The 72089-nt window shown below is 39.5% G+C and overlaps 2 protein-coding genes, 2 long non-coding RNA genes and 1 pseudogene across 4 annotated transcripts; 3 read left to right on the plus strand and 2 right to left on the minus strand.

Moving 5' to 3' along the window:
- The first annotated feature begins 11684 nt into the window (after window positions 1-11684).
- LOC107811403 (uncharacterized) lies at window positions 11685-12830 on the plus strand. Its single transcript, XR_001653903.1, has 2 exons — window positions 11685-11956; window positions 12250-12830. It is a non-coding gene; the product is annotated as an uncharacterized LOC107811403 (long non-coding RNA).
- Window positions 12831-20817: 7987 nt separating this feature from the next.
- On the minus strand, window positions 20818-31243 carry LOC107811404 (1-phosphatidylinositol-3-phosphate 5-kinase FAB1B-like). The gene is made up of 11 exons (XM_016636324.2): window positions 30035-31243; window positions 28199-28927; window positions 27395-27548; window positions 26967-27311; window positions 26039-26800; window positions 25616-25947; window positions 25107-25233; window positions 24849-25016; window positions 22705-24309; window positions 21784-22050; window positions 20818-21508 (listed from the first exon to the last, which is right to left on the minus strand). Exons 1-11 carry the CDS (start codon window positions 30625-30627, stop codon window positions 21188-21190), a joined length of 5403 nt encoding a protein of 1800 aa, XP_016491810.2. The 5' UTR covers window positions 30628-31243; the 3' UTR covers window positions 20818-21187.
- A 5027-nt stretch (window positions 31244-36270) lies between these two features.
- On the minus strand, window positions 36271-36690 carry LOC142174552 (uncharacterized). The gene has a single exon (XM_075240369.1). It carries the CDS (start codon window positions 36688-36690, stop codon window positions 36271-36273), a length of 420 nt encoding a protein of 139 aa, XP_075096470.1.
- Window positions 36691-39047: 2357 nt separating this feature from the next.
- LOC107811402 (uncharacterized) lies at window positions 39048-41894 on the plus strand (annotated as a pseudogene).
- Window positions 41895-41905: 11 nt separating this feature from the next.
- On the plus strand, window positions 41906-50766 carry LOC142161766 (uncharacterized). Its single transcript, XR_012704009.1, has 4 exons — window positions 41906-42004; window positions 48929-48989; window positions 49520-49587; window positions 50525-50766. It is a non-coding gene; the product is annotated as an uncharacterized LOC142161766 (long non-coding RNA).
- Window positions 50767-72089: the final 21323 nt, after the last annotated feature.

The raw sequence follows: 72089 nt of genomic DNA on the forward strand, positions 1-72089 counted from the left end.
CTTCAAACAAAATAGCAACAGTACAGACTCCAGGGTTTTAAACTTGGTTTGAGGAAAAGAAAACAACATTGGGGAAACAACAAACAAAACAACCAGGACTCGATCAACAACTAATTTTCCAACTTAGGGACCCACGAGGCATCTTTCGGCCCTTTCGCGGCCCTAGGTGTAAGGTCTCTTTGCAAGCCCTTCAACTCGTTCATAATCCGATGGACGCAGCCCATGATGGAAGCAATGAGGTTTTCCCGAGGTGTCTGCTTGCATGCCAAACATTTTAGGTAGATGTAATGCCCGACTTCGTCAATTCTTGCCCGAATGTTGTCCCTTTCTGCGAACAATTGCCTTATCTGTCGGCTCTTTAACCCTAGCGTTTGTGCATTGGCGGCGAGCTGATCCTGGAATATATCCATTTGCCTTTCCATCCTTGTCATTGCATTGTAATAGCGTCTCCGGTCGGCCTGGGCATCTTGTGTTTGCTTGAAGATCCGCTCTTGCAAAGCGGAATTTGTTTCCTTTGCTGCTTTGACGCTCAGTTCACAATTCCTCATGACTTGCTGTAGGCGCTTTCTCCGGGCCATTGTACCTTCTGCCCATTTGACCCTCATCCTTGCTATGCAAGCCTCTGATAGGTCTAATTCTACCTGGCTCTGGATGACCTGATTTCTCAAACTGGCTATCAATCTTTCGTCGGAGCAACGCCTCTGTCGGTCGATGTTATTCTTACTGGCTTGGCGAAGCCGGGCCCTCAGGGTTTGGTTTTCTTGGGCTAACTTGTTTTTTTCAGCCTGCTCTTGGGCGACTTGTACGTTGTTTTCGAATACCATCCTTTCAATTTGTCGCTTCAGCTTCCTAATTTCAACCAGGTAACCTTCCTCTTTTGCGGGCCAGTCCCATTGTTCTTGCGATGACTCAACAAAATTTCGGAGGTGAGGCCGTTTGGTTGGCCGTTTTACGATGTTCTTCTTGTTCTGCCAAGTGATATAGGCCGGCGAGACTTCACCCCTAGACACATCATTTACTCGGGTATTTGCCGTTAAGTACTGGCATTCACTCCATATGCAACGAACTGTCTTTTCAGGAAATTGGCCGTCACTGCTGACCTCGACTGCATAAGTGCTGAGATCTTCGTCCGGGTGTAGTACTTGACATCTTCCCAACTGCCTCATTACCCTGTAAGGGGCGTAAGGTTGAATACCCCTGAGTCCCATCAAGAGGAAGTGAGGACCAGTGGCGGGCATGTATATGATTTCTTCCACAGAAAGCCAACCCAAAGTCCAGTTTATTTGGTCTGCGGTGATGATCCGGAGATAGGATATCCATTCTTCAAACCCTCCCGGCGATCGGAAACCTGAAACCCTTAGGCTATAACCCTCGATGCAGCCCCCATTTGTAGACATGTAGCGCATATACTGAGGGTGGTGACACAAGTGTTCGATCATCCACATCTGTAACAACAAGTTGCACCCTTCGAAGAAGTCTGCTCCAGCCTTACAAGCCGTGAGGGCTCGGTATATTTCTGACATTATCACGGGAGCAAGGATGCTTTTATCGTTGGTAATCAGGATTTTGACGATTCCAGCCACCTTTAGGTCGATATTTCTATCTTTTCGGGGAAACACCACAAGGCCCAAAAATGCCACCATAAAAGCGAACCGCCTATGCTCATTCCATTTTACCAGATTTCCCCTGCTGCAAACACCACCTTCTGGATCATTGAATCCTCCTATGCTCCCGTACCTCTGGTATATGAATTGTAGGGTAGAAAAACCTCTATCCAGTTCAGCGTATGGGACTCCTTTGCTTATCTTCAACAGATCCATGAATTTGTGTGAATTCACAGCCCTTGGAGCGATCAGGTATTTGTGTCTCAAACCTTCAGTGACGTCCATGTAACCCGCCATTTCCTCTAAGGTTGGGGTGAGTTCAAAATCTGAGAAACGGAACACGTTGTGGGCCGGATCCCAGAATGTAACCAAAGCCTTTATGATGTCGCACCGAGGCCTGACTTTCAGCAAATCAACCAAACCCCCCAGGTGCAGTTTGACCTTGTCTTGCTCTGGCCTTTCCAAATCCTCCCACCATAATCGCACTTCCAGGGGGATTTTGCTTCTAACTGTCATCGGCAAACTTGGACTCATGCTCATTCTGCATGTTTATTGGGGTGATTAAGCGAAGATCCAGACTCATTAGACTCAAATACACAAATCGACACACTATTTTCTAGAAAAACGAAATTTTGGTTGTTTCTGAAAAGTACGATGTTACCTTAAAACTTTCGTTATTTGGTTTGTACCTCTATTTTGAAAGAACAAGTTGAGCCCGATGGGGGTTGCCTACGTATCCCGCACCATGCGAGAATCAAACTGACGTAGTTCGGGCATAAATCGAATTTTGGGGACACCCTATTTTTCTCTTAAAAATGAATCAAAGACTCCTTTTTTTCTTTTTTAAAACAAATTAATAAGACACACATTTTTTCTTTTTTCAAAATTCTGGCAGAGCTTTGACCATTTTTGTGACTTTTCAAGAATAAATAAGTACCCCTTAACCGTTATTCCTCTTCCCTTTCCAAACATTCCCGATATTCAGAAACCGGTCAGCATGCAAGCCTTGAAACAAGTAAATGCATAAAGCAAACAGGATGTAGCAGGATGGCCTTTATTCTCAGGTTGCCTGTCCTAGACGGACCCAGCCCCTGTGCTGAGTCCCCTAAGTCAAATGCACATGATGCAAATAAGCGTTCCTACTAGGGATCCGGCATGAAGCTATGTTATGCTAAGCTGTAAAGCCTAGGTGTTTGTTCTAGACCTGGCTTACCCGAGCGGACAACTCGAGTCGAGGATGGGAGCTGTGTACCGGTAACCAAAAGGCCATCCGATTTTGCAACTCCTCCGAATCCTCGTTCTATTTTGGCATATGACACTAACAGAAAGAAGCCACGACCAGCGTGCGCTCCTCAAGAGAGAAGAGAAGGGTTTCGGCACAGTTTATATATACAGTCCAAATAATATCAAAGCAGTAAAAGCAGCATTTAGCACATTAGGCTCAAACACGTAAAAAAACCAGATAATAAATAAAGCCAAATAATAACAATTATTTCAAGCTCGAATTCTTAACCCTGAACCAGTGGTTCTGGGTTACAATCCCCAGCAGAGTCGCCAGAGCTGTCACACCTCCTTTTTCCGCACCAGAGAGGGTGGGGGAGTTTTTCCAATTAAAGGACAATCGAAACGGGATTGGTTTATTTATTTCAGAGTCGCCACTTGGGAGATTTAGGGTGTCCCAAGTCACCAATTTTAATCCCGAATCGAGGAAAATAATGACCCTATATTACAGTCTGCGTACCAGAAATCCGGATAAGGAATTCTGTTAACCCGGGAGAAGGTGTTAGGCATTCCCGAGTTCCGTGGTTCTAGCACGGTCGCTCAACTGTTATATTCGGCTTATTTATCTGATTTTTAATACCATTATGAACCATGTGCAAATTTTATCTTTTAACCGCTTTATTTAATTATTATTATTAAGAAATGTGAACATCGCTTAAAACATATCTTTGGACTGTGTCACATGAAATGCACCCACAATCCGAAACATATTTTATTTGATGTTTTAGAATTTGGATTTGGGTCGCATGAAATGCACACCCGAGTTTAAGAAAATTAAATTATTAAAGACGCGCCTAAAGCAACTAGCGCATTATTATTTTGCGGAGGCCGTGAAATTCGCTAAACAACCCTCCTGAATTCTAAGTAATTTAAACAAGTATTTACTGAGGGCCCCACAATTTGTGTTTTTATTTGGCGAGGCTCATCTCATTCTTATTTTTTTTTTAAAAGAATTTGCAACGTCATGAAAATGCATCTCGAACCACGTCACAATCAATGTACCCGTGATTAGAAACACCTTTCGACTCCGTTGAGAATTGGATTTGGGTCGCATAAATGCGCACCCGAGTTTAAGAAGGTAAGATTTATTAAGGCGCGTCCTAAAGAGTCTAACGCATTATTATTTTAGGAGGGTTGTGAGATTTGCTAAACAACCTGTCCTGGAACCTAAATGCTTCGATAATATACATTTAAACAAGGGCCCCGCATCTGCGCGTTTTGTTTATTTTAATCGAGGCTCATCTCGTTCTTATTTTTAAAAGGATATCCTATAACAACTACGTTTCTTGTCGTGTTTGTCTTTATCAATTAAAAATAGTAGATAGTCCTAATTAATTAGGTGCTTGCAAGTTGTTTGTAATGACATTCAGAAAAGCAAAAAAAAAAATCAGAAATGAGGCCGCACATACAGCCAGCCGAACAGATAATCCCGGGCCCAAATCCAGCCCATGCGTGATAGGCCAGACCTGGGCCTCTGCTTGTTCGATATGGGCCTACTTGGTTTGCTTCGGTTTGGGCTCGACCTTCATGAGATTTATGTTACAAATTTTATGTTTTTGTCTTAACAGATGGTTTGTTAGTTATATGGGACCATTGATCAGAAAAGACGAACTTAACCCCTTGTGTACAGTTTCATGTTTGGCATACGTTACAGCATCTATGGCAAAGTAAACTAAATCTGAGATGCAAACTAATTCATTGAGACCACTTTTATCTAACAGCATACATATGCGATTATCATTCGATACCCTACATTGACATCAACTAGGTTTGCAAACTACTTCCAGCATCCAAACAAGAATAACATTATTCTACATTACATGATATTTAGTGCAACAATCTATGTATAAAAAGACATTCTTCAAGTTTTCTCATTTTGTATTCATCCTCAATTTTCCGATTACATCTGACAGTGTATTAGGTGTGTACCTGGTATGGAGAACAACAGAAGAAAGGAATAGTCAGTCGGGCAGTATGCCACAAACACAGCAGCAGCAGATACACAGCAACAGCACAGCAACAAACCAAACCAAATGTTTTCCACAAACCTCAGACGACCAACAATATTTCCCAGAACAAAGAGGACCAACAAATAGTCGAGTACCAAACCAATGAACCCAGAAAAGAAGGATGAAACAACAGCAACAACAGAGTATTCAATGCAGCGACACTACCAATTCAATAACCAGAAACAGCTTAATCAATGCAAACAAAGAACTTGGCCAAGACAGCTTGACCAATATGCACTCTTACACAACTTTCAGGCAGTGTTTGGTTGCAGTGTTTACTGGAAAACTACCTTATGTTTTCAGTTTTTCTTTTTCTGAAGATTCAAAAATCCAGCCTCGTTTAAGTTATCAAATGGCCTATTTATAAGCCACATGACCAAGGGCAGCTAAGCTGCCTGCCCTGCCAATTGGCAGAATGCCCATACCCTTTTAGGCCCATGCCTAAGCATCTTTGGTGTCATCCCCCTTTATTCCCCACGCCTGGTTTTGTTTAATCAGGAGTTATGGGCATCATTTTATTATTCAATTTAAGCCCCATACCCTTGTGTCTTGTTCCCCCATTGGCATTAGTTTAATCCTAATTTAGTACCCCATTTGTCAGCTCACTTAAACTAATTACTTCTGTTCTTTTTAACACCCCAGAATACCCCTGTCAACCTTGATTATTACTGCCCCTGCCTATTGCAGCATCAGGGCATTTTTTGAACTGATGAAAGTTCGAACTCAAGACTGCCTGGGCTGAACCTTTTCAGTCAGTTTTATAGTGCAAACAAACCATTTCAAACAATGTTGGGACATACAGTCAGTGACAAAGCTCGATTAGTCATGCGACATTATTAGCTCATTCGATTTATTAGTTATAGAAAGCTAATCGACGATATTTATCGAGTCGACTATACTAATTATAACAGGTAATAATCAATCGCTCACATAAACAATATGTTTAGGGTCCTAAAGGGCATCAGACAATTTTTGTTCAATTACTGGGGCCTATATGAGTTAACTTATCTGACGATTAAACTAATCGACGATCATGTTTATCACAGAGTACATTCAGAATACACACATAGAAAATCAACCGACCAAAGAAAAAGGTCTTTAAAGAGATGAAAGAAATCCGAATGAAAAATAACAAAAATAACAAACAAACCCAACGAAACATGCTGACCACTTAACTAAAACTAACACAAAAGAAAGGAAAACGTACCGAAAATGTTTAAATCAAACAGACCCAAATCTGATTCATCTTCGAACTTTTGAGGCCGAACAAACTTTAATCAGGGTGTTCTCACATGAGAACACCTTGATTAAGGTCTATTAGACCTCAAACCCTTGTCAAAACTGGCCGGGTTCCCCAGGTGCATGTGTTTCAAGTTCTGGATTTCCAGATCTGGATTTTTAGGAGTTGTGGGTAGATTCGGACCAAACCAAGCTTGGTTTGGTCACGAGGAAGGTCAGGGGAATGTCTGGTATGAAGATGGGGTGGTTTGGCATAGGTCCGGGTTCGACTCAAATCTTCAAACGAAGATTCGAGACGAGGGAAGGTGATTCGAGGCAAGAGGGTAACAGATCCATGTTCAGGAGAGTGAGGGGGTCTTAGGGTGTTCAGGAGGTGGTCACCGGCGTTCGTGCCGCCGGCTTTAATGGCGAGGGAGACGAGGGCGGCTAGGGTTTCTAATGGGAGGTCCGGGCTCGACTTGGGGACGAAGGGGTGGGGTGTTGGTATAGGGGGCGTGGGTGTAAGAGAAGGTTTATATATGGTCTATGGGATTGGATCTGAGCCGTTAGATCAGATGATCTCAACGGCTTGGATCTGATGCTGAGAAATGAGACGGGGTCGTTTGGTAGTTAAACGGGGTCGTTTGGTTTAAGTGAGGGATTGGGTCAGGCTGGTTATTTGGGTCGGGTTTGAACGTGGGTCGCTGAAAGAAGTCCTGAACCGTTAGATCGGCTGGGACGGACGGCTCAGATTGATTTGCCTGAAACGACGTCGTTTCAGGAGGTGCCTGGGCAGGCCTGTTTTGGACCGGGTCAGATCGTTGGTTTGGGCCTATTTTTGGTTTATTTCCTTGGCCCAAACCGCTTCCTTCATTCTTTTCTCCCTTTCTTTTTTCCTTTTTCCTTTCTTCTTTTTTTTTCTAATCTTAAAACTAAAAAATAAAAATGAAATTCAAACAAACATAATTATCAAAATATTTAAATAGGTTAAATCGCACCCTAGAATATTTTTGTGAATTTTTCTTTTACTGAATGAATTATGGTCTAATTACCAGGACATACACATTTTGTATTTTGTTTAATAATGTAAAAATGGACAGAACCACACATGACTAGCAGCACATGTTACGGAAACTTGAAAATTGTACAGCGAGGTCCTTTGTTACTATTTCTTTTGGAGTGACTGTCCGTGAAGCAAAAATCACGTGCTTACACATACAATAAGAAGGTACGCCCCAGGAAGTTTGAAGTAGGGCAGCAGGTGTTAAAGAAGATCCTCCCGCATCATCTTTTTTACCTTGACCACATTGGCGATCCATTGGGGATATTTTGATTCTCGGATGGAACCATTAGCGAGTAACTTATCAACTTCTTCGCTGACTGCCTCATTGATGGTGGCATTGAACTTTCTCCTCATTTGCCGTACTAGCGGGTAAAAAGAGTCGACATTTAGCCTGTGTGTGGCGATGTCCTTTGGGGTTCCTGGCATATCTTAATAGGAAAAGGCAAACAAATCGGCATTATTAGTTAAGAACTTATCGTACTTACCTGGTTCTGAGAGGTTGTGTCCGATATAAGCCTTTTTCGTGCTATCGGTGTTGTCCAGTTGGACGGGGTCGAGGTCTTCTATGGTTGCCTTGCAAGCTTCTATGACATTCGGGTCTTTGATGGCCTCTATTTGTATGTCGGGTTTGGTTCCCGATATGGCTGATTGCTATGCTTCCGCACTTGCCCCCTTTAGTTGTTTGGTGTGTGTCTTTTCTTGGGCGATTCAGTAGCACTCTTAGGCGGTGTGTTGCTCGCCTCGGATGCTGAATAGCCCCCATGGGGTAGGAAATTTGATTAGTTGATAGAAACTTGACAGGACGGCTCGCATGGCATGTATCTATGGACGCCCTATGATGGCGTTGTAGGCTATTTCCTGGTTCATGAAGTGGAACGTCGTTTCCAGGGTGACTCCTCCTGCTAGAACGGGTAGCACTATCTCTCCATAGGTTCGTTCCACTGGATTATTAAAATCCGTTAGTGTTATGCAATACAGTACTATTTTATCCTCGAGCCTCATCTGTATGAAGACTCGTGGGTGAATAATACACGCACCGCTTCCGTCATCCACCATTATTCTCTTTACATCAGTAATCCGCGATGCGTAAAGTTATAACCAAAGCATCATAGTGAGGGAAAGACAAACCGTTGGTATCCGACTTATCGAAGATAATACTATCTTCGAGGTCGTCATACCGTTCGTGGGCGACTGTCCATTTGAGTTTGTGTGTGGTGGTGAATTTCACATGGTTGATTAATGTATCATCACCTCCGCCAATGATCATTTGTATGGTACGAGCTCGTGATAGTGGTTTTGGAGGTCCCTGAGGTTGATCGTGTCCACGAGCGAAGTTAACCCATCCTCGATCGCTCAGCAGTTCTTTCAGATGTCCCTGGTTTAGCATTCTTACCACTTCCTGTCATAGACCTATGCAGTTATCGGTTTTGTGTCCCCTTTCCTAGTGGAATTCACATAGAATGTTTGATCTTCGGGTGCTTGGATCTGAATTCATCTTTTGTGGTCACTACACCTTTGTGTCGAGCTTTTCCAGTGCGTAAACTATTTCTGAATAAGAAACACAAAAGTTATGAGCAGATAACAATAGAGGCATACCTCTTTCATTTCGGGGTGGTGCGGTGTGTCGAGGCGCAGCGTCTGCATGTCGTGGAGGAGGTGGGTTGGATGTTTGGATATAGGGCTGGTGCCTTTCTCGATTGAAACGGGGTAGTTGGTCTCTTCGGCCGTCGTTGCGGCGATCTCTCCTTGTTTCGGTTTAGACCGATGTTAGCCGTTGGATCGGGCCATTTAGGTCATCCTCGTCTGCCCTTACTTCGGCACAATAGCCATTATGGATCTCTTTCCACGTGGTGGGAGGGTACTTCATGAGTCTACTTAGCAGCTTATTGGTTGCTTTTGACCCGTTTCTGTTTAACCCATTTTGGAAGGCTGCTACCGCCATCCCTTATGACACATTTGATAGGTTCATTCTTACCCTATTGAATCGGGCTAGGAAATCCCGAAGTCCCTCGCCTGTCGTCTGCCTACGGGGAAGATGTCATTTACCCTGGACTCTGCCTTTTTCGCTCCCGCGTGAGCGGTGACGAACTTATCTGCCATTTCTTCAAATGTTGATATCGATCGTGCTGGTAGTTAGGAATACCATGTCAACGCTCCCCCTGTCAGAGTTTTGCCAAACTTTTTCAGCAGCACTGTTGGCACCTGTTCTTTCGATAGATCGTTACCTTTTACTGCAATAACGTAATGGATTAAGTGATCCTCCGGGTCTGTGGTGCCATCATATATTTTCAAATATGGTGGCACTTTGAAGGTTTTAGGAATTGAGTGGGGAGTTGCCCCTTTACTGTATGGTTGTTCGACGAATCGGACCACGTCACGTTTTGGTAGCAACTTCGGAGTGCCCGGTATTTTATCAACCCTTTCCTGATGCTCTTTCATCTGGTCGCGGAGTGTTTTGTTCTCATTTTCCATCTTTTCCATTTTCTTTAAGATGGCCGCAAGTGCATCATTGCCTGCATCAATGACAGTATTAGTGCTACCTGTTCGTGGAGTTTCCGGCTCATCAACGACAGTTGTGGTTTTTGCGGGTATTATGCCTTCGATATCCCTTTGAATGGGTTTGTCGAGTATATTGCTCAAGGTGTTTATCAACCATTCTTCTAATAGCCTTTTCACAGCCAGTGGTGCTTCTCTTGCTGCAGATGTTGAGGTTTCCCTCTCACGCGAGACAGTCACGCCCTCGTGCGGGGGAGGGGGGTGAGATCTCTCCCTCAGGTGTAGCACTTGGCGTTGCGTTTTCGTTGTCTTCCCTACCAGCTTCATTGAGGGAATTCAGGAGGTTGTTCGTGACACCTACTATTACCTTTAATCTTGCTTCTCCCTTTCCTGCCATTGTTAGCCTTTGCGAGGCTAAGGAGAGGTGATTATTTCTTTCAAGGATCTAGACGAAACTAAGATCTCAGCTATAGAAATCCCCACAGACGGTGCCAAATTGTTTGACTCAAAAGATATCGAAACCTTTTTGAATAAATCAATCAAAGAAAATGAAGGGGTAAATCTTAGTTAAGTATAATAATCTCTAGAACAAAAGATAGACAAAGAGAGTACAGAGGATAAGAATTCTTTATCTCATGAAGACAAAAACTTGAACAATAATCCTACCAATCGTTTTTGTAAGCTAGTGTTATAGCACATGTTATAAGTTAGGAAAAATGCCCAGGGCCTTTACAAGGTTGTTTTTCACTCTATATATAAGAGACAAAACCCTTCTAAGCCCTAAAAGCAAGTCATATGGAATATTCGAAAGGATATTCCTAATGTCCCCTAATGGGCCTGCACTGCTGTAAGAGTCGTACAGTATCTTATCCGCCTGTAGATCTTCCCGTGCAGGATGTCGAGCTACGAGGATCTCGTCGTTTGTCGTACTCATCAACGATCATGGTTGTTCAAATTTGGACCCATACAATAAGAATATCAATTCCAGTATAAAGTTTTAAATTACATTTATTTCATGGTTGGTTGTGTCGCGATAAATTTTATATCAAATCTTGATATTAGCTAATCATATACTTGCTTTGAAACAAAAGACCATACGCATAGAAACATTACGACATACTCCTTTCGTTCACGTTTACTTGTCCACTATTGATTTTGCATGTCTCTTAAGAAATAATAAATAAAGTTTATAATTTACCATGATATTCATATTAATTGATGTATAGCTTTAATAGATTTAAAAATGATTTGGAATGAGTAATTAATGCTAAGGGCAAAACAGAAAAAATAAATTATTTTTTTCTTGATATGCGAAAGCAGACAAGTAAAAGTGAAAATCTATTTTTAGAGCAGTGGACAAATAAAAGTGAACGGAAGGAGTATTTAACTAAAACCGAACTGAATACTACTTATTACTAGTGTTAGTGAAAGTGAGTACTAGTGTGCAGTAATCAACAAGGTATCCTGCAAATCCATTTAGGGGATGAGCTTTATCTTCTACTTCTAGGTATCCAAGTTGAGTATTTGAACTGTCCATGAATATTACTGTAAAAAGAAATGACTTCCTCACAAGATATATAACTTTAGCAGTTTGATTGATACCGTTTTAAATAATACTCTTGAATAAAGCCTCTAGATTAACAAATGGAGTAATAAAAATGGGAACGGGAAAGGCTGCAACCCAAAGGAGTGTGATGTAGGAAGCATATCAGGATGTAAGTATTAGTGGCTAATTCCACGATTCCAACCGTGACTTATAGCTAACACTCACGCGGAGATATAATTTGATTATCCCACTTTTTTCCTCACTTGTACAGTGTTGTACTCTCTTCTCTGGCTAAATAACAATGACATCCGGTAGGAGCGAAATTATGTATGGTTAAGGTATTTTTAAAAAAAAAAAACACGTCCTGACATGACATTTCTTATTGGTGTGATAGTTTCCCTATTATTTATCATTCATTTTAGCTTTACAAAGACCAACAAAAAAAAGAAAAACTCTAGCACCAAGAAGTTAGATAATATAAAGTCCCACAACAATACTGCAGAAGAAAGACCTCTCTTTTATTCCACCATCTTCTCCATTAGGATCAATGGCTGTGATATACACTCTTTCAGCACCTATTCTACTCTCCAAATCATCTTTTACTAAAAGGACAATGGTGTAAGCAAGTAGTCACAATATCTCAATCAATACCTCCACAATTACAACAACTACTACTGCTATTACTATTACTACTACTAGTCCTCTTCAGATCATATCAACTTCCAATAACAAGCTTGGGGTATTTCTTATGATCTTTTATCTGCTTAAACCTATGTCAGGCGGACTCTCCAAAATGTTGCCGCGACAGCGTCGGATCCTCCAAAAATACACTATTTTTGGAGGAACTGACACGCACCTGGAGATATTTTTGGAGAGTCCGAGCAACATATAGGCTTAAACTCGTATCAATTTGTCGAGATTAATATTTTCTTTATCTTTGTTTATTATATTTCTTCTCAGAACATATTGATTCGATCACATAGATTGGACCAAGTACATACGTTGACCCTCTATTTGCTTTGATAATGGTAGGTATTTGAGGATAAGTCGACGGGTGTAGTTTGTTATAGGGATGAGAACGGAGAGATCACATGCGAAGGATATGATCATGAGGGCCCTCGTTTCTGCCACCAACAGCCAAACTCTTGTTGTAAATCAAGGTATGTAACAATATTAGTCTAATGACTAGTATTGATGAATATAAGAATTCATTTAGCGACTCACCATAACATGCGTTGAAGGGAGCCTTGGAGCAACGATAAAGTTGTCTCTGTATGACCTATTTATATTGGTCAAAATCTGACTGCTGTGGTCGACCCAATCGGGACCACGTCCAAACAGCGGGATAAGAAAAGACGCCATGACTTACTCCAAACACGTATTCACAGAACGACGAAAACGGACGCGGTATGAAGGGGCTATGGCCCGAAAACAAAGCGAGTACTCCATGACTATATATACAGGGAGGGGATCTTCCTAGAAAGGGGAGCTTCTCTCTCTTCCCTCTCCTCTGTAATCTCCTTAGTAAAAAGAAAGCAAAACAATCTTCCATTGATTATGTACAACAGTCATCTCCACCGATTGGTGAAAGAAGAAATGAAAGACTTCAACAATTTATCGCTCTTATTTCATTTTATGTATCATTTTTTGATTTGTTTGCAGATATGGAGTTTACTACATTTGACTAAGATTTACCTCTTCATCTTCATTAATTGATTTAATCAAAAAGGTTTCAATATCTTTTGGTTAAACAATTTGGCGCCGTCTGTGGGGATTTCTTAGTGAAAGCTTCCTAGTATCCTCCAGATCAAAAACAGGAAACATGATCGCCCACCAAAGAGAACAGTAGGTAAACCTCACACGCCAACCTAGATTATGATGTCACATACAAGCAGAAATTACAACCAACATCCTCCCTTGCACGCCGGGCAGCCCATGAACCAGCCAAAACGAGCCTAACCCGCACAGGACAAAGGCGCAAAAAAAGAGAGGGAAGAGAGAACAGAGAGCTGAATACGGTTACCGGATTCAGAAAACATCACCCCCATCAACTATTAAGACGCCAAGCAAAGCAAGCAACGCCACAGATCCACCTTCATTCGCCAACTCATTGAATCGGGATAAGGAGAATATCATCCTGGCCCACCTTTTGTTGATTGCTCAAACAAGAACGCAGGCGCCACGCGGGCGAGCGAGCGAGCTAGGGAACAATCCAACTTGAGAAGGGGAAATTACTACAAAACGACCGAAACATCGTCCACTAGACAAACCCAACTCCTAGGAAATGATACCCCTTAAGGGATACCCCTTCCCCCTCGCTAAAAAGGCGTCCCAAGAGAGCCTTCCCGGGAACTTAAAGATCGGGACGATGAAGGAGAAATCCCCAAGGTCGAAGCGTAATTATCCGTCCCACCCATCAATGACATCTCCAGACCGGAAAGCAAAAAGGCTAGACAGGGAAACTCTAATATGTGCGTAAAACAAGTGTGAGCAAAGCAGCAGCGTTTTCTACTCACCAACATCGCACTCCCCGTTACAAATAATATCAGGCGAACTGGGACTCCCCCAAAAGAAACCTAACTCTCCGAAAATTCGTGACTCGCAACGGGTTAATATTTCGACGAAAGTTCTAAATAATACCCTTAAGGCCAAGGGCCTTCGCCAAAGAGATGAGTTCGACTTCAATCGAACAACGACGGGTTAATATTTCGATGAAAGTTCGAAATAACACCCTTAAGGACAAGGGCCTTCGCCAAAAGAAGAGATCGACCTCGATCGAACAACGACGGGTTAATATTTCAACGAAAGTTCGAAAAAACACCCTTAAAACCAAGGGCCTTTGCCAAAGAGATGAGTTCGACTTCAATTGAACAACGATAGGTTAATATTTCGACGAAAGTTCGAAATAACACCCTTAAGGCCAAGGGCCTTTGCCAAAGAAAAGAGTTCGACCTCGATCGAACAATGACGGAGTAATATTTCGATGAAAGTTCGAAACAACACCCTTAAGGCCAAGGGCCTTCGCCAAAAAGAAGAATGCAACCTCGATCGAAAAACGATGGGTTAATATTTCGACGAAAGTTCGAAAAAACACACTTAAGTCCAAGGGCCTTCGCCAAAAAGAAGAGTTCGACCTCGATCGAACAACGACGGATTAATATTTCGATGAAATTTCAAAATAACACCCTTAAGGCGAAGGGCCTTCGCCAAAAAGAAGAGTTCGACCTCGATCGAACAACAACGGGTTAATATTTCGACGAAAGTTCAAAAAAACACCCTTAAGGCCAAGGGCCTTTGCCAAAAAGAAGAGTTCGACCTCCATCGAACAATGACGGGTTAATATTTCGACAAAAGTTCGAAAAAACACCCTTAAGGCCAAGGGACTTTGCCAAAAAGAAAAGTTCGACCTCGATTGAACAACGATGGATTAATATTTCGACGAAAGTTTGAAAAACACCCTTAAGGCCGAGGGTCTTCGCCAAAAAGAAGAGTTCGACCTCGATCGAACAACGACGGATTAATAGTTCGACGAAATTTCGAAATAACACCCTTAAGCCCAAGGGCCTTCGCCAAAGAGATGAGTTCGACTTCAATCGAACACAACGGGTTAATACTTTGACGAAAGTCCGAAAAAACACCCTTAAGGCCGAGGGCCTTCGCCAAAAAGAAGAGTTCAACCTCGATCGAACAACGATGGGTTAATATTTCGAAGAAAGTTTGAAATAACACCCTTAAGGCCAAGGGCCTTCGCCAAAAAGAAGGGTTCGACCTCGATCGAACAATGACGGGTTAATATTTCAACGAAAGTTCGAAAAAACACCCTTAAGGCCAAGGGCCTTCGCCAAAAAGAAGAGTTCGACCTCGATCGAACAACAACGGGTTAATATTTCGACGAAAGTTCGAAATAACACCCTCAAGGCCAAAGGCCTTCGCCAAAGAGATGAGTTCGACTTCAATCGAACAACGACGGGTTAATATTTCGACGAAAGTTCGAAATAACACCCTCAAGGCCAAAGGCCTTCGCCAAAGAGATGAGTTCGACTTCAATCGAACAACGACGGGTTAATATTTCGACGAAAGTTCGAAATAACACCCTTAAGGCCAAGGGCCTTTGCCAAAGAAAAGAGTTCGACCTCGATCGAACAACGACGGAGTAATATTTCGATGAAAGTTCGAAACAACACCCTTAAGGCCAAAGGCCTTCGCCGAAAGGAAGAATTCGATCTCGATCGAACAACGACGAGGTAATACTTTGATGAAAGTTCAAAATTACGCCTTTGAGGCCAAGAACTATCACCGAAGAGAGAGTTTGAAATATCCCTAAGGCCAAGGGTCATCAGAAAAAAGAAAGGAAAAGAAAGACTGGGACTTATGACGGGATAATACTTCGATATAAGCCCGAAAGTAACATCCCTACGGCTAAAGTCGTTATTAGAAAAAGAGTTTGATACCATTCGGACTATGATTGGACAGAACCTTGACACAAGTTCGAAAACACCATCTCGCCAGCCAAAGCCATCATCAAGGTCCCATTCAACCCGCATGACGCTAAATTCCCAAAGAGTAGGGAACTCGTCATGCGGGAATCTACTTCTTCGCACCAAAGTTATGAAAAGCAAAACAGGGAAAAAGTACATAAGGCATATAATAATGAAAAATTCCTCTTTATACAAAGTCACTGCGCAAACAGCCGTAGATTACATACATCTAGAACTAACAGAGTCTAAAAAAACAACAACAAACAACGAATAAAAAAAGTGATAGAAAACAGACAAAGACAACAATTCTTTCACTCAGCGTCATCATCGCCACCCTCTTCACCACTATCTCTAGGAAGTCCTCCCTCGTCATCCGCGCCCTCATCAGCTTCCGGCGTCACGGAGCCATATCCACAATTAACATGAGCCTCTCGTGCCTTCGCCTGTGCTCCTTTATATGCGGCCTCGGTAACATTGCCCGCCTCCCACAAACTCTTATATATGTCCCGCTGGGCTTCAACATGAATCCAAAGTTCGTGCAAATGACGGGGAATAGTGGCGGAGGAAGATTTGACTTGAGCCAACAGTTGCTCCTTTTCGGCCTCAAGGGCAGCGACCCGGTCTCCTAAGGACGACATATCCCGGTCGATCTCACCAATATGCTCCTCGAGCCTTGCTTCCCTTAGTGTGGTCGTCGCCCTCTCCGACTCCTGCTCGAAGCGGAGGACCCGGATAGTGTTCTCTATAGCCGCCGCTCTCGCCAACACCGCCGACCAGGCGGTCTCGATGTTTTCCAACCCGGCAACCTTTCTCTCCAACTCGGCCAATTTTCCCATCCACTACGCACTCATCTCCTCGACCTTGATAAGATTCTGATCCATCTCAGACTGCATCGACCGCAGCTTCCCCTGAAGATATTCACACTCTGCGGTGACCCCTTTGCCAAACTCAAGCTCTTCGTCCTTTGCACGATGTTGCTCCTCGAGTACGCTCTTACTGCGAATAGCCTACATCAATTCCTGATCCCTCTTCTCCAATGCCTCGCCAAGAGATCTATCACCAAGGTTTGCCTTCAGTCGTCGTGAATCTCACGACACTTGTTGCGATAGCACCGATACTTCTCCAACATCTTCAAGAAAATCTTGGCCCGAATATCAGCCCTACGAGCGCTTTTAATTTCCACCATGTACGTCTGAAAAATGAGAAAATGGGTTAAGACCATATCACCGAGAAAAACGAAAGGAACATGAAAAGAAAGTGCAATGTACTCTCAGGACCATATCAAATCAATATCAGGAACGTCCCGAAAGGCTGCGTTCTCGGCGGCAGAACACAAGATGTCGAACTGCGGCACCAGGTCCTCCGTGTCCCCTAGGAGATTGATATCCGATGAGATCTCAAGAATACGGGACGGGCCTCCCGCATGAACCACCGAATGGGTAAGACCCTCTTCAAACATCCGAACATCATTGGGATCAAGGTCAAACTAAGATTCGTAGTCGTCGACCACGACACCCTTTCCCCTCTCTGCGGCCGATGAGGAAGCACGACCCGACACTAAAGATGAAGGCCCGTCCAAAGCAGCAACAACGGTCTCAAGAGTTTGACCCCCCATCACAGCAGGCTGTCGGTCAATCATAGCGGTCGGGACCTCCGACGATGGGGCAGACACAACGGCTGGCTCTAACTCCACGGGTGGAGTGGCATCAACTCCCGCCTTAGACCCCGTTAGGGGAAGGCCTTCCTCTAAATATATCACGGCCGCAATAGCCGCTTCAGACTCCACACGCTGCCTCTTTGACGGCCTTTCCCCTTCTGCGACACGGGAAAATTCCTTCGCTGGGTAAGTGACTGGGGTCAGAGTCCTAGTTCAAGGGGTAGCCTCCGTGCGTACGGCCACAGCCGTAGATTCAACTGAGATGGCCCTCGACGAAGGTCGGACAGTAGATGTTGAGGCAGGGCGAGCATGTGATGTAGGATGACGAAAGGCTAGTGGAGGAGCCCTCGCTCTCCGCACTCTCCCTGACACCGACGAACATCACATAAGAAACAAAGTAAAAAGGGAAGGAAGAAGAACAGCGAACGAAAATGATATTACTCACCAATAATGGGCTTGCGTCCATATTTCTCATAGAAGGACGACCATGTGCGGACCCCCCTCCCCTCCCCGTATAAGGAATGATGGCGTTCACCCACTCGCGAATACCATCAACAGGTGCAGGAGGCAGTTTCGTGACTGTAAAAACACAAACAATTTTAGTACTACTCAAAGGAAAGCAGTCGGGTATCATAAAGGCCCAAAGTATAGGGACTTACGTGCAAAGTTCCATTTCTCAGGGAACCCCATAGGATCCGCCACAAGATGCTCGATCCGCACATAAAAGTAGTTCTTGTAGAAGTGGCGGTTGGCTCTGTCGTCCATCTTTACCACCAAGCTCTTCTACCCTCGGTGACGCATGTGAATCATCGTGCCACGAATGAGTTGAGGGGAGAAGATATTGAGCATGTGCCTCAAAGCGATCTCATGACCGGCAAGCTCCGCAAATTTGAGCAGCATGAGGAACAATTTATACAGGTACGTCGTAACTTGAGCCGGGCATACCTCGTAAAAGAAAAATCTACCACCAAGAGAGGGAGAGGAAGCGTGTAGCCAACAATAAAGGGGTGGGCGTAGAACGCACAATACCCTGGGCGGTAAAAATGGGCTTTGTCGTTCCCCACCGCCGACAGTATTTCGACGTAGTGAGGAATTCCCCACCTAGCCCTCAAGTCTGCAATCCCCTCCTCATTTATGACGGAGGAAGCAGGTTCTGGTTCCTCCCCGGTGGGACTGTGGAAATCATTTCATGCTTTCCCAGGGCGAGGCAAGATCTCAGCCACCGATGGTGCCTCCTCATCTTCTGCCACTTCTACTCCTCCAGTGGATAGAACATCACCTTCCGACGCTGGAATTGCGTCGGGGAGGTCAACGTGAGAAGAATCACCAACCATTTGTATCAGTTTGATAAAAGAAAGGAGTAAAGAAAAGAAAAGATGAAAGTTCTTGGCTAACCGGAGAAAATCAAGAGTCCGAAGTATCAAGAGAAAAGAAGATTCGCAAAGTTCTTTCAAGTGAAGGCAATGAAGTGTGTCACTTGAATGGTTTATTCCTCCTATTTATAAAGGACATAAATTCCCCAAGCACGAAACCCAAGAGTCGCCAATCGAAGCTGATGGGGCACGAAACGGTTCAATCCCCTGGGAACATGTGCCATAATGGCGACAACTACGAACAACATTTCAAGTTAAACGATGTTTCGGTTTCGAAACGGCCGCAACGGTTTAGAGATATCGAAAGGGTGTTGTTACACTACTTGATTCTAAAAATCATACCCAAGGGTAGACAGTCAGATTTCTCTTAGATAAGCGAAAATCATCATCTGTCTACCGGGCCCAACAAGGGACGACCCCGACAGACAGAGGGACTAATTGTATTGGTCAAAATCTAACCGCTGTGGTCGACCCAATCGGGACCACGTCCAAACAGCGGGATAAGGAAAGACGCCATGACTTACTCCAAACCACGTATTCACAGGACGACGAAAACGGACGTGGTATGAAGGGGCTATGGCCCGAAAACATAGCGAGGACTCCATGACTATATATATAGGGAGGGGATCTTCCTAGAAAGGAGGGCTTCTCTCTCTTCCCTCTCCTCTGTAATCTCCTTAGTAAAAAGAAAGCAAAACAATCTTCCATTGATTATGTACAACAATCATCTCCACCGATTGGTGAAAGAAGAAATGAAAGACTTCAACAATTTATCACTCTTATTTCATTTTACGTATCAATTTTTGATTTGTTTGCAGATATGGAGTTTACAACGTTTGACTAAGATTTACCTCTCCATCTTCATTAATTGATTTAATAAAAAAGGTTTCAATATCTTTTGGTCAAACACTACCTATAGGTCTCAAACCGTGAAAGCAGCTTAATGTTTGCATTAGGGTAGGCTGTCTACGTCACACCCCTTTGGGTGCGTCCCTTTTCCGGATCCTGCATGAATGCGGGATGCCTTGTGCACGGGACTGCCCTTTACTATAACATTTGTTAATATACAGAGATGAAGAGATCATATCGCTCCTCCAAAGATGCTGCTGCTGAGTAAACAGCCATTTTGTGCATTCTCAAAACAATCTCATGATTATCAGAACTTGACACTTCTGACAAATAACACAAGAAACAGAACAAGAATAGTCTGTTTATGTACAGCTTATGTATTCATTCCCCTCTATTCAGGCTCATTGTCGTTCTAATAGTATATTTTAACAGGAAGAAAAGGGACAAGGACTTGCCTTTTCCTGGTGCAGATGTAAATTTGGAAGTGTACATTTTATGTATGAAAATTCATTTTGCACTTTCCACCAGATGTAATTGCTTTCCATTACCCCTTTTTAATATTGGGCAAAATACAAAACTAGCCGATCAGCCAAAACTAAATGCATTCGCTAGCCAAAAAGTGTATATTGTCTATTATATATATATAATACCCATATATAAAAAAAATACATTTTGTCAGCTATTATTTTTTGGAGCGGCTAAAAAATACATTTCTCTTTAAAATGTTTGTATCTTTTTTCTTAGAGGGATCCCACTGGCTACTCGTTTACAACCCAGTTTCTTCTGAAAATACATCAAGATTTAATCTACATGTTGTCTTTAACATAAAACAGGGAATGTGCTAACGGGGCAGCCCAGTGCACTGCGCTCCCGCTATGCGTGGGGTCCGAAAAGGGCCTGACCAAAACAGTCTATTGCGCTACCTTACCCTGTATTTTTGCAAGAGGTTGTTTCCAATGTGCTAACGGGGATAGAATTTAAAAAATGACCCGGAAAAATTCAATACACTGCAAATAATCCGAAACGAAATAGATCATACAGAGGAATTGGTCACCAGATGGGATGTGCTTCAAGCCTTCAACAACTAACTAAATAGATTTTCTCTGGTTTCCACAGTAACACAAGATCAGAAACTTATTACAGTTACCTCTATTTCCTTATTTTCCCCGATCGTACACAAATCAATAGGAATACAATAAGCATACACACCAATCCTATCAGCAGGAAAAGAGGGGGGAAAATATCTGTCAAAATTTAATAACAAAATCATGTACAGAGTTCATCAGCATAAACTTATCAAGAATCATGCTTTGACCAAAAATTGCAATTGATCCTTTGTAACTCATGTACAACTTGGTTTCTACACAAGGAAAGAATCATAATAAAAAAGAAAAGATGTACAAAACAATCGCCTTTAAGGTAAACCTAATTTTCTATGCAGGAGAAACCTGTCGCTAGAACTATAAGTCTATAACCCTCCATCGACGTCTTCTAACAAGTAATCATGTGTTCCTTCATTAAGGAGAATACCCCCGGAACTGCATATATCAAAAGAATTGAAAAAAAATGGGGAGAAAGATATGACCTTAGGATATACAAGCAAGATATACAAATCATTCCGCAGATTTTCCACTTTGCATGTTCTGTAAATCATTCTGCGACCTGTTGGGAGTAATTGTATGAGGTGACCAGTGATCCGGAACCATAAGAAAATAGGTGGTCATTGCTTTCCGGAACCTCTTTTTGTATTGCTTAGGTGAAATTACAGTCGGAGACACGTTCTTGGGTCCGCCAAGGATGCCAGAGGCCTTAACCCATGTCTCTAGGTGCTTGTCCCATGTATACTGCCTCATAAAGTCAATAATCCCAAGAACAAGTTCATGTTTCTCTTCGTCAACCCCGACTAATAGTGAGTAATCCATCACATCAACTGACTGCAAGAATAACTACTAAATTAGTCCAAAACCAAAAAAACTCAGCTAAAATATACTCACATGTTTATAGGATTAGGCAACATATATAGTAGCTTGTTAAGTAAGAGGACAATGAAAGACTGCGTTATGAAAGACATTTGACTTCTTACTATGGAGTGTCGAAGAGTGACTAAATATCAAATAACCACATTAAAAGGAAAATTGGACATCATTGAGCTTTTCTGTGCACAGAGTTCAGAATAAATTCATTGAAATGAACAGATTCATTTACTTACTGCAAGAAAAGCAGTGTCATTCCAGACAGCTCGTTCCAAAAGTCTTTTGGCTTTGTTTCCAACAAAAATAGGCGAAGTTGGCATTGACTCGATCAAGTTCTGATCCAGCAAGACCTTATTGCTTCCACTACAATCGGGATTGTAACGAGACCTGGAAGATCCTTTAAGGTCATAAAGCCTCGTTAGATTCCTCCCAAATAGAAGGTTCTCCATAACTAGCACATCCATTTTAGATTCCTTCCCTCCTTTAAAATGCTTAGATGTCACCTTCACATAAACAATAGACTTTAATTATGCAAAACAACCAGATACTCATAATCATAGTTGATATAATGTCTTATGAAAATTCCCAAGAATATGAAGTTAGGGAATAATCAAGAAACTTATTATTTTAGTCTTTAGACACTAATTACACATCAAAGTTTGTCTTCGTAGAAGATAAATATGCACCCCATGTTTTGAGGTTAATTCACCCACAAGGCTATGGAACCATAACAACTATAACTCGAAAGACTTGGCCGACCGTAAAGATGATTATGTATTCATACAGACCATCATGCTCCCTTCTCAAGGCAAAGGGCTCATTTACCCAAAGACACCCGTGAAAATGGATTGTGCCTTACAGACCAATCCTAGTGAAAACTTCAGGTGAAAGTAAATAGGAATTCAAAACCCAACTGGTGGCTCAAATATGTCAAGTCAAACCATAAAACCAGGAATAAATTATGTCAAGCGCACCTTCCAAATGTGAGACTCGTCTTTGCCCCTTAAGAAATACTAGATTCACAACAAATGTCGCATTGTGCTGTTGCAGGTCTTTTCCCTTCTAAGACTATATCAATCACTTGGTATAACAAATGGCCTAATAAATCTTATTCACAAAATCTGAGAAGCTGTAGTAATTAGAGAATTCAGAAATACCTGATAGATCCCCAGAATTTTAGCCAGGCAAGTAGGGCTCCTTGAGCTTACTGATTCAGAAAGATATTTAAAATATGCAGGAGCAAATTTTATAAAGGATTCCAGCTCTGTCTTGGTCACTTGCTTAATAATGAATCGATCATCCAACGTTTTAGCAAAGAAAACATTGCTCTTGCCTCCTTGGGCTCCCCACTTCTTACAGCGACTAAGAGATCTTATGAAATCCATCTCAAATGGGCAACATATCCTCCTCAAAGCTTCAAAGCGCTTTGCAAAATAACAAGTCACTGTATACTTCACTTTCCCTAGTGGTCCATCATCTGAAAAGGAGACTCTGGCATGCATTGCCTTTGTGTATGAGAGTGGATCCAAAACCGAAGAGCTATGACTACTGGACGAAGACAAGATACTCTCATCAGCAGATCCGAGACTTCTGTATGATTCTAATACTATTTCATCCATAGACTGAAGGGACTGCAGACTTCCAGATTCTAGGGACTGCAGCGGAAGGTTAGAGTCCAAACTAGAAGATTTCTCTAGCTCATCAGCTAGTTGTGCAATATAATCCTGTGATACTAGTGCGTAAGATATAATACTAGTGGGCTCATCATCATACACTGGTATAACAGTATCATTAACCCCAACAGGTAGGAGCAACCTCGCTCCACCTTGGGCCTCTGACTCTCTAAATGATGAAATGTAGACAGGGCTGTACTCGCCAAGCGTATCCAACTTCTGAGCACTTGGTAAAAAGTTTTTGTTCAGTGACCGGTAAAAGCTAATAAAAGACATACCTAACCATCCCCCGACGTCTTCCACATTTTCAGAGCCTTTAGAGGATAAAGAAGGAGGAAATCCAGATGCCTTAGTTCCCCCATGTTCCTCACCAGGGTCTTCAATGTCCACTTTTTCTGCTAATCTAGTTGTTGAAGAATCTGCAGTAAGTGGTTCGGAAGATCTGCAAGTACCATCCTTCAGCACTCCGACAGCGGAAGTAGTTTCACCAGTCCAAGCTGCCTCAAGAGTATCTGACAAATTATCCATGATCGGGGACTGCCCGTCAGAAAGGGCTCTGGAACCCTCTATATTGGATTCCGCAGAGTTCAATCCATAGAAGCTTTCTGTTCCAACAGGAAGATCTGATGGTTTTTCAATTGCACAACTAGAATCAAAGAGAACCTCAGATCCTTGATGATCTGCATCCACATGATTCTTTTGGCTAACACCTACTCCTTCATTAGATGTTGCACCAACATTTGTAGTTGTAGAACGAGAACCAGAGACATTCAAACAGTCACTGGGCCTATCTGGATCAGTGTACTTATCATTAGATGTTGCACCAACATTTGTAGTTGTAGAACGAGAACCAGAGACATTCAAACAGTCACTGGGCCTATCTGGATCAGTGTACTTATCATTACTGACCAGGGGTTTCTCTCCAGTAACGCAATGAGCCTCGCATTCTAAGCTGGCTGCATATACAAGTCGGTGATCCCACATATAAGACTGGAAAATGAGTTGTCTTCGCAACCGATTAATCTCGAAAATATCAACCATCGGCTGCACCTTTTTCGCCTCCTTGGTCAGAATTTTCTGGAGAGATTCCTGATAATACAGAATACCCAGGAAAACCCACAAAGAGCAAATTAACAATTGTTTTAAAAAATAATTGCTTTAAATCCCTAACATAAGTCAGACAATTAAGAATTCCAGTCAATTAGTTTACATGATGTTAGAATCATGATACACATGAAAGTTAAGTGTCAATGCAAAAGGTTGATAATGACGGCAAGCAAGTTAATTTCTGATGCATCAAAGCAAACGTTAATAGAATCTGCAACATGGGCAGTGAAGACAATTCCACCACTTTCTGTCTCCCAAGCACAAGGTGATAAAAGCAGAACTACTGAATCACAAAGAGACATATTTGTACATGGGTTGCAGATAACGAGAGTGAAAGAGAACAAACGGGAACTCATACTTAATTATTACGTCTACCAACACCCAACAAACAAACACAATCAGAGGTGTGGAGGGAAGGAGAGAAAGTGCTTTGTAATATAACCAGGACCATGTTATGCAGTTTACTTCTGAAAACTTTGCAGAAGCTAAAGATAATTAGTATTCAGAAGTGAAGACTTTACTTCAAATTCTTCTTTCTCCTTCTGCAGCATCCCTTCCAAAACAGCAATCTGACCTCTAGCTTCAGGTGCTTTAACGCTGCTGTTAAATTGACCAACAGATCTTTTCTCCACCAAAAGACGGATTGCATTCAGAACCTCAGAAAACAAACGTTCAGCTCGACTAACAACCTGCTTAAATTATTCCATGAAAACAAGTACACGGTGAGATTAGATGCGACTTTATACCACATTCAAAAGTCCAAACCACATTCATCACACCTCATTCACTTCTTGTTGTATCCAGTCCTGATTTTTCTCATAGTTGAAATCCAGCTTTGCAGGAGGAAGGCACACTGAGTGAACATCAATTGACGCATAGCGAAAGCAAGCAACCATTTTTCCGAAACTGCATGTGTCACAAATTTACTAACATTGCAAAAAGATACTCAAAAGTAATAGCCAAAAATGATGGATAGAACACTGCTACAGACACTTGAAATAAAAGGGGAACCATAGTTTTAAACACAGACGCCATTTTATGTAGATTATTTTCATGCATTGACAAAATAAATTGCAAGCTAGCACTAGACTATACCAACATGACAAAGAAGGGAGCAATAAAATTCAATCAAGAAATCCAAGGGAGAGAGGTACTGTTATTTGAGCAGAACATGACACCAACTAATCATGCCAACAGATTTAAATATTATGCATGACACCAAGAGAAGAAATGTTTGAAGTGCTCTACATTTATAACACTGCAGGCAACAAACAGAATGAGAGCATACCCATAAAACCGAAGACAATCTCTATGTAAAGAATGCCCGCAGCTAGCTACCCTGCTAGCAGCTGCATGGTTTGAAAAACTAAGTTCGAGAAACTTCCCAAAGGATAAGCCCCAAGCAGCATCGGACATCACTATTCTTTGAGTTGCTGGAGGAAAGCCCTTAACCCATGGACATCTGAGGCACCTGTGCCACATCCATATTTTTCCTTCCCTTTCACCAGGCAAAAGAAACTCTGGCAGCTTCTTAACAGAAATAGTTAGAGTGCCTTGTCGATGAGTATAACACTGTACATGTGCTTCTGAAGGCATCTCACATGAACTACATCTGTAACTCTGCGAAAGAAACGGCAACAGATATTTTCAGACTCGTAATTATATTCTTACTGTTTCGGGCATAGATAGAAAGCGAAGAGGAGAGATTTACTTGATCAAACAAATTGTCTCGTAGATATCGACCCAATGGCTTATCAAAGTTCCCATAGTATTTGATCCGAAAGAGATGGGACCTTTCACAGACAGTTCCTTTCCAAACACATCGGGATGATAAGGAAACTAAAATGCTTTGATGGTCAGATGGGGACGGAGGAAACTCTTCCTTTGAAGAAGCTGGTTCATCGTGAACATGTTTTCCATCTAGTTGCAAAACCATTGGATTTGAGCCACTTTGGTTCACAGCCACAGCAATGCAATTTTGAACATTCTGTGACAAACAACCTTGTTCTGCATTCTCTGAAGGCGTTAATCTGGAATACTCTATCATATTTACGATACCTCTGTCCATAGATGCACCAGTTGCGGAGGGCCCACGGAAGGAAGTCTCAGTGCGTGCTGCAGTTGGGAACTCTGTCATACCCATTGGCTGAGCACAAAGGCTTGCAGCCTTGACCAGGTCTGATGTGGGAATGCTACCTGATCTCTGTGGTGCACCACCACATAGTGGTGATTGAGTTTTTTCAGTGGAAGGAAAGGTAAAACCAGGTATTGTTGAGATTGACCGGTCAATAGTTGATGATTTATCTGGAAGTGCTACAGTTATTGGAGAATTCAGAGGCAGTTCAGGTAGAGATGCTCCCTCATCAGCAAGAAAAGAAGTTTCCAGACCCAAATGATAAGCTGCAAAAATTGAATATTGAAAGACACGCTTTACTTTCTTCAACTCATCCCCATTTGCGCCACAGAGTAATACCTGAGACAACAAATATCAAGACAGCCAAAAAGTATTTAGAAGTCTATATATGACAAAATGTAATGTGTACACATTTGATGTCGTAGAAGTAATTTGGCCATGTTAAGAGACTGAAAACCACCAATAATTTTCTCATTATAGTTCTAGTAATTGACGACAGACTTACAGTGCATCCCAGTGGCTTTGGACAGCCTTCAAAGTACATTAGAGTCTTCACCAGCTTCTTTCCACTCTGCCCGGCTGTACCATGCTCTTCGAAAAACTTCTCAACATGGAACATGTCACAGTATCCCAATTTTTGAGAGGAGAGATGATCTATTGAAGGTACTATTTGACTACCCGTGCAGCGGGCTATACGCTCCAAAAGTGTCCTCTTGATATTTAAGACAAGTGATATGTCCTTTGCCAGGAGGTACTCTTGTGCATAGCGAGAAACAGATTTTTCCACCAGAAGAACATCTGGTTGGTGTGCATCAATTTTGGCAACAGCCATCTTGAGATGATCCATTTCCTGAATAGCAACACACATCTATAAGCACAAGAGCTATACACTATCTGCTCCAAATATGGGAAGACAAGGTTATTCATCAAAACCTGCTGCAACAAAGTATCAAAACTTGATAAGTGGTTGGAGACACGCTGGTACTCAAGAGCCCCTCCAAGGATTAATATGCGAGGCTTCTCTATTTTGGACGTCATTCGTCGATGAGCTACGTTTTTCTTGCAGACAACTCCTTTCACCACCGCACTATTTAAGGAGGGAAAGTTTCATATTAAAGGAATATTTTTTAGGATGTATGCAACATCACAACAACAGCTACTACTACGCCTAAAACCCAAGCAAGTTCGGAATGTATGCAACATCGTAAAAATGGTAGAGAGTGCACAACAAGAACAAAAATGATTACTATTATTGACCAAGAACACACTCGCAAGCAAAAGAAAGCTGCCAAATGTATGTAATAAGTTGTTACCTAGCAAAACTATATCTAGTTTACAAAACATAGAGTGAAAAGCACAATGTCAATATCTTCATTGTTTCGTACTTTGTGAAAACCACTTTGACCAAATATTTCTCAAGGCAAGAATTTACAAGTTTCTAGGGACGTTCCCAAGTATCAAATAGAATTGTATCAATGAAAGACTCTAGTAATTTGAAGTTCCTTCAGAAATCACAGCAGACAAAAGGAAGTAGTGTGTGTGTGTGTCTGAGAGAGAGAGAGAGAGAGAGAGAGAGAGCATGTGTGCGCGGAACATGAACCCTTAAGAAAGCTCCTGTTTCTCCTATTTCAAAAGTTTTCTGTTGCTGCTTATCCTAACTAGTTACAAAAGAGGCAAGGATCCAACACCAGCTGAACAGCATTGTGTACAAAAATGAAATTTTTTTATTTCGCTTACCTGTCACTACGATGCCCAGATGCTACATATTTCACCTTTACGTATCCCCCAGGGTCCATCCCTCCGCCCTTGCTAGTGTCTGGTTTCAGAAGTGTGGCAGCTTCCCATGACAGGGATGTAATAATCTCCAGCCAACTCTCTTTTTCGTCTTCCTCATCGATGGCAAGTTTTTCAACCTCCATAAGCTGTGATACTAAAGCCCTGAAGTGGCCATCAACCACATTTTTCACAGCCTTTTTCTGCTCCTCATTTGACCTATCCCTACTTCTAAATTCACCACTTCCAAAGATGCTTGATGACCGTAAACATCCCCACTCTCCTGCAGCATCCCCGTCCTCATCATCGTCATATAGAAGTGCTTCCCTTTCATCTTCTTCGTCTTCTGGTTCAGGTGGAAGCCACAGAACTCCATTGTTCTCAAAATCCACAGGTTCCAGATTAGCATCTTCTGCAACATTTAGGGATGAAGGCACTTCACATTCATCAGAGATGTCCTGTTTTACAATCTGTTGGACTTCTTCGGAAGCCTGGGAATCAAAACTATTGTGTAAGGAAGAGCTGCTCACACTTTTTTCATCCATAGCTTCTCCGTCAGCGTGTACTTTATGAGATCCATAGTCCTTTTTGATCTCGTCATACTGAACGTGGCCATAGTAGCCATTAACCTGAGGAAAATGCCCCTGGGAATCTAACTGGTAAACACCATATTCCTCTTCTTCATCATCACTCCTGATTCCACAATATAGCAACAAACAGTCAACTGATACTGAAACATGTTTGTGGACATGAGTAGTTGGAAAAACAGGTAACTAAAAATGCAACGCAACTCACAGAACAATTGGTTTGCTCAGGATAAATTAATCAAGGTGTGGCCTACCAGGCAGCAAACTTCAGTTATTAGTGCTTTGCCAAGTTGCTTCTGGTATCATTTCTTTTACCTGCTTCTGGATTACTTAAGAGAAGGAAAGGGATTTTCACTTATTGGGACAAATTGCACATTCGTTTTAGAAGGGTATTCAAATTGGTTAGAATATGTCCAGATACATCGTTGCCAAGAATATCTTCAGATTCATTGTAGAAAATCGTATAGGATAGACTAGAATATTGCGTCTTATTTAGGAGTTCATTTCGCATTAAGTATATTCGTTTTAAAAAAGTTAACATACTTATTAGAGTAGTTTAACAACTCTCATATTATGTTGAGTGTAATCATCAAGAAAACAATTTTTCTCTCCCCTTGTCTCTCTTTTCACATGGTAGATTACCCGTTCTAAACCTATTCCGTTACTTGTAAGTTTTAGTTTAACGTTCAAATGTGGTCCCAAAATTGGATTACATGTGCAAGAGGGGGTTGAATTAATAGTTGTCCAACATGGATTGTGTAAGAGCTTCCAAAGAGGTTTCTAAAGGTACTTTCTAATCCCTTGCTACTTTGGTTGGCAAAAACTTGATTTCATGAAAAAGCAAGAAGCAAGATGTGGTTGCGAATGCAGAGCCAGAGTATCGAGCTACGGCTTTAGAACACATGTGCTTATGTGGTTGATTTCACACAAATCCTTAAGAGGATTCAAACATGCAATAGCATAAGGTATACCACAGAGTTAGGATGTTCATACGCTATCGAAACTAGGGGCAAAAGTGCTTTCTTCACTACTTAGTAAGAGATGCGCATAGTGTTTAAGGCAGTCTAGTCATTCACATTTGACAACAAAGAAACTCATAAATGGTGCTACTTTCCAAAGTCCAAACAACAATCAACGACAAAATAATAGTTGGTTTGATTTCTTTTTCGTTAATTTGTTCAAATTGACTGATAATAGAAGATGTAAGACGAACCTTGTTGTGCAAAATGCATATTGGTTTAGGGAAGGGTCCAAAACCCCTTTACTAGCAGGATCAAAGCTCCCTCTCGATGTTGCAACATTTTGCGTCTCTAGAGTAGATTCTGTTACAGCTGATTTGCATGGACTAAGTACCGAAGAGTGTGGCACTGAAGTAACGGTAATGCTACTGCTCTCACCAGTTCCAGTAGACTTGAAGCTAATAAAACTGGTTGCAGAAGGCGAAGAAGTACTCGTATGCAGGTTAGCAATCTGAGTTCTAACACTAGCCGCTAAACCTTGCTCCCATTGCTTGAAACAGTAATTGCAAACTCTGATCTTTTCCCACTCATCTTGTAGTGGCCTTGGCTCACTTGATGGTGCAGGAACCCAATTAGATGTGCACTTGCCACAGAATACTCGCCCACAAAGACGACAATGATGCCTACGGTTAAACAATGTGAACTGAGAATCACAATCATAACATACCCTACAGCTATGATCGGGCATCCAAAAATCCCTCGATACATTATCAGGCTCATGTCGCCAAGGGATCCACGATTTCAGTAACTTTAACAGATCAGAGAATGTCCTATTCGAGGCATCCATTGACAACAATAGAGAGGCCTTTGCCTCTCATTGCTATAACCTCATTCAGTAACAAAACTCATATCCAAATTGCTGCAACAAAACATCAGCATAGAGCCCCTGACAAGTGCCCAACATAGAAGATTCAACAAACTATTCACTGATTACAGAACTATTATCAATGCCTTAGCCTTATATCAGCATTTTCCAAATCAATATATATCAAAAATGGCTGGCTGCCAATAGGTTCCAATTAACTGGCATTAAATAGAATTCCTTTGAACTGCCCTCTGAATTAAAACACAAAATACCCACTTCACAGAATCCAATTCTTGATATGGTAATGAAATCAATTCAAAAAATCCCCCATAGAAAATTCAAAACACCCAAATTGGAAAGAAAGCCAAATAAGGAAACCCCAAATCACCTCAACAGCAAAAAAGATTGAATCTTTAATCTTTAATCTCTATGCACTAATAAAGGGGACAACTTTTCTTGATTAAAAAAATCAAGAAACCACCATTTTTGCTTCTCATCAATCAATCAATATATATATATATATACCTGAATTAAAAATCATATCTTTCCAATATGAATAATTAAATAGCTGAATCACAACTTAAAATAAAGGACTATACAAAATCATTCGAAACAAAAATATTTATTAGGAATAGAAAAATGAACAAGAAAAGGACAGTGCCTTTTAATGATATAATTTCGGGGGGCCAAGTACCCTTTTGCAGAATCAAATGGGACCAAACAGGTCAGCAAATGAAAGACAAATTTTATAACCAATTATATATAGCCACGTAGATAAACAGACCCCTTTTCAGGGGGTAGGTGAGTACGTCAATTCAATCATCCAATTTTACTCTTTTTTTTCTTCTTCTTCTTCTTCCAATTTTCAATAAATCCGCTGTTGTATAATTAGGTGAGTGAGTTTTTTTTTTAAGTTGCAAATAAAAATTTAATAATGATATCTGTCAGTCAAATCTTCTTTTTATTGTTTTACTTTAATGACCACCCTCAAGAAAGTCAACTTCCCCGAACCATAATTTGTTAGTGCCGGACATATATCGTGTAAAACCGATAGCCCGAACAGAAAAAAGTTCATCGTATTATCAGTATCAGATTATTGGGTCGATGGTTTGGTAACGGTTTTGTGTTTTTTGTGTGAAGATTGAGTGAGGAGAAAGCTCCGAGCTTCCTCCAATGGAGGTGGTGGAAGCTTCTCGAAGAGAGAGAGAGAGAGTAATGGAGAGGACAGTAAAGTCGGTCAAAACTGAAAATTATGATATTAACCAAAAACTGAAAATAATATTGTTTTCAATACATATATACAAATGACCTATTGTAATCCTAACTACCAATGACTAGCTAATAGTAATGCTGACTCAGCATTGATACAAATATAAATAATATACAATCTCAATATCCCCCTCAAGTTGGAGGTGAAGAAGTCACACCCAACTTGCTAAGCACAGAGTAATGTTTGATCCCAATAAGTGCCTTAGTGAGTACATCAGCAAGTTATTGTCCAGTGCCAATGTGATGTAGTGAAATGAGTCCCTCTTGGAGCTTGGTGCGCACAAAGTGGCAATCAACTTCAATGTGCTTGGTCCTTTCATGGAACACAGGGTTCCTAGCAATGTGTAGAGCAGAGAGGCTATCACAATGTACAGGTATGGGTAGATTGATTGACACAGTAACCTCTTCAAGCAGCCTGGATAGCCAAACAAGCTCACCAACAACCTTTCTAAGGGCTCTGTATTCTGCCTCTGCTGAAGAAAGAGAAATGGTTTCTTGTTTCTTGGACTTCCAACTAATTGGACTTCCTCCTAGGAACACAATGTATCCAAACACTGATCTTCTGGAGTCTGGGCAGGCTGCCCAATCAGAATCACAATATGCAGTAAGAGAAAGATCACCCTCATTACTGAAATAAAGGCCCATAGTAGGATCCCCCTTCAAGTATCTCAACATGTGATAGGCTGCCTTTAAATGGGGCTCCCTAGGGTCTTGCATGAATTAACTGAGATGTTGAACCCCATAAGCTATGTCTAATCTGGTGTTAGTGAGAAAATTCAACTTACCAATCAACTTCTTGTAGAAAGTAGGATTAGAAAGTGGTACTCCCTCTTTAGTTTCAATTTAATTGTGGGATCAAGAGGAGAAGTCAGGGGTGGACATTGAAGGCATTCATAGTCCTTCAATAGGTCCAAAACAAACTTCCTTTGAGAGACAATAATGCCATCTGACTTGTAAAGAATCTCCAGTCCCAAAAAATAGTGTAGTTGTCCCAAATCCTTGATTTTAAACTCATCATGTAAGAAAGCTTTAAGTTGGTCAATTTCTTCAGAATCAGTCCCTATGAACAACACATCATCCACATATACTGCTACAAAAATAATATAGGAGTTCTGTTTTCTGTAGAACAAGGAATAATCATGCATGGAGTGCACATATCCTCTGGAATATAGTACTTCAGTTAGCTTATCATACCACTGTCTACTGACCTGCTTTAACCCATAAAGGGATTTATTTAACTTGCACACTAACTGTGGGAAAGACACATCAAGACCTGGAGGGGTCTGCATATAGACCTCCTCATGCAAATCTCCATGAAATGCATTATTCACATCTAGTTGTGAAATTTGCTACCTCTTCTTTGCTGCTATAGCAATGAGAGACCTCACAATAGTCATCTTGACCACTGGGGAAAAGGTCTCTGTATAGTCTACACCAGCTTGCTGAGTGTATCCTTTAACAACCAGTCTTGCTTTGTATCTTTCTACACTACCATCTGCTCTATGTTTAACTTTATACACCCATCTACACCCAATGGCTTGTTTACCCTTAGGTAGGGAAACCAGATCCCATGTCCTATTAGCATACAAAGCATCAAACTCCTGTGTCATGGCATTCTTCCAGGCAGGATATACAGCAGCTTTTCATATGAATTTGGTTCTCTATCATTGCAAATGTTTTCTATAACATACTGACTATTACGATGCATGGCATCAGAAATGATGTGGTTATTATTGGAGGACATGGCATGCAAAGAAAAGTTGGTTGTACATTTTAAATTTGGTATTTTGTAAACATAATCATTCAGATGTGAGGGCAATTTATGCTCCCTATTGGATCTTCTGAAGGCTATTGGTTCTGTTAGGGGCTGTAGGGATGAGGCCACATCTTGTAGTTGACCTACTGGAATTTGGAATTCATGAGTAGAGGATACAGGTGAAGGAACATCAGGTGATGTGTTGGAGCTTGAAGAGTTGGCACTTTCCTGATTGTTGGCATTGTCACTAATGTTATGATGCAGTTGAGTTTCAGTATGGTTAGGAGAATTCTTAAAGAATGGTGTATTAGGAAGGACAGATGGAATGTCTGATGTAGTGGAGTTAATAGTGAAGGGGAAAATTGACTCATAAAATGAAACATCTCTAGAGACATGTATTTTTCTAGTGGCCAGACTTAGTGTCTTGTACCCCTTTGTACCAAAAGGATACCCTACAAATACATGTGCGCTGGTTCTTGGTTCTAGTTTATCTCTGGATGGTTTTGGTACTGTAGGGTAGCACAAGCACCTAAAACTTCTCAAGTGAGAGTAGTTTGGCTTCCTTTTATATAAGAGCTCAAAAGGACATTTGTTCTTTAGAGGGATGGTTGGGAGTCTGTTAATCAAATATGTTACTGTAAGGACACACTCTCCCCAATATTTCAGTGGTAATTTAGATTGAAAGAGCAGTGCCCTGGCTACTTCAAGTAGATATTTGTGTTTTCTTTCCACCATCCCATTTTGTTGTGGTGTATAAGGACAAGTCTTTTGGTGGTTAATTCCTTTGGATTGAAAGAAGGTGGTAGCTTCATTGTTGGTAAACTCTGAACCATTATCAGATCTTATACATTTGACAGTTGTCTTGAATTGATTTTCTATCATGGTTGTAAAGGCCTTTATTATTTGCAAGGCATTGCTTTTGCAGCTTAGGATGTGTGTCCAAGTGGACCTACTATAGTCATCCACCAAAGTTAGAAAGCATTTGAAGTTGTTGTGTGTTGTCACATGATAGGGTCCCCATAGATCTACATGAAGTACTTCAAAGATTTCAGTGGTTTCTGTTGTTCTTTGGGGAAAGGCAAGTCTGGATTGTCTGGCCATGGGGCAAATGTTGCATGTGAAAGACTATTTGTCAGAAAAGGTTATATGTATGGTAGGAATCCCTTTCATTTTACTAAAGGGTACATGACCAAGTCTGAAATGCCACAATACATCTAGATTAACAGCATGAGATGAACCAGAAAACAAAGCAGAGTTACTGTCTTTATTCTTGATGCTGTGAATGGAATTATTTACAATTTGAAGTGAATTGAAAGATTGGGTTAGACAATGTACACCTCTTACATCACTAGTATGAATAGAAAGACAAGAAGAATCACACTTCTGTTTGGAACTACCTTTCTTCAGGCACTTGGAGCAAAGGAAATACAAAAAATCCAGCAACTTATCAATCTCCAGAGGCCTCTTCAGTGAAGGGGCCTGCAACAGACAGGCAGTGTCTGAGAATGATGCAATACATTTTAAATGAACTGCCAAGGAACTAATAGATACCAAATTAAATTTGAATGAAGGAATGAACAAGACTTTGTACAGGATGATTTCAGGTGTTAGAAATACATTTCCAATTTCATTTACTTTGACTTTATATCCATTTGGAAGTTTCACTAATAGAGGATAAGGAAGGTTTATTATGTTATGAAAGTAAGATTTATCAAAGGCCATATGGTGTGATGCCCTGAAGTCTAATATCCACAAGTCAGCCTTTGCATTAAAGCATCTACATGATGGATTGTCAAAGTCAATTGAAGAAGTGCAGGCAATCATACCTGCAAAGTTCATTGATGTTCCACCAACCATGTTTACACTAGCTGAACCTTCTCCAATGCTTCCCGTCTGGAAATGTTACAATAGGCTAACAATTTGTCCATATTGCTCCTTTGTAAGGTTGACATTTTGGCTTTGAATTTCTCCTTGAGGCTCCAGTTTCTCTCCTTCCTCAACACTTGTGACTGCATTTGTTGTGACATTTCTTCCCTTATTGAACTTTGTATTGTTGTTGTACCCTTGTGTACCTTGTCTATACTGTTGTTGTGGTCCCTGATTGAAGCTTTGAGGATAACCGTGGAGTTTATAGCACTTGTCCTTAGTGTGACCTTGACGTTTGCAATAATCACAGAAAGGTCGAGCTCTATTGTTCACACTTTGGTTTCCAGTTCCAGCAGAATAATTTGTTTTGAAATTCCTTCCTCCTAGGTTCGCATTCAGTGCTGTGGAATCAATGTCTAGTTGATTTCTGGGCCTAAACTCTCTCTGTTTCTATTTTGTATCAGAAGGGCAAATGTCTGTGCCATATTCGGCAAGGGGTTCATCATAAGTATGCTTCCTCGAACAACTGTATATACTTCATTAAGCCCCATTAAAAACTGTATGAGTCTCCTATCCTGCTCTGCCTTATGCATGTTCTCCTTCGCCCCACAAGTGCATATACAACTGCAATGAGCCTTGACACTGAGAGTATTCAACTTCTCCCAGAGTTTCTTCATTTTCGTGTAATAACCAGTAATATCAAGCACTCCCTGACTTAAGTCATTGATTTCCTTCTAAATTTGGTACAGCTTGGTCCCGTTCGTCTGATCATATCGATCCTGTAGCTCTTTCCACAACTCAACAGAATTGTTCACGTACTCAACACTGTCAGCTATATCTCTCGATAAGGAATTTAAAATCCACGAGGTGACCATATCATCACACCTTTCCCATTGGCGAAAGAGTGGAGAAGTCACAAGAGGTTTTTCTGTATCTCCAATAATGAACCCTAGCTTGTTCTTCACTAAAAGGGCTCTGAGCACACTCCTCCTCCAGAAGCGGTATCCAATCCTATCAAAAGGTACTGGAACTAGACTAGATCCTAGGCTATCGGAAGGATGTATGTATAGGGGACTCCCAGCATCGATTGTGGTCTGCATCGTCGTTGTTGCTGTGGTTGTGGTCGCTTCATCAGTTTGATCCGTGACCGCCATGAAGATTTTGTGAGTGATTTGTGAATAATAGTCGGAATGTTCTTCGTGCAGCTGAGATTTCTTCAGTCCGCTAACGAATCGTCACTGAACGTGCTCGATCCAGATTTTTCCCCAAATCATGATTATCGAAGGAGATTGAACAAAACACTAGATCGTTCGAATCAACTGAAAATAGTAGAGAGATATGATGCGTGGTCGTTGATCGGGCCTCTGCTCTGATACCATGTGAAGATTGAGTGAGGAGAAAGCTCCGAGCTTCCTCCAATGTGGAAGCTTCTCGAAGAGAGAGAGAGAGAGAGTAATGGAGAGGACAGTAAAGTCGGTCAAAACTGAAAATTATGATATTAACTAAAAACTGAAAATAATATTTTTTTCAATACATATATACAAATGACCTATTGTAATCCTAACTACCAATGACTAGCTAATAGTAATGCTGACTCAGCATTGATACAAATATAAATAATATGCAATCTCAATAATTTGATTATTGGGTTATCTGTTCGGTTCTCGATTTTCCCAATTTTATTAACGGTTTAACCAATAACCCAATAAATTTTATCTAAATTATAATTTTACTCTTAGGTATATAAAGCCACCGTAGGGCTTCATTCTTTATTGGTACGATATTTAGTCTTCTTAATTTTCAAGGTGTAATTGCTACTTTGTGTTGTTTTTATCATGTTTGGACAAGTGGATTTGAGCAAATCTCTTAATACCTTATATGAAAGCAGCTTTTGTAATTATGGTCCTCTAATATTTCCACTGTTCAGTATATTCTGTTGTTTCATGGTCCTCTAATATGTTATTGCTCTTGCTATAATTGCTGGATAAGTGCATTTCATTGTATCAGTATATTTAATATTTCGCTCTTAAACAATAAAATATTGTTGCTTTATCTGAAAAAATTAATAATGAATTCTTCCGTCATTTTCTTAGTAGGATGCAAGTTAATATGACGAAATCATCCTCGCTCTTTCATTTCATAATTTCATTGATGATTATTCGTGTGTGAATATATGGAGTATACATTTGAGCAAATCTTGTTGTATGCAATTGAACAAACTATTTGATGAGGATAGACATGTGTCCATCAAACTTTTGTTCACTCTTTAGAACATAATTGAAAAGGATCAAGGTTATAAGATCAATTATCGTTATACACTATGATTTTTCCTCTAAATTAAGTTATTTTATCGGGTAAACCGATAATCGAACCGATAACGATCGATAACCGATTAATCGATATCTGATAAACGATATCTTATTGGTTTGGTTATCGATTTAACATATTTATAAATCAATAACCAATATGTCGAACTGATAACGTCCAAAACCGAACCGATTCCCACCCTAATAGTAGTACTATATACACTACATCTGCCTTTGCATGTTGTCATGACAATGCACGATATATAACCTAGAAAATAAATACTCCATGCTTGTTGCAACAAATCAAATAAAATGTTAAAAATTCTTTTATAATATATACCAGTGAATATATCACAATACTAATTTAAATTGGATTGGATTCAACTAACTCTGTGCATGAGAAGATCTCTATTTGATATACTAAAAAACATCATTAAAAAGGAACTACTAGAAAGAATGGATAATAGTATTCAAGGAATTAACTTCATAAAAATTATTAAATTTAATAAGTTTGTAAAAGAAAATTCAAGGAAATATTTCGTAAAAGTCTTAAATTTTAAATAGGAAATGACTTACGAGAGTAGGTTTTAACTCCCCCGCCCTATAGTTATCCCTGCTAACTGAAATGGGTTTGAAATGAGAAAACATAAATTCGAGGTCGAGTGGCATGAGATCGAGGTTGAATGACATGGCTTAGGGGATATCTTATGTATTTTTTAAAATAAAAATAAAAATAAATGATCTAGTAAAAATATTGTAAATTGTTGTTATATAGAATGTTTTGCCTTTGAAGATTGTTGTTATACCTGCTTGAATACAAATTAAGAATTTTATTTATTAATTTTGTAAACTAAGCAATCACTTCAAGTCTGAGATAATTGTTATTATTGCATTGTTAGAGATTAGACGTGATCTTAATTTTGAGGAAAAAGTTAAACTTTTGTTATCATTCTTTTGTCATTCTCAACTTAAATAATACTCAACTACAAATGTCATTATCGTAGTGTCAGTTAGGCCGTTGGGTCAAAGCTCGTGTTTCCCGCACTTCTTATTGCGGCGCCGGCGTTACTATTCCACTAACTAAAACCCATATTCGCCTCATCTTATCCATTTTTATTTCCATTCCCAAAAATAAAATAAAATATAAAAGGTGGCACAGGTCAGCTTCTTTCATTCTCGACAAACACCAAAACGACGTCGTCCCAATGCCAGAGAGCCGCCATCTTTCTCCGCCCTCAGCCGCGGCCGCTTCATTTTCCATGGCCGATACCCTACAACAAACTAACCCTAACATTTCGGCGTACTATCAAACGAGAGCGGCTCACATTGGGGTTGTAACTAGTGATTGGCTATCTCAGGCTCAGGCTGCCGTCGGCGATCAATCGGAAGAGACTGTATCAGTGAACTGTTCTTCGAAGTGTGGAAATTCGGGTAAGGGATTTATTGTGATTGATGAGTTCAATAATTGGCGAAAACAGCCTGATTTGGGTGAGGCAGTGGCTGCTATTAGAGCTTTGGCTTCGGTTATTCGGTCCAGTGAAGCTACTACAATGATTGAGCTTGAGATTGAGCTTAAAAAGGCTTCTGATTCTCTCAACGTTCCATTTTTTGAAAAATAGTTTTTGTTTTTAATCCTTATAAATGTATTTAATTGGTCATTCTATTGTGCTAAAATAATTAAAGCATTTTCCTTTTTTTTTTCTATCTTAGTCAATAGGTTCCTAATTCAATAAGCTTGGAATTTTGAGTAGTTTTTTAATGGTAAAAACTGTACATTGCATTAAAAGAGTTTAGCTCCACGATGCTTGGTCTAATGTGCTTTCTTCGGTCTGTGGAAATTCAGATGTTTTGAGTCGCTAAGCTAAGATAAAGTTGAATGTGGATGTCAAGGAAATAAGTTTTTGACAGGATGCGATGCCAGCGTGCTTGGGGGAGACTACTGCTAGGATGGGTGACCTCTTGGAAGTCCTCGTGTTGCATCCCTCCTTTTTAAAAAATGAAATAAGTTGTCACAAACTCCCTTTTGTTTGTTAATCCTTATAACAATATTTGAAGGGTCACTACTGTTGTGCTGAAAGAATTAAAGCCTACAGTGAGCCTTATCATCAGATTTAGTCCTGCAATCAGAGAGGATTATATTTAGATTTGATTGGTTAGAGATGATTGTCACTATCGGACCAATCACGAGAGAGGTCTGTGTTTTGGGTTCAAGGGGAGAACTAATGGTGGTTTATGAAACTTGATTTCAATAGATTATCACAACAGCGAAGATGCAGATATGTTGCAGTAGTAAATATCCAATTTTACCCTTGATGGAGGGTGACGTTCCTAATGTCATTAGAGCTTTATTCTTCAACTTTTTAAGTGCCTACTCTTGTCAGACCCTTGAATTTTGATGTGTAAAACTAGATTGGTTTGGCAGTATACATCTACCTAATAGTAGTCGAGCCAAATTTGCTTGCAAGCATAATCAGAGAGTTGAGAAATTTAAGTTCTTTTTTATGTTTCTATTGCAGTCATGGGACAAAACCTCCATCTCTTTTTCAGCTGGTTGTGATTTGTTCATGCGCTATTTAACAAGAACTTCAGCATTGGAATATGAGGACTTTAATTCAGCTAAGTCTCGCCTTCTTGAACGTGCAGAGAAGTTTGGGGGAATATCTTATAAGGTAAACCAGGAAATTACTTAGAGGAATAAGCATTTTAATCAAATTAACATAACTTCTAAAGAAAAAAACTTTGAAATGCAGGCTCGGAAGATAATTGCGATGCTCAGCCAAGATTTTATTTTTTAATGGTTGCACCATTTTAGTACATGGCTTCTCCAGAGTGGTGTTAGAGATTCTGAAAACTGCAGCTCAGAATAGGAAGCTTTTTCGAGTTCTTTGCACTGGTTTGTACAGAAGTGTTAAATTGCTAGTACATATGAATTATTGCTGGAGTTAGATAGTTTTATGTGCTATCTATGGTGAAGTGGCGATTGTTTTCTCTCTTCTCAGTATTTATTTTCATCTTGGATGGACAAGCCAGAAGGGAATGAAAAGTTTCTCTTTCATCAATATACTGCCTTTATAAGAAAACTTTTGCTTATCAGTTAACCAGATGATAGATAATTATGTTTATGGACAGTTAGCGACAAATAAATGAGGGAGAAGGAACTTTCTTTGCTTTTGCTCATTTTTTTATTTGCTTTTTTTTTTGAAGATTCGCATGGAATGTTAGGGTTCAAACTTTTCTTTATTCCCCTGTCAGAAAGACTGTTGTTTCTCTTTCTCCCGGTTCCTCTCAATTCAAGTAGTACTAATTGGTGAAAAAGTTTCGAGTTGTCGTTGATTATAGCCCTTCTTGTTTTGATAATGGTGAAAGGTGAAACTGCATCTGCTTTCATCTAGACCTATTTGAGAAGATGAGTTATTGTTTAATGTTATCGCATGATAATTTGGATTCCATTATCTGAAATGCAGAGGGGAGGCCAGACAGGACTGGGTTACGATTGTCCAACGAGCTAGCCAAGCTTGATGTTCCTGTGAAGCTCTTAATAGATTCTGCTGTGGCATATAGCATGGATGAAGTGGACATGGTTTTTGTTGGGGCAGATGGAGTGGTTGAAAGTGGAGGTGTTATCAACATGATGGGAACCTACCAAATTGCTTTGGTAGCTAAGAGCATGAACAAACCAGTCTATGTGGCCGCTGAAAGCTATAAGGTAGGTTGAAAGCATGTTATCTGTTATATTAAAGATTTCAATCCACGTGTCTTGAGGGGTATTTTGACTGATGGAACCAGAAGTGTGCTAAAAAAAAGTTCTAATTTCTTGCAGTTTGCTCGTCTCTAACCACTGGACCAAAAAGATATGGTTCCAGCTTTACGTCCAATTGATTTTGGGGTGCCAATTCCATCCAAGGTGGAGGTTGAAACTTCTGCTCGTGATTATACACCACCTCAGTATCTTACACTACTATTCACAGATTTTGGCGTTCTAACACCATCTGTAGTAAGTGATGAACTTATTCAACTATATTTATAGTCTCAATGAAGTCTAATTCTTTCGTAGGTGTGGTAGGTACATGTCGCAACAGGTACAATTGAGTTTTCTTTATCCATTTTTTGTGTACCACCTTGTATTACCGTGCATTTGGGGTATTCTCTCCATTTGAATATGGTATGGAATGTACTACTCTGTTTGCTCATATAGGTTACTCTTAGGTATTTAATGGAATCATTGATACTTAAGTAGAGCAAAACATTGAAGAAATGGCAGGCAGAATCATGAAATAGTGTAGATGATCATTTCAAATTCCTTTTCCCTGTAGTATGTTTGTTTTTACAAGAGGGGAATAATAAGAAAAGAAAGTCGTTTTCCCTACAACTTAAATGGTTTATCTTTTGGAGATAAATAATGGCATATTGTGATGAAAGAGTCTTATCGATCATTCTGAGGAAATAAACACATACTATTACCAGTTACCAATTCTTAACAAGAAACACATATTCCTCTCCATTTGGATCCTCTCCAAAATTAACATTTTATCTATAATGATATTCTCTTATCGGAATGACATGATATGATTAAGATCATAATTTAAAGACGTTTTTGGTTTGTACACTTTTTTCTTTACATTTTTTTAACTTCACGCTAAAACACATAAAGCTTGACGACAATGGGAGCTTTTGGTGATGGACATTTGTATTAGGATAAGGAGGAAGAAGATGTCAGTACAAGGACGCCCCAGGATTAGGTGGGGCGCCTTAACTAAGGATAAAGCTAAGGAGTTGGAAGGAAGGTTATCGGCAATGGGAGCTTGGAGAAGTAGTGGGGACGCAAACACAATGTGGTCGACGACGGCGGACTGTATAAGAAAGGCGGCGAGAGAGGTGTTAGGGATATCTACGGGCCACAATGGTGGCCACAAAGGAGATTGGTGGTGGAATGCAGTTGTCCAAGGTAAAGTGGAAGCAAAGAAGGTGGCTTACCTGCGGTTAGTAGGGAGCACTGACGAGGAGGAGAAGAGAGAGAACAGTCAAAGGTATAAGGTAGCTAGGAAGGAGGCGAAGATGGCAGGGATGGAGGCTAAGACGACAGCTTTTGCTTGTCTGTATGAGGAACTAAGGAACAAAGGTGGGGAGAAGAAGTTATTCCGACTCGCTAAGGCGAGAGAGAGGACAACTCGGGATCTGGACCAAGTGAGGTGCATAAAAGATGATGACGACAAAGTTTTGATGGGAGATGACCAGATTAAGAGGAGGTGACAGACCTACTTTCATAAACTTCTAAGTGAAGAAGGGGATCAAGATATTATACTTGGGGAATTGAGGAATGCCGACAGTAACCATGAATTAAGTAATTGTAGGGACATTGAGATCGATGAAGTCATGGAGGCAATGCGTAAGATGAGAAGGGGCAGAGCTACCGGGCCAGACGAAATTCCGGTTGAACTGTGGAGGTGTGTGGGTAGAGCAGGCGTAGAATGGCTTACTGCATTGTTTAGTGTTATATTCAAGACTAATAGGATGCCTGAAGAGTGGAGGTGGAGTACAATGGTCCCATTGTATAAGAACAAAGGTGATGTCCAGAGCTGTAACAACTATAGGGGCATCAAATTACTAAGTCATACCATGAAAGTTTAGGAGAGAGTGGTAGAGATGAGAGTGCGAAGGACGGTGTCTATTTCAGACAACCAGTTCGGGTTCATGCCGGGGCGATCTACCACAGAAGCTATCCACCTTATTAGGAGGATGGTGGAACAGTACATGGATGGGAAGAAAGATCTCCACATGGTGTTTATTGATCTGGAGAAAGCGTACGATAGGGTTCCTAGGGAGGTCTTATGGAGTTGCTTAGAGGATAAAGGGGTCCCAGTTAGTCATATTAGGGTAATTAAAGACATGTATGCTGGAGCTAAGACTCGAGTTAGGACAGTAGGAGGCGACTCTGAACACTTTCCAGTTATTACGGGGTTGCACCAAGGGTCTGCGCTCAGCCCATTCCTATTTGCCCTAGTGATGGATGCACTGACTCATCATATTCAAGGGGAGGTGCCATGGTGTATGCTATTTGCTGATGACATTATTCTAATTGACGAGACACGAGGCGGCGTCAACGAGAGGCTAGAGATTTGGAGACATGCTCTTGAGTCTAAAGGTTTCAAGTTGAGCAGGACGAAGACAGAATACCTCGAGTGCAAATTTGGAGTTGAGCCGACGGAAGCGGGAGTTGAAGTGAGGCTTGACTCTCAAGTCATTCCCAAGAGGGGTAGTTTCAAGTACCTTGGATCGGTTATTTAGGGGATCGGGGAGATTGACGAGGATGTCACACACCGTATAGGGGTGGGGTGGATGAAGTGGAGGTTAGCGTCGGGAGTCTTGTGTGACAAGAAAGTGCCACCGTTACTAAAAGGTAAGTTTTATAGAGCAGTGGTTAGGCCTGCCATGTTATATGGAACTGAATGTTGGCCGGTAAAGAACTCACACATCCAGAAGATGAAAGTAGCAGAGATGAGGATGTTGAGGTGGATGTGCGGGCATACAAGGATGGATAAGATTAGGAATGAAGATATTCGAGAGAAGGTGGACGTGGCCCCCATGGAGGACAAGATGCGGGAAGTAAGACTCAGATGGTTCGGGCACATTCAGAGGAGGAGCACTGATGCACCGGTGAGGAGGTGTGAGCGACTGGCTGTAGTGGGCACGCGGAGAGGTAGAGGGCGACCTAAGAAGTATTGGGGAGAGGTGATCATACAGGACATGGCGCGACTTAGGATTACTGAGGACATGACCCTTGACAGGGAATTATGGAGGTCGAGCATTAAGGTTGTAGGTTAGGGAAAGTTATGAATATTTCTACAGCACAATAGAGTGAGACTAGCCAGTTAGGAGTTAGACTAAGAATGTCATTGGTCGTCTATTGATGCAGGGCTTTACCTGCTAGTTTTACTATACCAGCCATCTATTTCGTATTCTGTATTTCATATCTCTTATATTGCTGTTATTTTATTATGCATTTTTATGGTACTAATATATCGGCTCCTGCTGCTTTTTTGAGCCGAGGGTCTCCTGGAAACAGCCTCTCTACCCTTCGGGGTAGGGGTAAGGTCTGCGTACATATTACCCTCCCCAGACCCCACCTGTGGGATTATACTGGGTCGTTGTTGTTGTTGTTGTTGCTAAAACACATAAAATGAAACCGAGGGAAAGTGTGCCATTAAGCATGTTCTTTCTCTGAAAACAGAAATCCCTAATTTCAATTCTAAATCAAACAACAAAGAGGACAAAGTCAATCACACTTCTTATCTAAAATAAACACATACCAATTTTAATCAAATACCACTGTGTAAAGAAGAAGCAAAGCAAATAAGAAGAAAAGGAAGCACAATAACAGAAGAAATCTCACCATAAGTATTGTTATCGACCCAAAAAGAATCCGAAGAGAAATCGAGAACTGGGAGAAGATACACAGGTTACTAAAAATACTGTTATTCACAAAACAAGAACCTAGGGAGAGAACTCGATAGGTAATGGAGAAAATACTACAAAGATAAACAGGGGAAGAGATGATGGAGCAGAGTAAAGTCGGATAAAATTCCATAGAAAACAAGGAGAAATATCTGTAGGTGCATTGTTATCTCATAGCCCGCTTACTCACCAAATTTCAACATAAGGTTGGTCAGTAAGCCGGCTATGAGATAACACCTACAGATATTTCTCGTTGTTTTTCATGAAATTTCATCCAATTTACTTTGCTCCATCTCTTCCCCTCTCTATCTTCTTTCGAGTTCTCTCCGTGTAGGCCTTTGTTTTGTGAATATCAGTACTTTTACTGGCCTCTGTATCTTCTACAAAATCGACTACAAAATCGACATCTTCCTACAAGGGAATTTCACACGTTTGCTCCTTCTCACAACATTTGCATTTGGTTGACTATGCTTGGCACTCACAATATAGCCTTGGAGTCACTGTCACTCTGATGACCCGGCTAGTCGTCTCCTGAGTTACTGCTCTGTTTTCCCCATTTTTGCTTCTTATTGCATTGTCTATCGGTTCTATATGTGATTGGGTTGGTTGGCTCGGGCTCGGAAAGGATTTGGTAAGGTTTGAGACACTTAGTCTCTTTTGAGGAAACTTAAGTTTGGAAAGGTCAACCAGATGTTGACTAAGGCTCGGATGTGAGTTCTGATGGTTCGGATAGCTTCGGGAGGTGATTTGGGACTTAGGAGCGTGATCGGAATGAGTTTTGGAGGGTCGGAGTAGATTTAGTCTTGAATTGGCGAAGTTGTTATTTTGGCGATTTCCGGTTGGTAGGCGAGATTTTGATATAGGGGGTCGGAATGGAATTCCGAGAGTTGCAATAGTCCCGTTTTGTCATTTGGGATGTGTGTGCAAACTTTTAGGTCATTCGGACGTAGTTTGGTTGAGTTTTTGATCAAAAGCGGAATTCAGAAGATTTTTGGAAACTTAGGCTTGAATCCGATGTGTTTTGGTTGATTTGACATTGTTTGAGGTGTTTTGAAGATTGATACAAGTTTGAATAAGGTTATGGGATATGTTTGTGCTTTTGGTTGAGGTCCCGGGGGCCTCGGGATGATTTCGGATGGTCGACGGGGGAGTTTGAGATTTTATGAAGTTGCATATTTTTCTGCTTCTGGTATTTCCGCACCTGCGGATTGGAGACCGCAGGTGCGATGCCGCAAATGCGAGGATGGGAGCCGCAGAAGCGGAAATAAGCTAGGGAGGCAGAAACCGCAGAAGCGGTTAGGAGGACCGCACCTGCGATGCCGCAAATGCGGAAGCATGTGAACTTAAGTCAAAACTGCAGAAGCAGTTGGTTGACCGCAAATGTGGTACCGCAAAAGCGGTAATTGGCGCAGATGCGAAAATGCCTGGGCCAGAAGGTATAAATTGTGTCCTTCGCGATTTTTGAGCTATTTCACCATTTTTAATTCGGCTTTGGAGCTTTCTGGACGATTTTGAAGAGGAATTTCAAGGGAACTTCATTGAGGTAAGGATTTTGGATTTAAAACTCGTTCTATGGTATTATTTCACGGATTAGGCTTGTAATTTATGGAATTTAAGGATCAAAGTTTGGGAAAACTAAGGCTTGGAAACTTAGACCTTTGATTGAGGATTTGAAGGACCATTTGAGGTCGGATTTCAGAACTTTAGATATGTATGAACTCGTGGGGAGATAAGGAATCTATTGATGTAAAAATTATCGAATTTCGAGACATAGGCCCGGGGGTCTGTAAGGCCCCGTGAAAATTTCTATTCAAAAATCCGAAATCTCGTAGTGCCAAGTTAGGATCATGTGTTAGAAATTCATTTTGGATTGATCTACGCATTAAAAGTTAAGGAATAATGATTTCCAGAAAAGTGCGTTTCTGCGGGCCATTATGCGATCGCATAATAGCAATGCGGACCACATAATCGCCGCAGAGTCAGACAGTTTGATGGTTAATTTGAGGTCAACTATGCGGCAAATTATGCGATCGCATAATCAATATGCAGGCCGCATAGTCATCGCATAATCCCTTTGGAATTTTTGTGAGAAGCAGTTCTGCGGTGCATTATACGACCACAGAACAGGTATGCAAACCACATTTTTGTCGCATACCCAGACAGTTTGTTCAGGTTTTGGGACCATTTTTGCGGTCCATTTTGCGGGCCGCATGTCCATTATGCGATCGCAGATTGTGTCGCTATTTTCTAACTTTTAAAACCCGACCCCATTCCATTAAAAACACCAATTAGACCTCTTTTATGTTATTTTTACTGCAAATAGAGTGAGAGAGGGAGCTCTAGAGGGAGGAACTAACTCACAAACCTTGCCAAATCTTTGAAGACTTTCAAGCAAAATTTGCTAGACTTTCACCCCAAGAGGTAAGAACTTGAGCCCTAATCTCTGGTTTCGAAATTCAAATTAGAATGAGTAATTAGCTTAGGGGCTCATGGGTATAAGAATAGATTTTCTTGCATGCATAAAAGATAATAGGGTATGGGGAGGTTGTGAACTAAAAAGATAGCAATTAGGGTGTACAATGGTAGAAATCTCTCACAAAAGGGGGTCCTAAAATCACAGTGCACACTTAGTGCTTGTTAATTTACTTAAATGAGTTAGAAGCTTAATCATGTCTCTAATTCTTGGTTCGATTGGTAATTTTTATAAAATAGATTGAAGTTGCTAAGAGTCCCGGAATTTTGTAAAAATTTTAAAAAAGCTCTATTGAGGTATGTATGGCTAAAACCCCCTCTTATTAGAAATTGAGCTCCGTTGGTGTATATGCAAATGTGGTAAGACTGAAATTGGATTGATGAATTGATTGTTATTTCACATGAATTGGTTTTGCAACTGTATATACGTGATAGGGGTGCCTCAATATGTTTAATATATTATTCTTGCTAATTTAAAGATGTGTGAAGAATATAAACCATGTGTTGGAATGCCTAGATCTCAATTTCAGGATTTAAACTGAGATTGTCATGCCAGCTATGTGAAATCTTGTCTATGTTTACACTTGATTTGCTCTTGTTTGTGCCTGTTATCCTAAATTGCAGTATTGGTATTGAAAGTGGACATGATGTGAAAATTTCGGCCCTAAGTGCCAATGAATTGACATGATATATGTGAAATAAAGATTCAAATGAGATGATTAATGAGAAAGGAACAACGCCTAGGTAAGGCGGCCTAGCCGATCGGGCCGTGATCGGACACCATGCTGCACACATGGTGGTAATGTGCTGATATTGAATTCCGGAAAAGGAAAATGAGATGGTGATTGAGGTATATGTCTCAAATGAGGCAACCTAACTGATCGGGTCGTGATCGGACTCCGCTCAAGACAGTGGTGGTATTGTGAACAATGATGAACATATGAAATGTCCCAAACTAAAGTTATGGAAATCATGTGAAAGTTATATGATTCTTTATTTGATTATGTAGTGTTCGGTTAAAGCTTTGATTGTCTCTTGTGATTTCCTTGTTCTTATATAATAGTTCTTTCTAATAAGACGGTGTTTAGTTATACATACTAATACTATTCCATGGTACTAACGCCCCTTTTGCCGGGGGCGCTACATTTTTAAATGAATGTAGGTGGCTCCATAGCGGACAGTGGCGATCGCGCGTAGCGGAGTATCCTCCTCCCATAGTCTTGGTGAGCCCCTTTTTTTCTTCAAGGGGTTATGTTGCACATCTTTTGTTGTAGATTTTCACTTTTGAGGTATAGCCGGGGCCTTATTGCCGGCGTTGTCATACTTGTCTTTTGTATCCTTAGAGGCTCCATAGACGTTTGTGTGGATTATGTACGGGTGTTGGATGGGTCTATGAACCAAGTTGTAATCTTAAACTCTTGTTTCTCTAAATTGTAACTGTATGGAATCTTGGAACTTAACTACGGTTTAAGGTTGTGATATAGAATGAACTATCAATATTGAATGTTCAACCTCTCCTATTGTCTAAATAAGCGAAAACATGTTTCCCCTAATCATATTAAGTTGAGTAGAAAGTGTTAACAAGGCTTGCTCAGTTGGGATCACTCGATTGAGCGCCGGTCGCTCCTCCCGAGGTTGGGGCTTGACAGGGTCAGGTTTTGGTAATTTGGGGATTTATGTTGTAAATTGATTATTTTCACTTGGGCTTCGTTCCCTTAGCATATTTTGATGCCGTGATTCTAATTTTGGATAGATTCGACGCGAGTGGAGGCCGATTCGAGGGGCAAAGGCATCACGAGCTAGAGATTTGACCGAATTGAGGTGAGTAATGATTGTAAATGATGTTCTGAGGGTATGAAACCCCGAATTTACACATCATTGTGCTATATTGAGGTGACGCACACACTTGATGATGAGCGTGGGGTCGTGCACCGTTGGGGATTGTGACTTAGTCCGTCCCGAATGACTATCTTATCGCGTGTTTGACTGAAATATATTTGTTATCATCATTATTTGGGATGAATGTCATATTTGGGCTTCGTGCCAACTATTTGAACCCTTCAGGGACTTTTATTAATATTTCCTCACTGTTTTGACTTTATACTTGAATTCAGTCATGTTATATTTCACTGTTTTCGTACTCAGCCATGTTTACTCTGTTTTGACACTTAAATGATCTTTTAAATGATATTTTAGGTTGAGAATCGTGTTTTACTATTGCCCGAGTGGCTTGTGAGGATTTTGACTGAGGAAGGCCGAGGGCCTATGTTGTGAGGAAATATTTGATATTGATTATGAGGCCGAGGGCCTGAGATATGTACGCCACGAGGTGGCTTGTTGATATGAGGCCGAGAGCCTAGTGATGATGCCACGAGATGGCTTGATATTGCGTTTGGGCCGTAAGGGTCCCCTCCAGGAGCCTGCACACTCCCAGTGAACGCGGGTACCCATTGTGATGTGAGAGATAACCCGAGGGGATGGTATTGTTGACGTTGTGCCAGAGGGGAAAAAACCTTTATGTGCTTATCTGTCTTATTTGTTTGTCATTTATCTGTTTAATTGTTGAAAAGGTATTTCCTGAAGTTTAAATTGGACTTATATGATTATTCGTACCTTTACTGATTCACCGTTTTAATGGTTTTACTGCATCATTATAGCATGTAATGCACCTTACGTGATTTCCTACTTTCAGTCTTTATTTATGATTATTACTCACTGAGTTGGAGTACTCACTTTACTCCCTGCACCCCATGTGCAGATTCAGGCGTTGCGGATCCTGCCAGTGTGAGTTGAGAGCTCCCGGCAGATTTTGGAGTCCACGAGGTAGCTGTTTGGCGTCCACAGTCCCGTATTTCTCCCCCTTATCATTTCTATCTCTTTATCAGACAGTCTGTAATAGTTTATAGACTTGTCAAACTTGTATTAGAACTTGTAGATGCCCATGACTAGTGACACCCCGATATCGGGCTGTGTTGGGTTGTTCTTCCGCATAATTGTACTGTTGACTACTTAAACCTTGGGTTATTTATGCTTTAGACTCGAATCTTATTATTTAACTACTTAAAAATTGAAATAGGAAGTGTTGACTGGCCTTGTCTTCACGAGAGGCGCCATCACGATCGGGTCCGGGTTTAGGGTCGTGACAAGTTGGTATTAGAGCCTAGGTTACATAGGTATCACGAGTCATGAGCAGGTTTAGTAGAGTCTTGCGGATCGGTACAGAGACGTCTGTATTTATCCTCGAGAGGCTGCAGAACCTTTAGGAAAAACTTCATATTCTTGAAATTCATGTCGTGCGAATTTGTTGATCCGAGTACTAAACTTCTGTTATTCTATTCTCTCGTAGATGGTGAGGACATGCGCTACTGGTAAGGATGGACGACCACCAGTACCACCAGCTGTGGCCACTAGAGGCCGATGATGCGGTCGTGGTCGTAGTAGGGGCAGAGGTGTGGCCCGCACAGCAGCTAGGGCAGCACCTGCATATCCACCAACCGCCCCGGTTCAGGATCAGGTCCTAGTTGCAGACGCTCCATCAGCACCAGCTTAGGCACCAGTTGTGCCCATTGTGATTCCGGGTCTTTAGGAGGCCTTAGCTCAGATTCTATCAGTTTGCACTGGCCTAGCTCAGGCGGTTTCAGCCACTACAGTCGCAGCTACTTCTTAGGCCGGGGGAGGCAATTAGACTCACGCCGCTTGCACACCTGAGAAGGTCGTGCAGGGACTTCAGACGTCGGGGGCACATCCAGCCCAGCCGGTTGCAGCTGCTTAGGACTATGTAGTTCCTGCCATGCTAGAGGACGAGTAGCGTAGGTTGGAGAGGTTTGGTAGACTTCAGCCTCCGACTTTCAGTAGTGCAGAGGGCGAGGATGCCCAAGGTTTCTTGGATAAGTATCAGAGGATGCTTCGTACAACGGGTATTCTGGAGACCAGCGGGGTCGCTTTCACTATGTATCAGTTTTCTGGAGTTGCCTTCACTTGGTGGGAGACTTTTGAGAGGCGTAGGCCTGTTGGTGCAGCACCTCTTACCTGGCAGCAGTTCTCCGTTCTCTTTCTGGAGAAGTATGTGCCGCAGTCTCCCAGAGAGGAGTTGCGTAGGGAGTTTGAGTGGTTGCGTCAGGGAGAGATGATTGTGTCTCAATATGAGATGAGGTTCTCCGAGTTAGCTCGTCATGATATTTGGTTGGTTCCGACAGATAGAGAGAGGATTAGGAGGTTTGTTGATGGCCTCACTTATCAACTTCGTATACTCATGACCAGTAAGAGGGTGACTGGTGCTACTTTTGAGGAGGTTGTGGATATTGCCCGTGAGATTGAGTTTGTTTGTCGCCAGAAGCGAGAGGAGAGGGAGGCCAAGAGGCCTCGAGGATCTGGTAGCTATAGTGGTGCTCCTTCGAGAGGTCAGTTTCAACATGGCAGAGGCTTCCATTCAGGCATGCTCAGCTAGCTCACCCAGGTTATCGTAGGGCGTCATCGGGTCATGGTTCTCACAGTTCTCATCAGGGCCATCAATTCAGGGCTCTTCTATGCCATGTGCATCATCTAGTCATTCTGATGCGAGGGGTTCCCTTTAGTCCCCTTCTCCAGCACCTGGGAGTTGTTATGAGTGCAGAGAGATGGGTCACATGTGGAGGCAGTACCCTCGTCATTTTGCGAGTTCATCTCAGCAAAGGGGTCATTCATCGGCTTCAACGCCAGTTACTTCACCACCACCCACCCAGCCAGCTAGAGGTGGAGGTCAGTCATCTAGGGGTCGCCCTAGAGGGGGAGGTCGATCAGGTGGCAGTCAGGCCCGTTTCTATGCACTTCCAGGCAGATCTGATGCTATTGTTTCAGATGCTGTTATTACAGGTATTGTTTCAGTCTGCCGCACAGATGCCTCTGTATTATTTGATCTCGGTTCTACCTTTTCTTATGTTTCATCATACTTTGCTCGTTATTTGGGTACGCCCTGTGAGTTTCTTACTTCACCTGTTTATGTATCTACCCCGGTGGGCGATACTGTTGTTGTAGACCGTGTCTACCGGTTGTGTGTGGTGACCACTGGGGGTCTGGAGACCCATGTGGATATATTATTATTGTGTATGGTGGATTTCGATGTCATTGGGCATGGATTGGCTATCTCCGTGTCGTGCTATTCTGGACTGTAATGCTAAGACAGTCACATTGACTATACTGGGTGTGCCATAGATTGAGTGGCGATGTGTGACTGATTATGTTCCCAGTAGAGTGATCTCATTCTTGAAAGCCCAGCGTATGGTTGGGAAGAGTTGTCTTTCGTATCTAGCCTTTGTGAGGGATGTCGGTGTTGAGACTCCCAGTATTGATTCTGTTCCAGTTGTGAGGGATTTTCCCGATGTGTTTCATGCAGACCTGCCGGGCATGCCACCTGATAGGGATATTGATTTTGGTATTGGCCTAGTGCCGGGCACTCAGCCCATTTCTATTCCGTCGTATCGTATGACACCAGTAGAGTTAAAGGAATTAAAGGAGCAGCTTCAGGAACTCCTTGATAAGGGATTCATTCGGCCTAGTGTGTCACCTTGGGATGCGTCAGTTTTATTTGTGAAGAAAAAGTATGACACTATGAGGATGTGCATTGATTATAGGCAATTGAACAAGGTAACAATTAAGAACAAGTATCCTTTGCCTCGCATTGATGATTTATTCGACCAACTTCAGGGAGCGAGAGTGTTCTCCAAAATTGATCTCCGTTCAATCTATCACCAGTTTGTCACACCTCCTTTTTACATACCCGAGAGGATACAAGGGAGTTTTTTCCAATTAAAGGACAATCGAAACGGGATTTATTTATTTATTTTAGAGTCGCCACTTGGGAGATTTAGGGTGTCCCAAGTCACCAATTTTAATCCCGAATCGAGGAAAAGAATGACTCCATATTACAGTCTGCGTACCAGAAATCCGGATAAGGAATTCTGTTAACCCGGGAGAAGGTGTTAGGCATTCCCGAGTTCCGTGGTTCTAGCACGGTCGCTCAACTGTTATATTCGGCTTGATTATCTGATTTTTATACAAATATGAACTTATGTGCAAATTTTAACTTTTTACCGCTTTCATAATTATTATTATTAATTTTTTTTACAAGGAATTGCAACGTTGTGAAAATATATCTCGAACCGCGTTACAATCAATGTACCCGTGGTCGTCGACACACTTTGACTCCGTTGAGATTTGGATTTGGGTCACATCAATGTGCACCCGTGTTTAAGAAGGTTAAATTATTAAATACGCGCCTAAAGCAACTAGCGTATCATTTACTTTGGGTAGGGCCGTGGAATTTTACTAAACGGTCCATCCCGAAGTCTAAACAATTTTAAAGCAAATATTTACTGAGGGCCCCGCAATTTTGTATTTTTATTTGGCGAGGCTCATCTCATTCTTATTTTTTGAAAGGAATTTGCAACGTCATGGACACACATCTCGAACCACGTCACAATCAATGTACCCGTGATTAGAGACACATTTCGACTCCGTTGAGATTTGGATTTAGGTCACATAAATGTGCACCCGAGTTTAAGAAAGTAAAATTATTAAAGGTGCGCCTTAAGCAACTAGCGTATTTGTTATTTTGGGAAGGCCGTAAAATTCGCTAAGCGGCCTGTCCCGAATTCTAAATAATTTAATATATACATTTAGAGGGCCCCGCAGCTTGTGCATTTTTGTTGATCGAGGCTCGTCTCATTTTATTTTAAGGATAAACCTATAGTGACTACATTTTTCTATTAAGTTCGTCTCTAAAAATAAAAGGAAATCCCTCAATTAATTACATGCTGAAAAAGTCAAACTTATTAGTTATTAATTTACGGCTAATGCAAAAATGGAAAATTGCAATCGAATTTGTACAAAGAGAGATTGCTTCCGTTCTATATTCTATTATTTAATAATACTGGAACATGAGATTGACGCCCAATAATATCAAAACAGATTAGCTATTCTTCGATTAATTTAAACTAACATCATTAGATGAAAAAGTTATACATATGCAACATCATTATTCATTAATCAATCAACTACATTTTTATACAAAGAAAGGAAAATTGTATTCAAACACAAATCAGAACAGGAACAAAGCCTGATTAATATTTCATTTCGCTTCAAACCGAGAGTGTACAAATGTGTACCTGGAAATGGCAGTACAAGAAGAAAAGAAGTAGGAGTCAGCAGCAATAATAACACAGCAACAGCAGGTTCAGCAACACCGCAAACCAGTAACAACCAGTAGAATAACCCAGTAACAGATTGAAAACCCAACAATACCAAAGTGCAATCACAGTCAAAGCAGAAGAGCGACGGACACAAGATGCAGTGGTTTAATGATTTTTGAATAACACTCGAGAAAAGCAAACGGAAATTATTCAAGTAGAAGTTCAAGTTGTCTTTCTCTTTTACTCTCTAACACTCTTGAAATTTTTCAGAATGTATTACTCTCAAAAATATTCTCCCAATAATAATCTCTAACCTTCCTCCCTTTTTTAATTCAAGTCCCCTTTAATGTGTCAAATGACCCTATATATATAGCAAGACAAGTCTTGAATCCCCAACCCGAAATTATTCCCCCAAGGCATGTTTTGTCCCCACTACTTAATGTTTTCTTTATTTTAAACCTTGTTCCCCATGCCTACATTAAATAAATTCATCAACCCAACCCATTACAATTTGTCCCCCATGCCTAACATAAACAAATACAATATCCCCCTCCACTACATTATGTTTTGTCCTATTATGTTAAACAATTATATCAAACACCACCCCATTATATTTTGTCCCCCATGCTTAACATAAAGAATTAAAATAATGTTCAATTACCAAACTACCCCTCTGACCTTATTGCAATTACCATTCTACCCCTGAATGTAATGCAATTTACCAAACTACCCCATCAACTCTAAACAATCAATTAATCATAACTTAACCAAAATATAGCCAAGATGACCAATTTCTCAACAATCTTCAACAACAAATCACATGAACACGATGAACAACATAACTCTAAATTAATGGAAATAAATTAACCATATCGGGAACCAATCCTGGTTAACTTAGACCAAAAAATGGATAAGCAAGGAACAACAATATTAACAACACAATACATGATTCATCAACGAATCAAAAACCAAAATATAAACTCACATTAAATCACTGGATTTAAAATGAACTTCAAACAAAAATGAACATGAATTAAATCTATTTTTAAGCAACAAACATGACGGATTCAAACGATTCAAACAACATTAGTAATTTCTGGAAAATACATAACAACACATGAAACAAATTGAAGAGATAATTAATTAAATTTCAATTTGAATCTAACAAACATTAAACTAACAAATTTTTACCTAAACAATAAAACAAACATGAAATAAACATGAAAAACAACTAATTAAATTTCCATTTGAAATCTGAAAATTAATTCAACAAAACATATGAACATGAACAAAACAAAAAATCAAATATCTACCGATTTTAGATTCGAGAAATATCAAAAAAAAATACGGACAAAAATAAACTCGAAATCTACTAACCGGATCGAAACGAAATATGTACGGACTGTTTCCCAACCAAAGCTTCGAACAAATGACGATGAAGGCGAATTTAAGAAGCAAACGAAGAAGTGAAGCAAACGACGCAGTAGTAGAGGCTTGTTTTGGCCTCAAGCTGCTCGACGTGCACACTGCACAGTAGGGTCATTTGGCTGGGAGCAGCTGTTCGTCGAAGGAGGAGAAGCAGCGTCAGCTGCCATGGTAGAAGGAGGAGAAGCAACGGCGACGAGCCTCGATGAAGGCAGAAACAACTGCGGTGAAGAAGGCTGCAGCGAACAACAATGGCGGAGCAGGCAGCAACTATGGTTGTCGACTGTTGCGGCGTTCTGCATATATGGTCGTCGAGGAAGAATACGGGGATGAAGAAAGCTGAAGCGGAAGCAGCAACAGTGGCGTGAAGGAGGAGAAACAGGTCGTTTTGGAGAAGGTTGACGGAGAAGGCGACCAACGACCATGCGAGCTCTTGCTCGAGCTCGATGAGGCAGCGACGATGGTGTTGGAGCTTGTTCTGGGCGTGAAGAGGTGGAAAGGCTGCCATGGTTGTGTAAATGGAGATGGAGAAGAAGAAGCAAAGGTTGGGGGGGGGGGATCATTTTGTGTTTTTTTAGGGTTTTTCTTCTTTTGTTTTTCTTTTGTGTTTTGCAAGAAAAAATGAAGAGGGGTGTTGGGTATTTGGGTTAATGGGGCAGACCGGGTCGACCCGGTTTGAAGTGGGCCGGGTCATGGGGAAGGTTTGGGCAATTATTTGGGCCTGTGGTTTGAAGATTGAAGAAGTAGCCCAATTCGATTTTCTTTGTATTTTTGTTCTCTTTTCTTCTTTTATTTTTCTGAAACTAAATTCTAAAAATACTTAAATTATTATTAAGAACTAAATTAAGTTATAAAAGCGCAAATTAACTCCCAATAACAATTAACGCATAATTAAGTAATAATTAAGCATAAAATTGTATATTTGGACATTAAATGCTAAAAATGCAAAAGATGCCTATTTTTGTAGTTTTCATTTTTTGTAAACAAACTTAATTACTAACAAATTATAAAATTAAATCCTACATGCAAAATGCGACATATTTTTGTATTTTTTTATTAATTTAACAAATAAACATGCAAAGACAAATACAAATAATTATCCAAAAATGTCACAAAAATACTCAAAATTGCACACCAAGGAAAATCATTTTATTTTGAATTTTCTGGTAGTAATTCTCATATAGGGCAAAAATCACGTGCTTACACAGTTGAAGATCAGGGACTCGAATATTCTTAAAACAGCTTTCATGACCAGATATGGTCATTATGAGTTCTTGGTGATATCTTTTGGGCTGACCAATGCCCTAGCAACGTTCATGCATCTGATGAACAACGTGTTCTGGCCTTATCTCGACTCCTTTGTCATAGTTTTCATTGATGATATTTTGGTGTACTCGCGTAGCCAGGAGGAGCACGCAGAGCATTTAAGAGTTGTGTTGTAGAGATTGAGGGAGGAGAAGTTTTATGCAAAATTCTCCAAGTGTGAGTTTTGGATCAGTTCAATAGCTTTCTTGGGGTACATGGTGTCTAGTGAGGGTATTCAGGTTAATCCGAAGAAGATAGAGGCGGTTCAGAGTTGGCCAGACCGTCCTCAGCCACAGAGATTCATAACTTTCTTGGTTTGGAGGGTTACTATCATCGGTTTATTTAGGGATTCTCATCTATCGCATCGCCCTTGACCAAGTTGACTTAGAAGGGTGCTCCATTTGTGTGGTCGGACGAGTGTGAAGAGAGCTTTCAAAAGCTCAAGACAGTCTTGACCACATCTCTAGTGTTAGTTTTGCCATCAGTTTCAGGTTCATATACCGTGTATTGCGATGCTTCGAGAGTTGGTATTGATGCAGGAGGGTAGAGTTATTGCTTATGATTCTCGTCAATAGAAACCCCATGAGAAGAACTACCCCGTTCATGATTTGGAGTTGGCTGCCATAGTTCACGCGTTGAAAATTTGGAGGCATTACTTGTATGGTGTGTCTTGTGAGGTGTTTACTAATCATCGTAGCCTCCGACACTTATTCAAGTAGAAGGATCTCAATTTGAGGCAGCGGAGATGGTTAGAGTTGCTAAAGGATTATGATATCACTATATTGTACCATCCGGGAAAGGTCAATGTGGTGGCCGATGCATTGAGCCGAAAGGCGATGAGTATGGGGAGTTTGGCATATTCCTGTTGGGGAGAGACCTCTTGTAGTTGACGTTCAGGCCTTGGCCAATCGGTTTGTGAGATTAGATATTTCGGAGCCCAGACGGGTATTGGCTTGCGTGGTTTCTCGGTCTTCCTTATATAATCGCATCAGAGAGCGCTTATATGATGATCCGCATTTGCTTGTCCTTAAGGACAGAGTTCAGAATGATGATGCCAGAGATGTGACCATTGGTGATGATGGGGTGTTGAGGATGCAGGGCCGGATATATGTGCCCAATGATGATGGGCTTCGGGAGTTGATTCTGGAAGAGGCCCATAGCTCGTGATATTCCATTCATCCGGGTGCAGCGAAGATGTATCAGGATTTGAGGCAGCATTATTGGTGGAGGAGAATGAAGAAAGATATTGTGGTATTTGTAACTCGGTGTCTCAATTGTCAGCAGGTGAAATATGAGCATCAGAGACCGGGTGGTCTACTTCAGCAGATGGATATTCTAGAGTAGAAGTGGGAGAGGATCACTATGAACTTTGTAGTTGGACTTCCACGGACTTTGAAGAAGTTCGATGCTATTTGGGTGATTGTGGATCGGCTGACCAAGTTCGCGCACTTCATTCATGTGTGTACTACCTATTCTTCAGAGCGATTGGCAGAGATCTATATCCGGGAGATTGTTCGTTTGCATGGTGTCCTAGTTTCCATCATTTCAAATAGGAGCACTCCGTTTACTTTGCAGTTTTGGAGGTCTGTGCAGCGAGAGTTGGGTACTCAGGTTGAGTTGAGTACAACTTTTCACCCTTAGACGGATGGACAGTCCGAGTGCACTATTCAGATATTGGAGGACATGTTGCGTGCTTGTGTCATTGATTTCGGAGGGTCATGGGATCCGTTTCTACCGCTTGCAGAGTTTGCTTATAACAACAACTACCAGTCGAGTATTCAGATGGCTCCATATGAGGCTTTGTATGGAGACGATGTAGATCTCCAGTTGGTTGGTTTGAGCCGGTGAGGCTAGGCTATTGGGGACAGACTTGGTGCAGGATGCTTTAGAAAAGGTGAAGGTGATTCAGGAGAGGCTTTGTACTGCGCAGTCGAGGCAAAAGAGTTATGCTGATAGGAAGGTTCGAGATGTGTCCTATATGGTTGGTGAGAAGGTTCTGTTGAAGGCTTCGCCCATGAAGGGTGTCATGAGATTTGGGAAGAAAGGTAAATTGAGCCCTCGGTTCATTGGGCCTTTTGAGGTGCTTCAGAGGATTGGGGAGGTGGCTTATAAGCTTGCTTTGCCACCCAGCTTGTCGAGTGTGCATCCGGTATTTCATGTTTCTATGCTCCAAAAGTATATTGGGGATCCGTCTCATGTTCTGGATTTCAGCACGGTTCAGTTGGATGGTGATTTGACTTATGATGTGGAGCCAACAACTATTTTGGTCTGTAAGATTCAAAAGTTGAGGTCAAAAGATATAGCTTTAGTGAAAGTGCAGTGGAGAGGTCAGCCCGTGGAGGAGGCTACCTGGGAGACCGAGCGGGAGATACGGAGCAGATATCCTCAATTGTTTGAGGCTTCAGGTATGTTTCTTAACTCATTCGAGGACGAACGTTTGTTTAAGTTGGGGAGGATGTGACGACCCGGCTAGTCGTCTCATGAGTTACCGCTCCGTTTCCCCCATTTCTGCTTCTTATTGCATTATCTATCAGTTCTATATGTGATCAGGTTAGTTGGGTCGGGCTCGGAAAGGATTTTGTAAGGTTTGAGACACTTAGTCTCTTTTGAGGAAGCTTAAGTTTGGAAAGTCAACCGGATGTTAACTCATGTGTTAGAGGGCTCGGATGTGAGTTCTGATAGTTCGGATAGCTTCGGGAGGTGATTTGGGACTTAGTAGTGTGATCGGAATGAGTTTAGGAGGTTCAGAGTAGATTTAGGCTTGATTTGGCGAAGTTGTTATTTTGGCGATTTCCGGTTGGTAGGAGAGATTTTGATATAGGGGTCGGAATGGAATTCCGAGAGTTGTAGTGTTCTGTTGTGTCATTTGGGATGTGTGTGCCAAATTTCAGGTTATTCGGACGTGGTTTGGTTGGTTTTTTTTATCAAAAGCAAAATTCGGAAGATTTTTGGAAACTTAGGCTTGAATCCGATGTGTTTTGGTTGATTTGACGTTGTTTGAGGTATTTTGAAGATTGGTACAAGTTTGAATAAGGTTATGGGATATGATTGTGCTTTTTGTTGAGTTCACGGGGGCCTCGGGATGATTTCAGATGGTCGACGGGGGAGTTTGAGATTTTGTGAAGTTGTAGATTTTTCTGCTTCTAGTATTTTCGCACCTGCGGATTGGGGACCGCAGGTGCAATGCCGCAAATGCGAGGATGGGAGCCGCAGAAGCGGAAATGAGCTAGGGAGGCAGAAACAACAGAAGCGGTTAGGAGGACCGCACCTACGATGTCGCAGATGCGGAAGCATGGGAACTTAAGTCAAAACCGCAAATGCGGTATCGCAGAAGCGATAAATTGGCCGCAGATGCGAAAATTCCTGGGCCAGAAGGTATAAATTGTGTCCTTCGCGATTTTTGAGCTATTTCACCATTTTTAATTCGGCGTTGAAGCTTTTTTGACGATTTGAAGAGGGATTTCAAGGGAACTTCATTGAGGTAAGGATTTTGGACCTAAAACTCGTTTCTATGGTATTATTTCACGGATTAGGCTTGTAATTTATGGAATTTAAGGATCAAAGTTTGGGGAAACTAGGGCTTGGAAACTTAGACCTTTGATTGAGGATTTGAAGGACCATTTGAGGTTGGATTTCAGAACTTTAGATATGTATGAACTCGTGGGGAGATAAGAAATCTATTGATGTAAAAATTATCGAATTCTGAGATGTGGACCCGGGGGTCGGGTTTTGGTAATTTCCGGATTTTTGTTGTAAATTGATTATTTTCGCTTGGGCTTCGTTCCCTTAGCATAATTTGACGTCGTGATTATGATTTTGGATAGATTCGATGCGAGTGTAGGCCGATTCAAGGGGCAAAGGCGTCACAAACTAGAGACTTGATCGGATTGAGGTGAGTAATGATTGTAAATGATGTTTCTGAGGGTATGGAACCCCGGATTTGCACATCGTTGTGCTATATTGAGGTGACGCACACGCTTGATAACGAGTGTGGGGTCGTGCACCATTAGGAATTGTGACTTAGTCCATCCCGAATGACTATCTTACCGCGTGTTTGACTGAAATCTATTTGCTATCATCATTATTTGGGCTGAATGTCATATTTGGGCTTCGTGCCAACTATTTGAACCCTTCAGGGACTTTTATTGATATTTCCTCACTGTTTTGACTTTATACTTGAACTCAGTCATGTTATATTTCACTATTTTCGTACTCAGCCATGTTTACTCTGTTTTAACACTTAAATGATCTTTTAAATGATATTTTGGGCTGATAATCATGTCTTACTATTGTCCGAGTGGCTTGTGAGGATTTTGGCTGAGTAAGGCCGAGGGCCTATGTTGTGAGGAAACATTTGATATTGATTATGATGCCGAGGGCCTGAGATATGTACGCCACGAGGTGGATTGTTGATATGTGGCCGAGAGCCTAGTGATGATGTCACGAGATGACTTGATATTGCGCTTGGGCCGTAAGGGGCCCCTCCAGGAGTCTGCACATATCCAGTGAGCGTGTGTACCCATTGTGATGTGAGAGATAGCCCGAGGGGCTGGTATTGTTGACGTTGTGCCCGAGGGGCAAAAACCTTTATGTGCTTATCTGTCTTATTTGTCTGTCATTTATCTGTTTAATTGTTGAAAAGGTATTTCCTGAAGTTTAAATTGGACTTATATGATTATTCGTACCTTTACTTATTCACCGTTAATGGTTTTACTACTTCATTATAACATGCAATGTGCCTTACGTGATTTTCTGCTTTCAGTCTTTATTTATGATTATTACTCATTGAGTTGGAGTACTCACTCTACTCCCTGCACCCCGTGTGCAGATTCAGGTGTTACGGATCCTGCCAGTGCAAGTTGAGAGCTCTCGTCAGATTTCGGAGTCCACGAGGTAGCTGTTTGGCGTCCGCTGTCCCGTGTTTCTCCCCCTTATCATTTCTATCTCTTTGTTAGACAGTTTGTAATAGTTTATAGACTTCTCAGACTTGTATTAGAACTTGTAGATTTCATGACTAGTGACACCCCGGTATCGGCTGTGTTGGGTTGTTCTTCCGCATAATTGTACTGCTGACTGCTTAAACCTTGGGTTATTTTATCATGCTTTAGACTCAAATCTTATTATTTAGCTACTTAAAATTGAAATGGGAAGTGTCGGTTGGCCTTGTCTTTACGAGATGCGTCATCACGACCGGGTCCGAGTTTAGGGTCGTGACACACTCACCGATAATATGGAATATTGGTAATGGAAAATACCAATAGCACTTCTTTGCTGAATATAAGGATATGGAGTCTACTGAGCAAAAGTAAAACATTCACTCGACAATTATTTCCTTGCAAAAGGAATATTAGATGCATATTTCCTAAAATAAAAGAAAAGCAAGTAAAACATGCAAACAAATAACAAGTAAGCAAATATGCAGGGCCACCCTTCCATAAAGCAAGTAAAACAACCGCTTTAGGCCCCATATTTGTGGGAGCTTCACTTTTTGTTACACCTAATACACTATGTATAAGTTTAAAAAAGAGTTCTGTAAAATGAAAAAAATTAATTTCTTTTTTTAACAAATATAAAAATGAAGGATTTGCGACTACTATGATTTCTACCAAGGAAATTGCACTTGAAATGAATATCAAACCCGAATTTTGTAAGAAATGTGTGATATATAGGAAGCAACAATTTGATGCGAATGTTGATAATAAAAATCTCAAAATCTTTCGAAGAGTCCTTTTGAGTTGATTACTTTTATACATAATAGACAAAACTATTTTTTCACTTCAAAATGGATTTGAACAATTCGAAGCATATGAAAATATTTTTGGTTTTTTATTTGGCAGTAAAAATTAAGATCACTAGATATTGAAAATTTGAAAAAATATTGCCTTAATCTTGAATGTTCCTTAAAGCATAATAATCAATTCGATATTAATGGTTTAGACTTATTTTCTTAATTAAAAGTATTAAGGAAAATAGTACAATTAGAAGATAACAGTTTAATTGATACACTTAATCAAATAAAAAGATTTAATTCTTTTTCAAATACCTAAATTGCTTATGAAATAATGTTCATAACTCTTGTTACCGTTGTTTCAGCGGAAAGAAAATTTCAAAATTAAAATTGATAAAATCTTACCTAAGAACAATAATGTCACAAGAAAGGTTAAATGGATTAGCTATATCGTCATTTGAGAAATACTTATTACGAGTTATTGATTATAAGAGAATTATTAATTACTACTTGGTATCTTAGAAAAGCTAAAAAAATAAACTTCAAATAAATAATAAAACTGCCGGCTATCTTTAACTTTAACTTTAAATTAAAAAGTTAAGGCTTCTCATAAAGTTTGGCTTTAGACCACAAAATTTGTCGGGCCGCCCCTGCAAATATAAAAAATATAAGCGAACTAAATAACTAACCACCTCAGGAATCAAAATAGAATTTCACTATTCTTTATTCATTGTTTCTTGTACAGTGTATCAATAAAATAAATATTGTTCTTCCTCTAAAGGACGTAGGCATCAACGGACAGCGATACCTTGAAAAAAAGAAAAAGAAAAAAAGGAAATTGGTTAGTATAATGTGTGCCAATAATACATGCTAGTATACTAGTATGATTCAAAGAAATTAAAAAAAGAAGAAGTGAAATATGCTTCTTCCAACAGAAAACTAAAAAAAACTACCTAAATTTTCAAATATGCTCGCAACAGCATATGGTTCAACCTATAACTTGGATAAAATCCACCAGATAAAGTTGAAACAGTAAATGACAACTATCTTTTGTATTTTTGTCAAATGGCATAAGCTAGAGTTAGACTCCAGGAAAAAACATGAAATGCAAAATCTTTAATAATTTTTATATCAAGCTGAAAACTTGGTTTCAGTATAGATACTGCCATCATGTATTTTTGATTTTTTTTCTAAAGTATTTTTGAAATCTTGCTCATATAAGGAGAAACAAGTTTATAGTTATGCGATCAATAAAAACAACAACAATAACAATATATAAACCCAGTGTAACCCACATGTAGGATTTCAAAAGGATAGCGCGTAACCTATCCTTACCTTACAAAGGGAGAGAGACTGTTTCCGATAGACCCTCGACTCAAGCAAAATACAACCACAGCAGGGTTAAAAGAAATAAAATAGTGAAAAAGCCATGAAAGAGAAGCGGTTACGTGGTCAGACGACATTAATTGCGTCAAAAAGATCGAACTTCAAAATACTAGATTCATAAACTAAACCTAGTATGTAACAAATTACATGTTCAAATGAAGCAACTGTTCGAGGAACAGACATTTCGTTCTAGTAACATATACATTCCAAGCACCTCAACCATATAATTTTCAGCATATAAAAATTAACATAGAACAGGACTGTCGAGAAGAAAACCATGATCAAGAACACACCATCCCCAAGATCAATCACATGTATATATTTAAGACACGAACTATACAAAAAAAGATCACAGTATATTGAAGTTCTTCATACACATGAAAAAGAGAGTTTTCACGAGAGTTCTCGCTTTGTTTGGGAGTAGTTGTGTGTCTAATCCTCTCCTGAAAAACTTGAATACACACACACAAAACACTTTGAAGAATATGGGGAGTTATATATAGTAGGAGAGATGAAGGGTTGTAGACATTGGGAAAAAGAAGTAAAGGAGGGTAATAAATGGAGCAGAGTTATGGAAAATGTGATTTTTATGGAAGGCCAACTTATTTGAAAAGGGAGGATTTTGTGGGATACGAAGGAAAGTTTGAAAAATTATTTTGACCAATATTTCAAATCTAATATATTAAAAAAGAGGTTTTTACACAAATAGTCGACCTGATTTACTTTTTACTTTTCTTAGTCGGTATAAATGTATTATATAAAACATGACTTATACCATCTATATATACATATTAAAGCAAGAAAGTTACCATATATAATTGACATTATGGTTAAGCCAAGTGGCAAGCTAATAAATATCAATAGTATATGGTAACTTTATTCTATATTTGACTATTTTAGTTAAATACAAATATAATATATATATACGGAATTTGAATTAAAATATAATTTTGAATTTATAGATAAGTTATCATGTTATCATACTTAATTCGGTTAATAGATAAAGTTCTAAAATTCGAATTTAAATTAAAAATAAAATTTATCTTTTTTTTTATCATGTTATCATACTTAATCCGGTTAATGATCATATGCAATCATGTTAGGAATTTTTGTTATTTTTTCTAATTAATTAAATACTACTTCACCTCAAGAAAAAAAACTACTTCATATAACTATAAAACTCTTTCACATTTAAAATCCTATAAGTATAGTTCTTTGAAACACTGTAGCTAGATTTGAACAAAATGAAATTCTTTTAAATAAATGTAATATATAGGCTACACGTCTATGTTTATCTAAATAACAAAAAAGAGTTTACAAAATCAAATAAAATTTTACTTACATATATAATAAAGTAAACATACATGCTGGAGAAAGAAACATCACAAAATCAGTCAATACTAAAATAACAAAAAAAAAGTTGTTTCATTTTTTTTCTCAAAGAATATTTGTTTGAAGAGTTAATTTGCACAAATGAACATCAAACAAATAACAAAACTTTGGCTATACAATTGCTATCATTAATTTTAATTTAGCACGTTCAAGGAATTGAAGGGTATAAGCTGAAACCCCGTCATTTAGCTGTAGTCAAGCCAATATTGCAAGGGTATAATATTTTTTTCGTTGAAAAATATTAGTTTTGAATCATTAGATTATGTGAAAGGTTTTTTTTTTTTCAAACTCAACAAGAGATAAAGTGATTTCTAATTGATAGTTTCTATAGCGACTTTTAAGTGTAACAAATAGTATATATAAAAAAAAATTGGTATAACGTGAAATATTTTTTTTAAATGTAAACAAATTATTTCGAAAAAACTCTTTACTTTTTTTTTAATTTAAAGATAATAAAAAGATAAGATATTTTTGAACATTAGTAGAGAGTTTTAAAATTATTATAATGGAAGTTATATAATGGATAAACTCAAAAAATCGAAATCTTATGGAATATTTACATAATATCCGGTCATATTTATTGTTTACTTTTTATAGCTAATATATATATATAGATGATATACCGACAACACACGATTATACACATATTATATATGGATTATATATAAATTACACATCATTCAATTTTTTAATTTAAGTGGTCGGGTGAGCACCTATTTAGGCTGATTAGATAAAGCCAAAAGAAAAATATGAAATAATTTCAACCAAAGACTATGAAAAATAATTAAAATTCATATGTAGACAATTTTTATTAAAACTCGTCCTTTTATAGTGAAATAATATATTTTTTTGTAACAAAAAAAAATAATGACATAAAAATAAAAAGAAAATATATATTGAAAAAAATTTAGAAAAATCTAAAAACGAGAAATAAAAGATGACAACAAATTTCTTCTTATGTTTCATATTTGTTGAGTATAAAATTTTTGAAAGTTAATCTCATCAATTTCAAATATATTTTTTCAACTCAAATACATAGATTATAAGGTAAGGATATATTAGAATATATTTTTTTAATTTACATTATGTGTCGTTTTTAAAAAATCACTATTACTAACAAACTGATATGATATTCGAATTTGAGTAGTTTGCATTGAGGTTAAGCCAATTATGGTGTCGAAAAATAAACTACTTGACAATTTTAAGACAATATATGCAATATTTTATAATAATAATCAACTAATTTAACATTTAATGATTCAAAGAACAAATTTTTGTATATATAGGGTATTAAAAATTCAAATCCTAGGGCTAAAGATATCGATAAACTTATAGTGGAGTTATACTGAAATAAATCCGGCCAAAGATTCATTTAAACTTTTAGATAGCCGATTAAAGTGAATTTTAAATTAAGGATAATATCTTCACTTGCATCATTATAAAGATAATCATTATTATAATATATATAAAGTTTTAAAAATTAAAATTTCAAAATAGAAATATTTTTGAAAGATAAAATCATACCAAATAAGAGTTCAAATCTTAATATAAGAGTCACGTCGTAATCAAATAATCATTTATATCGTGTCAACCTTTGTGCTTTGCCATAAATATGTGTTATTATTTCACTTTGTGTCTATTTTTAGGTTCCAATGACACCTATGAGAATAGTGCAAAAATAAAATTATCTCTACGAGAATTGAGAAAATATTAGTTTTTTTTTTCATGTAGTGTTTCTTAATTAATATCTGACGATTATCTATAATTATTTAGAAGGTTTAAATATTAAGATTATTTACATATAATTCAAATAACTCAGATATTTAACATGGTTAATATCAAATATTAAAATGGAGTAAAAAAATTCACTAGCTAAAGAATTTTTTATATTTTTAGATAGACAACAAAAATGAGTTTTGAATTAAGAATAATATTTTCAATTACATTATTATAAAATAATTAATATTGAAAAATAATATTTTAGAAACTGAAATTTTAAGAAAGAAATATTTGTTAAGAGATATCAACACACCAAATAAGAGTTCAAATAGTAGTAAAAGAGTTAAGTCTTATCCAAAGAGTCATTCATTGTCTCAACATTTGATTTTTTTGCCATAAATATGAGTTATTATTTTGCTTCCTGACTATTTTTAGGATCTAATGACACCGGCAAGAATGGTATAAAAAAATGGTTAGTTTTTTTCATGTAGTTAATATCCAATGATTATCTATATTTACTGAGAAAGTGTAAATTTTAAGATTATTTACATACAATCCAAATAACTTAAATATTTGACATGATTAGTGTCTGCGCATCCGCGCGGGTATTAATACTAGTAGATATATTATAGAGAAATGTATACTTTTAGCCTCTCCTAAAAATAATAATCAACAAAATATATGTATGAATTATATAAATTTGGCTATACAATGCCAAAGTTTTTGGGCTTCTACTGCCAAACTAAATTTAAGGCCAAAAAAATGTCAATTATATTAAGGAATTTTTACCTCCTATAGCAAAGGTTAACACCTTATTTATTTTAAATAAATACCATTTTAAAAAATTATATTCTATAGATACCTTTTAATGTTTATAGCAAAATATTTAATTTTGGTTACCTCCTACCCCTAAGCCACTAAATACGCTATTCAGTTACGCTATTTTCTTTCTCTCTCTACTTTGATACATGCCATTGTCTTCCCCCATATTTTGGGCTATTCTCCGGCGCCAACGCTCTTGAACTAGACTCCGCCATTCTTCCACCAAATCCCTACTGCTGCTTTTCACAAACCAATTGCCAATATATTTTTGGACTTTGACCTCTCTTTATAAAGCTAGAATAACCGAAGTAGATTTATTTGACTTGTGAGAAAGGCATAGGTCGGGAACGAAAATCTTTTGAAAGAATCCAACAACAACAACTTGTCGCCATTGCTACACAATTCGTCATTGAAGGATATAAGTTAATTCGTCTTTATCAATCAATTCGTCATTGAAGGATATAAGTTTTTGTGATTTCTATATCTTCTGAAATATGGCATTGAAGGCTTTGACGTTGTTTTTTGTCATTGTGGCGGTCTTATCAGCTGTTGCTTCTGCTCAGGGAGTGACCTCGGCTCCAGCATCATCGCCGGACCAAGGCGTGCATTTTCACTACCGACTTCCAGTGAACGGCGGATTCGCCGGAAATTAGGGTTTGTTCTTGAACAAAGACGACGGAGTTTGGGGTTGAGCAACTTGATTTTCTGTTAATATATTTCAATGTATTTTCATGTATTCCATTGTATTCATTGTCTTTTTTTTCATTGTAATTCAATATATCTCGTTGTATTCCATGTATTTCGTTGTATTCACTGTCTTTTTTTCATTGTATTTCAATGTATTCCGCTGTATTCTATCTATTTTATTGTATTCATTGTCTCGCTATATGCCATGAATGTATTCATATGTTTTTTTAATTAATATAATTTATGTATTCATATGTATTATATAATTTCTCTGAAGATTGCTATGTTTTTAGGATATTTTTCGGTTGAGAATCTTTTTTATAACTGAAAATACAAAATTTGTGTGTTATAATTGAGTTTGTTGAGTTATATTAGGAGTATATTATGTTAATTGATTCACTTTCCTTTTTAAAAACAGTGTAATCCCCTATTTCACGCCGTGAATACAGTCGAATACAATAATCTGTCCAGTTGTAATCCCATGTTTCACTCCATGAATACAGTCGAATACACTCGAATACAACAACTGATTAGCTAGACTTTCCTGATTCACGCCTATTTTTGCTACTATATTCATGAATGCAATAGCTTAAATACATCAAATACATATTATAACCACAAAAAAGGTATCTGTATCCGTAATATAACAAATGGTATCTATAGATGGGTAATTACTACTAAAAAATAGTACTTTATAAAAATTTCTCTATTATATATGCTCCGAGCATATTTAAGTTAAACGCGGTTGGGAAGAGAATGGCTGATGAGTTAATGGTTAAGCTAGTTAATTTGGCTGCTAAACAATTAAAGGTTTAATGGGAAAACCTTCGGGCTTCTAATTTCAGAATTTGAACTTGTTAAATGCTTATGCCATATTGTACAAATATTTAAAGGAGCAAGGCAACGAATATTTGATGTTGAGTAAATAATTAAATCGCTAGATAAAATAAAGCTATAGTAAATGACATGCTGAGAATGCTTTTGAGCAAATATTTATAAAATAAGCAAAGAATTAGTGCTACACGGGAAGAGCAATATCATATCATGAAGAGAAACTACTACTTACTGGAACAAAAGGTCGGTTTTGCATTCTATATCTATATTATTATAAAAGCATGAATACAATGTTAGTTTACAAAATATTATTACAATACTAAGCATAATAATTCATAATGAAAGGATATAGTTAGAATTTTAGACATTAATCTTATAATCCGATTAATTTTAGGACATATATATACATGTTAGCCATGTAAACCAACTACCTTTAGGAATACCAATTACCTTTATTAGGAACACGTAGCAATGTAAACATATTACCTTTTGGATCCTAAATTCCTTCTTAATCCTATTAGTAATTACTTGTGAGACATCGACATAGTTCTTTTTGGACCAAGTATACCTATAATCCTATTCATGATTGGACAACAACGATAATAAGTACTCATATTAATTTAAATAACTTGATTTCCTTTCCCATTTTTGTTTGAACTATATTTTCAATTTTGGTTGCGAAAGTATTATGTGAATTCATTCACAAAAAAAAGGAGGACCAAACACTTCTAATAAAGTCAGTTATTCCATATTCTCCATCATAAACTTTTTAAGGGTATTTATTTTTATTAAAGTCGACATGCTTTGGAATTTTAAGTTATTTACTATTCATTAACAATTAATAGAAGTGCCCTCCATTCTACATTTATCTATATCTATCTATTTATATTTTATATATCTATCTATCTATATTATTATAAAATCATGAATACAATGTCGGTTTATAAAAATAACCTTATAATATTAAGCGTAATAACTTACAATAAGAGGACATAACCGGAATTCTAGATATTACCTTATAATCCTGTTAGTTTTAGGACATAATACTACACATTAGGAATCCTACATGATTACCTTTAGGAATCCTATTAGTATAATTACTTTCGGGTACTCAAATTCATATAAAATTGAACAAGTAAATATCTTTAGTCATGTAATCATATTACTTTTAGGATATACTTCTTCAAAAGGTCTATTACTAATTTAATTCAAGAAATACATATTCAGCTGCCTCAGCACCTTGTACAAGTGCTCAATGTATGTTCGACCACTAGGAGATCCCATAGTAGGAAAGCAGGAAATAATCCTAGTCCTGTCACGACCCCAACCCCGGTCATGATGGCGCCCAACACACTGCTAGGCAAGCCCGACCATTCAACAACATTATCCCAAATTCTTATTCAGATTATAGATAAATATCACAGAGAATTTACTAAGTCATCACTCTCAAGTGTATAATTAATAATAAAACCTGCGGAAATTCAACTAAAATTCCACACCATAGCCCAATAGAATCCGGTGTCACGAATATGAGCCTCTAATACAGAATATCCACCTATTACAAGTCTGTCTAGGAAAAATGCGGAATAAAAGATAGAGATAAAGGGGAGAGATCAAGGCTGTGAATGCCATGCAACTACCTCAATACTCCCGGATACTACTGCTCAACTAAACAAATCCTCACTCAGCCTGTGGTGTACCTGGATCTGCACGCAAGGTGCAGAGAGTAATGTGAGTACTCCGACCCAGTGAGTAATAAACATAAATAAAGGCTGAGAATAAGAAATCGTGGAAAAATACAAAGTAAACTATAACTGGCAGTTTAGAACAACAAATAGTGAAGCAACAAGTCAATTAAA

The sequence above is a fragment of the Nicotiana tabacum genome, chromosome 20 (genome assembly GCF_000715075.1).
Source record: "Nicotiana tabacum cultivar K326 chromosome 20, ASM71507v2, whole genome shotgun sequence".
NCBI lineage: Eukaryota > Viridiplantae > Streptophyta > Magnoliopsida > Solanales > Solanaceae > Nicotiana > Nicotiana tabacum.

Coding starts and splice junctions, on each gene's coding strand:
- LOC107811404 (XM_016636324.2), bottom strand. CDS start 30,627: ATGGATGCCTCGAATAGGACATTCTCTGATCTGTTAAAGTTACTGAAA. Junction 26,801..26,966: donor CAAAGCCACTGGGATGCACT/GTAAGTCTGTCG, acceptor TTGTTGTCTCAG/GTATTACTCTGTGGCGCAAA. Junction 21,509..21,783: donor ATGACACTGCTTTTCTTGCA/GTAAGTAAATGA, acceptor TTATTCTTGCAG/TCAGTTGATGTGATGGATTA.
- LOC142174552 (XM_075240369.1), bottom strand. CDS start 36,690: ATGGCGGTCACGGATCAAACTGATGAAGCGACCACAACCACAGCAACA.